We start from the raw sequence: 72089 nt of genomic DNA on the forward strand, positions 1-72089 counted from the left end.
AAGGCGGCATCCCCAGGAGATAATTGTCAGACTTCTCACACTGAATAGAGCCCTGTTAGAACACCCGCCAGAGACACACATTTGCATCCAGATTTACAAGTATGTGGGAAAACAATGGAATACTATTCAGCCATTAAAAGGAATGAAACTGGGTCATTTGTAGAGACATGTATGGACCTAGAATCTGTCATACAGAGTACAGTAAGTCAGAAAGAGAAAAGCGAAATATTGTATATTAACACACATATGTAGAATCTAGAAAGATGGTACAGATGAATCTATTTTCAAGGCAGGAACAGAGACTCAGATGTAGGAAATGGACTTGCGGACACGGGAGTGGGGAGAAAGGGGACATGTAATATAAATGTTGGCAATATACTCAAAAAAATTTAAATACCAGTTGTCCAAACACACACACACACACACACACCTCTGGTCTGGATTGTCCTGCAAGCTGCTTACTTACCTACCACCTGTTATGTAGGAAAAAGCATGAGCTTTAGCATCATACTGATTGGGTTCAACCCTTGGCTCTGCCTACAGGATCACAGACAAAGTTATTTCAAGTAACTTAAGTTTCATCTTTTCCATCTATAAAATTGAGACAGTCCTTCCAGGATTGATATGAAGAGTAAATGAAACCAGGAGGTTGGTACCCAATACGAATTTACCCTCTTTCTCCATCTCTGCCCTTTCCCCTCTTTCTCGATGCACAATAAATAGGAAGGAATAGCTCCTTCACATTTTTATTTGAAGCAAGTTAAGCATCATTTTTCATCATTCATCATATGTTTTTCTAGGAAAATGGACATGCGGAGCCTAAGTGCCCAATCCTAGTGGTTCAGCAGACCTCGTGGGCATCTGTGAAGAGAAGCAAACCTCAAGAGGAGCTTCTAATCTGCTGTTGTTCCTGAATCTTGCTTTATTATGCCAGTGTTTCATTGTTTAAAGGGTAAAAGAACAGAAGATGTATTAAAGAAACATTCTTCCAGCAATTTAAATGTCCATAGACAGAGGAATGGACAAAGGAGATGTGGATAATATATATACATATAAGATGGACTATTACTCAATCATAAAAAAGAACAAAGTAATGCTATTTGCAGCAACATGGATGAAGCTAGAGGTTTTCATCATAAGTGAAGTAAGTCAGTTGATATCATATGATGTCATTTACTTACTTGAATATTATATGAAGTAAGTCAATATCATATGATATCACTTATATGTGGAATCTAAAATAATGATACAAATGATCTTGTAAAAAAATGATACAAGTGTTTCTGTTATTTACAAAACAGAAACAGACTTACAGACATAAAAAACAAATTTACGGTTACCAAAGGGGAAAGGGGATGGGGAGGGAGGGGGAGGGATGAATTAGGGAGTTAGGGACTAGCAGATATACACCATATAAAATAGATACCCAACAAGGTCCTACTGTATCCTATAGGAAACTACATTTAAGATCTTATAATAAACTATAATGAAAAAGAATCTGAAAAGACTATATACATATACATATATATTACAACTGAATTACTCTGCTGTACACCTGAACCTAACACAGCATTGTGAATCTACTATCAGTTCAGTTCAGTCGCTCAGTCGTGTCCGACTCTTTGTGACCCCATGGACTACAGCACACCAGGCTTCCCTGCTCACCAGCACCTGGAGCTTGCTCAAACTCTCGCCCATCGAGTCAGTGATGCCATCCAACCATCTCATCCTCTGTCATCCCCTTCTCCTCCTGCCCTCAGTCTTTCCCAGCTTCAGGGTCTTTCCCAATAAGTCAGTTCTTTGAATCAGGTAGCCAAAGTATTGGAGCTTTACCTTCAGCATCAGTTCTTCCAATGACTATTTAGGACTTATTTCTTTTAGGACTATCTGGTTTGATCTCCTTGCTGTCCAAATACTTCGACTTAAAAAAACAATTATTCCCAGAATTAAATTCTGACAGTACAACCGCCTGTGATCTCGATGATAAAGCAGAGGGAAAACCCAGAGTTAGCAAAGGAAGCCCTTCAGAAGCATCAGGTTCTGAAAGAAACTTCTCAAAAGTGCAAGGGAGAAACACAGAGCCAGAGAAGAACAGCAAAAACTATCATGGGCGTCCAGCCATGGTGTTAGCAAGGCTGGGACTCAGAATCTAGCTGGGACTTGCAAAAAGTGCTCTGAAATAGTGAGAAGAGCTTTGTGTGAATCTACTTTGAACTGGGAGAACAAGGAAGGGCCAAGTCCCATGCTTGGGGCAGGTGGGGTAATGCTAGCAGATGACAGATAAAAGCAGAGCTGTTCCCCTCCTACCCAGCTGCCATCTCCTCTGTCTCCAAGAAGATCTTCAACCTGGTTAAGAGGAAACTGCAGCCCTAGGCTTGAAGCCCTGTGGACAATAAATACCCAGTCTCTTTAAATGAGCTCGGATCTCTAGGCCCTGACACATTTCATCCCCAAGGAAGAAAGAACCTGAAGATTTCGTCACAGAATCGTTGTCAGTAATCTCTCAGGAATCTCAGGAGTGGTGCAAAGGGATTTGCGATGAGGGGCAGTCCGAGTTGTCAACAGGGGGAACATGTAGGTTCTGGGAAGTCTTCACTGTTGAGTTTAACTTTGAGCCCCAGCAAACCTTAACCTGGGTTTTCAAGAGTTAGCTTGTAATCGCTTCAAAAATGTTAGTCGCTCAGTCGTGCCCAACTCTTTGCCACTCCAAGGATTACAGCACGTCAGGCTTCCCTGTCCTTCACTATCTTCTAGAGTTTGCTCAGACTCATGTCCATTGAGTCAGTGATGCCATCCAACCAGCTCATCCTCTCTTGTCCCCTTCTCTTCTTGCCTTCAATCTTTCCCAGCATCAAAGTCTTTCCCAATGAGTCAACTCTTCGCATCAGATGACCAAAGTATCGGATCTTCAGTTTCACCACCAATCTTTCCAATGAATATTCAGGGTTGATTTCCTTTAGGATTGACTGGTTGGATCTCCTTGCTATTCAAGGGACTTTCAAGCACCACAGTTCAAAAGCATCATTTCTTCGGTGCTCAGCCTTCTTTATGGTCCAATGACAACTTGAACATCATTTCACAGTTTTTCTTTTTTGAAAGCTTACCAAAACCCACCAGGTTTTCCCAGAGGTATACTGAGTCTTTCAGCATGGGTTTGGGCAAAGTTTCTTATGGTAAGATGAATAGGTAAGGATTAGAGATGATCTCCAGTTGGGGAAAGGCACAGCTAGGCAAACCAGTGCATAGAGAAAGCACTGAAGGATTGAGCTGAGTCATCCAAAGAAAGCGGGCGCAGGGCCAGAAGCCTCCAATCCTTGTGTGGGGACTGGTTCTGTTAAATACCTTTCAGTGACGTGTCAGATACGCCAACAGATAAATGAGAGTTGATATAAGATGGAGACACACAAGTTAATACTCAGCAGGATACAGTTTGCTGAGCAAGGAGCCAAAACAAATATGTGGAATTTAATGAGGGAAAGATTTTCATTTTGATTTTCAAAAAACAATGTCTCAGTTACTCAAACTATTGACAAAGAGTCCATGTGAAAAAAAAATTTTTTTTACGATTTTAGTTAACAAAAAACTCAGTGTGAGCCCAAAATTCTGATGTGGCTGCAAAAATACCGATATTTGTCATGGCCACACCAAGATGGTGAGTGTGCCACGGGCCACCTGCATCAGAGCACCCGGGTTTGTTCCAAGCGCCGTGTTTCTCCTCCACATTCAGCTTTGTGGGCCTCTGGAATTTTTTTAAATTGCGAAAGAAAAGTACAGTTGTGGTAGAAAACCTAGAAATGTAGGAAGTTGAAAAGGAGAAAACAAAAATGATCTAATTGTCACCATTTCAGGATAATTACTAGTTTTCGTGTGTCCTTCAAGTCTTTTTTTGTGTGAGATGGAGGCATATGGAAGGAAGAATTTACAATGTAGCTTAGGTAGAGTTTATATTCTCTTTTTTTTAAATTAACATCATATCCTAAATCCCTCCCCCCAACTCATTATATATTCTTTAAAAACACAGTTTTCATAGGTAATCCATTGTTTCAGGACTATGCCTTAATTTGTTTAAATTGATTCATTCCTGTTTCCATTCGGAGGTGGGGGCAGAGAGGTGACACAAGATTTGAGAAGAATATTGACAAAGGAGTAGGCACCCCAAGAAGGTCAGCCTGTTTAGGGAAGGGTCTTAGAGGGACAGTTAAAAAGCTGAGAATGTTTATGCCAGGGAAAGGCCCTGGTGACCAAAGGACTGAATTTGTTTTGTGTTGTTCTTGAAGGTTGAACTAAGGCAAGTGGGTAAGGCTGGAGTGAGTCTGCTTCCAGCTTCATCTGTAACGATTCCTGCTGCCTGCCCGTGGACCAACAGGGTTTGAGAGAAAGCAACCCTTCCATCACGGAAAGTGTCCAAGCCGAGACAGGATGGCCACCTGGGGCTGGAATTTGTAGGTAGGACTCCTCCTCAGAGTGGGAGACTGGAATAATAACCTCTGGGACTCCTTCCAAGTGGAAGATTTTCATGCTTCTTTCCTGCCCTCCCTTGACCCTGCTCACGGGAAGATTTATAGCAGGTATGGAGCAAAGAAGTCGATGTCATTAATTTCACTGCTGGAGGAAGTTCTGTAGCTCAGAGATGCAATGTACATCTTTGTCCTCTGTACTGACTTGCATTTTTACAGTCAACAACGCATTTTTCATGTAGACCTTATAATGTGATTCTTGTAACAGCTTTGTGAAGTGGGTGTTGACATAAGTGTTCTCACCTTTAGTTATTATGGCTTTACAAGGTGTTTTGATTTACAAGGTGGTAGGACAAGTGCCCTAGTTTTTTTTTTTTTTTCCCTTCCAAAATTGTCTGAGCTATTCTTGGCCCTTTTTTTCCCCCTTCCCGTATTAATTTTTGTATGACCTTTTCAACTGCCTCAGAAAAAACTCATTTCCCTTTTGATTGCAGTTGCCCTGAATTCATAGATTTAGATTTGGGGAGCTTTAATGCTATTGGGTCTCCCCATCCATTTATTTGGGGGCATAGATGGCCTTTTCATTAGTAACCTACCCCACTGCACCCCCTTTCTTTTTCAAAGATTTTTTTTAATGTGGACCATTTTTAAAAGTCTTTAATGAATTTGTTACAATGTTATTTCTGTTTTATGCTTTGGTTTTTTGGCCATGAGGCATGTGGGATCTTGGCTCCCTGACCAGGGGTCAAACCCACAGTCCCCATGCTGGAAGGTGAAGTCTTAACCACTGAACAACCAGGAAAGTCCACCTACTCCCTTTCTTATTGGTTGAGCACACTTCCCACGATAGAGACTGAAAATATGAGATGCCTTCCCAGCATCCCTTGCTGGTAGCATGACCTCACAACTTACTCTTGGGGGTGTGACATTCTTCGAGAACAGTTTGATAAACATGGGTGTGTGAAGAGATGCTTCCTTTACTTCCTTCAGAATGAGGCTGTATGAAGGAGACTTTACAGGTAGCTTGTGGGTAATACAACCAACCTACAGCCACAGGAGGACCAATCTGAAGGCAGAAGCTGTTGCAGCAGAAAGATGGAAAGACACTGAGCGTCTGACGACAGGTTTGTGTTGTACTGGCCGATATTGGACTTCTTGTTACAAAGACTAACAAACGTTAATAGAGTTAAGATATTTCTTGTTGCCATGTGTTACTTGCATGTGAAAGAATCCTAATTAATACACCATGTGCTTTTTTCCATCTCTTTAGATAACAGCCCATCATCTTCTCCACAAGCATCTTCTTCATTTTTGTGAATAAGACATTTTTTTTTTAATTACATTCTTAATTGTTTAATTTTGGTGATTAGGTAGGCTACCAATGTGTTGATCTTATATCCAGCTTAGTGACCACTCATTTATTATAAAATTTGTAAGATATCTTATGGACTATCAGGCTGTGCTGTGTTAAGTTGCGTCCAACTCTTTGTGACCCCATGAACTGTAGCCCTCCAGGCTCCTCTGTCCATGGGATTCTCCAAGCAAGCATACTGGAGTGGGTTGCCATTTCCTTCTCCAGGGGATCTTCCCAACCCAGGAATTGAACCAGGGTCTCCCACATTGCAGGCGGATTCTTTACCAGCTGAGTTACCAGAGAAGCCCCATGGACTATCATATTATCTGCTAATAAAAACCATTTTCCTTTGGTTTTTAAGTTCTTTATCTGATTATATTAGCTAAGACTTTGGGTACAGGATGGAAGAGGAGCTGTTAGAGGGTGCAGTCCTGTTTCCTCCTGACTTAACTGTTTCACCTCTCAAGGCTCCCCAGGGCACAGCTCCAGGGGGGTCTCACTCAGATTATTATGTGTCATTTTGTAACATATTTTAATAAATAATCTTTACTAAGTTAATGTGTTCCCTTTTTGTATCAGTTAGGATTAGGCTTAGCTGAGATGAATCCCAAAAGACTAAATGGCAGAGCATTAAATAAGGAAGAAATTTATTTTTCATGCTCAAGAAATCCAGTCCATTTGTGACATCTCAAAGACTCAGGTTCTTATTGTCATGTTGCACCACTGTCAGAATGCAAAGGGGGGTGGAAATGTATGCTTTTCACGAGAGGTAAAGAAAAAGCATTCAATAACATTTATCATTGACTTGTGATCTTTTAAAAGAAAAAAAAAACTTAATAAACTAGGCTGAGAAAGTATGGCTGAGATTGCTAATTTCATCCCAGTATTTATTCTCCCTTTATTACATTATAAAAAGAAACTTAATCCTTTCTTCTAACTTTTCAAACTTATTTGCATAGATGTATCATTTTCTCTTATGATCTGTTTAATCTCCATTCTGAGACAAAGTGGTTCTGTTCCCCTTTTGGTTCTCTATATTATTGTTTGGTGCCTTTTCTTTACTATCCGAATGAAACATTTTTCTTTTATTCAAAAAATCAAATTTTAATTTTATTGACCTTTTGTATTGTTAGTTTTCTCATTCACCCTTATTTTTTCCTTCCTTTCCTTTTTAGGCTCTTTCTGGTTTTTACCCTACCTCTTGCTCTTGAATTGACTGTAAACTCATTTACTTTTTACTTTTCTTTCTTTTTATAAATGTAGGCCTTAATGAACCTTACAAGTCTAATGGCATCATATGTATTTACGTTTAATTTTTATTTAAACGATTTTGGACTTTTCAGTATGATTTCTTCTGAACCCAAAAGTTATTTAGGAGAGCATTTTTAAGGTAACAAATGTATTTTTCCTCCACTTACTAAAAAAAAATAAGTAAATACACAAACAATAAAACCACCTCTTTGAAAACTGTTAAAATCTTCTTTGTGACATCCTTGGAGAAGGGAATGGCAACCCGCTCCAGTATTCTTGCCTGGAAAGTCCTATGGACAGACGAACTTGGTGGGCTACAGGCCAGGGGGTCGCAAAGAGTCAGACATGACGGAGTGACTAATACTTACTTTATACAGGAGGCTTTCTGTTTTGTTTGTTTGCTCTCTCTTGCACCCGACTGAAAAGCTTTGTGGATGCTTCCCCCACCCCTCCCTGCAGCCTCCGTCCATAGCCAGGTTTATAACAGTTTTCTGGGGTCTCCTGTCCCATGGTGATGAATATTGCAGAGTCACACAAGAAAGCTAGGTCAGTTCCCTTTTGGGAGGCTGGGTCTCAGCTCCCTCATCCCACAGCTTCTGGGAGAGTCAGACCCTGTCTTTGGACAGTGAGCCAGTTTCCACCAACCTTTTCATAGACACTTAGCCTCTGCCACCCCAGAGGAGCCAGGCTCCTTTCTGCTGTTGCCTGCCAGTCTCATGACTTCATCTCTCCTCACTGGTGGGATTGATCCACAGAGACATTTTTTTTTTAATTCGGCTTATTAGGTTTTTTTTTTCTTTTTATACTTTTTTCATCATTTCATCATTCCACAGGGAATATAGAGAAATAGGAAATGAAGGGGCATCAACTTGACTGGGAGTCTGTTTCGCATCATCTTTTTCCTAAAAATTAAAATAATACTGAGTAGTCACAGCACATGTGGTTTACTGCCATAGTGTTATCTCCGGGGTTCACTGTTTATCTAAGGACCTGCTCCGAGCAACTGTAAAGTGTTATACTGATCCAGTGCATTTAGAAATAAAGGGAAAACAATGGAGACAGTTTTTCCCCGAAGATTGTCTTACATCATGGCCATCACACTAACTCTGCATGAAGCTAGTTAAGACAGCCCATCTTCCTTTTGTAAAAGTCTGGCTTTTACAACTTTTAAGGCAAAATGACTAGCAACCAGGACTTCCCTGGAGATCCAGTGGTTAACACCTGAGCTTCCACTGCAGTGGGGGGCACAGATTCAATCCCTGGTTGGGAAACCCTCATGCCTTGAGGCCAAAAAAGAAAATGATTAGGGACCAACTGTCTCACTTCCTTCCGCAATATCAGGGTATTCTCTTAAAGAAGTCAGTTAGCCTGAGCTCTATTTTTTTTTTATTTTTAGAAAAGTTAAAAATATGATGGAAAAAGCTTAGTGACTTCAAGTTCCAGTGTGCTTAAATGTTGGATCAATAACGCGGTACAAACCCAGTTGTATCTTTCTATTCACTATGAATCCATCTCAGGATAAAGGTTACCTTTTTTTTTTTTTTAACTCCCTTTTTGACAGGGGAAAGATAATTTGTCAGGGAAAGTAGTACCAAATGGCATGTTTATTGAGCAAAAATATTTACCTAATTGTCTAGCTTTTCGGGAATCCTTGAGGATATGGTTTCTTCCTTGGGAACAGAATGGAGACTCTGTAATACAGAAGAAGCAAAAAAGGCTTCAGTCTGGCGAGAGTTGCTTATGCTGTCTTTTCCTCCAGCTCAGTTGCACAGCTCCGGCAAAAACAGCAAATTCAACTGAGTAGCATTTTTGTTTTAAAAACATCTCAAATCCATCTCAAATCTGTATCTCTACTAGGGAGAGAAATGCAATCCATTCTAACAAGTAATTAAACAAACAAATGCCTAAAACCACAGTCTCCTCTGGTGCCTGTCTACACCTCCTTCCAGCAGGGACCCCCTCTCCCAAAGCCCAGCCCATGGGATCTCCTCTTTCCCACAGGCCCACCCCACATCCCCGGTCCAGCGTCCTCACGGCAGGGCTCTTGTGTCTGACACAGGGCACATGCTGGGTATAAACTACATATGGAAAACCTGAGGGAGAGAATTCAGAAGCAAAGGAGTTATCATCCCATTTACTTCCTAGAAATTTGCCCCCTGGTGCCAGAAGTCATCACAGATTTCTGAAAACCTGAAATTTAATTTATGTGAGATTTCTTCTTCTTAGTGATTCAGGAAAAAAAAAAAAAAACCACTAAAACTTTCTCCAGATTGCTATTTCCTCCACATTCCTAATCTGAACTCAAAGCTTTATTCATTTAACTTCATTTAACAGAAGATCATGAAATACTTACTCTGCTCTCTGCTCTGTTTTCTCATAGACAGACTTTGAAGCAGGTAAGGGCTTTGAAGGGAAGGGTTTGGAGGATTTGAAAATATTTTTTTTTATTTATCTGGCAGCTCCAGGTTTTAATTGCAACATGAGGGATCTAGTTCCTTGAACAGAGATCAAACTGGGGAGTCCTGCCTTGGAGCGCAGAGTCTTAGCCACTGGACCACCAGAGATTTGGAGTTTTGACAACTGAAAGTTCTAAATCAATTTCAGTGTCTATAGAAAGGGTCCAAAGTTGGCAAATTTTCTTTTCTCCTCATGATATCAGCCATCTCACTGAACCTGAGCGATTGCGGTAGCTCCTAGAGAAGGGAATGAGGGAGGGGAGCAAAGGGGATTTTTTTATTTAAAGAAAAAATACCTGGAACTATCTTTTGGCTCATTGGCTTAGTCTTTTGTGCTAAGCAACTATGAACTTTTGAAGAGAAGAACAAAATTCACAATATGTGTACATCAAACCATTATGTTGTACACCTTCAACTGACATACAGTGATATATGTCAACTGAATCTCAATAAAGCTTTGGGGAAAAAAAGAGGACAGCAAACAGTAGCCATGAAGATGTAGCGGTACTGTCTAAAGAGAGTGATCAGTCAACTCCGAGACATGTAGTTGTGGTATATTCTGTTTCATTTCAAATCACATTTACAAGCACCTTTAGTTAAGTGCCAGGCACTGAGTTCCAGACCAGTGTCATCCAATAGAAATATGATGCAAATCATGAATGCAACTTGAAAGTTTCTAGTAGCCACATGAAAATGATGAAAAGGAAATCAGTTTTGCAAATTTTCAAATATTAGAAAAATATAAAAATAACATTTCGAACTTTGGAAAACAATTCTTTTAAAAAAGAAACAGATGACTGTGGTCTGGTCCAGCTGACCTTCCTTTCCACCCCACTGCTCCCACCCTCTTCCCTGAACTTCAGGTCCCCGGTGGCTTCCAGGTCCTCCCACAACCAGTCTTTTCCCCAGGGGCCTCCCACAGCTCAGGTCTCTGGCTGGTGTCCCCTTCCTGTCCCTGGTACTACCTGTCATTTGGGAAAGAGAATGCAGCAGTTGATGGCTGACAGGTGCTGGACAGGTGCTCAGTATCTGGACATGCTAGTACTTGATTAACTGGAGGATGATGTTCTCATCTGAGCACATAAGTTGGATCCCAAAGGTGGAGTTTTGGGCTCCATAGTGGCATCTACGACTGTGTAGCTTGTTTTTGACGTAGAACTTGAACCTGAGGGGATGAGAGAGATCATAAACCCATCTGCTCTCTGTTCACCAAGCCACCCCACCCGGCACAGAGGGGTGTCCCCCTGAGGAAGGAGACTTTCCTCATTTTCACAAAGCCACTGAACTGGAACTAGCCAGCAGCAGCTTTGAGTCAAAAGTGGGGCTTTAGGGTTTGGGAAGAGGCTTTGCCAGCCCCTCTTAAGATGCATCTTGCAAATGTCCCCCAACATCATCATTGTATGAGTTCTGTAGAGTTGAGAATATACGTATTTGGGTATTTGTGATCATTCTTAGGTCTTGATCTTGAGATTCCCACAGGGAGAGACCGAAAAAGAACAGAAATATCAATCATTTCAATAAATCTTATTTTGGGCTCAACATGAATCATCTCTCCTCAAAACTCTCCTGGAATTCGAATGAGGTTCCCATGACAATAGGAAGCATGGGCTTCTGTCTCAGACTCTCTCAGAAGGGAGTCTTACTAAGAATTAGGGGAGGACAAAGTCCCATCCAGATGAAGGCGGCCTTCTGAACAAAGGTCCGATGGACATAGCCATTGGACCTCACTGTTCTGGTGGCATAAAACCTCTCCTACAATATCGCACCCACTCTGTAAACTCACATGTGTGAGTGCTCAGTCGGTTAGTCATGTCTGACTCTTTGGGACCCCATGAACTGCAGACTTCCAGACTTCTCTGTCCATGGGATTTCCCACTTTCTTCTCCAGGGGATCTTTGCAACCTAGGGATCAAACTTGCACCTCGGGTCTCCTGCGTTGGCAGGAGGATTCTTTACCACTGGGCCACCTGGGAAGCTCCCTATAAACTCACACTATTCATTAAAAAAAATCCTACCCATTTAAGCAACATTAGACAATTTCTCAGTGTGTCCACCCTCTCTGATGCCCTCTCGCAACACCTACCATCTTACTTGGGTTTCTCTTACCTTGGACGTGGGGTGTCTCTTCACAGCTGCTCCAGCAAAGCACAGCCACTGCTCCTTACCTTGGGTGAGGTCCCCTTCCTAACCTTGAACGTGGAGTAGCTGTAGAAAATTCTGAAAGAGATGGGAATACCAGACCACCTCACCTGCCTCTTGAGAAACCTATATGCAGGTCAGGAAGCAACAGTTAGAACTCGACATGGAACAACAGACTGGTTTCAAATAGGAAATGAGTACGTCAAGGCTGTATATTGTCATCCTGCTTATTTAACTTATATGCAGAGTACATCATGAGAAACGCTGGGTTGGAAGAAGCACAAGCTGGAATCAAGATTTCCGGGAGAAATATCAAGAACCTCAGATATGCAGATGACACCACCCTTATGGCAGAAAGTGAAGAGGAGCTAAAAAGCCTCTTGATCAAAGTGAAAGAGGAGAGTGAAAAAGTTGGCTCAACATTCAGAAAACAAAGATCATGGCATCTGGTCCCATCACTTCATGGGAAATAGATGGGGAAACAGTAGAAACAGTGTCAGACTTTATTTTGGGGGGCTCCAAAATCACTGCAGATGGTGATTGCAGCCATGAAATTAAAAGATACTTACTCCTTGGAAGGAAAGTTATGACCAACCTAGACAGCATATTCAAAAGCAGAGACATTACTTTGCCAACAAAGGTCCATCTAGTCAAGGCTATGGTTTTTCCAATAGTCATGTATGGATGTGAGAGTTAGACTGTGAAGAAGGCTGAGTGCCGAAGAATTGATGCTTTTGAACTGTGGTGTTGGAGAAGACTCTTGAGAGTCCCTTGGACTGCAAGGAGATCCAACCAGTCCATCCTAAAGGAGATTAGTCCTGGGTGTTCATTGGAAGGACTAATGCTGAGGCTGAAACTCCAATACTTTGGGGCCACCTCATGCAAAGAGTTGACTCATTGGAAAAGACTGTGATGCTGGGAGGGATTGGGGGCAGGAGGAGAAGGGGACGACCGAGGATGAGATGGCTGGATGACTCGATACACATGAGTTTGGGTGAACTCCGGGAGTTGGTGATGGACAGGGAGGCCTGGTGTGCTGCGATTCATGGGGTGGCAAAGAGTCGGACACGACTGAGCGACTGAACTGAACTGAGACAATTTCTAAAACATCCTCTTCCCTTCTTCTTTCCCATAGGCCAATAGTCAACCATTTAGAAAAATTAATGGATGATATGTACCAGCAGCAACAAAGAATGACCATCACTCTCTGGTCTTACAGATTTTAATGTAGGTTTCCAAGCTGGTTTCTCCTAACAGAAGATTTTAAGCCTGCGATAGTCTCTGGGAATTTGGTGCTCAGATTTCCAGACTCCTCGGGTGTCCCTTAATGTTCTATAATGTGTTGCCAAATGCTGACCAAACTTAGTTGCAAGTCACGAATTCCATCTCGAAGAGAACAAGGTGCCCAGGCCTTCCCCTCAAAGATGAAGCTACTCCTTCACTGTGCTTATTCACCACTAGGGAAGTGTATTCAGATTTCCCAAACTCCAAGTCAGTGACACTGACCTCCAGGACAGGACTTTATCAAACTTCCTGTCTATGTCTTGATAGGTAAGCACACCATTTAGGCTTTCTCCACTCATTCTCCTTCATCAAAACTTTTATACCATCTGTAGCCTCACACTTATTGGTTTACCATCAGATATTGGTCAAGCATCTGTATTAATTTTGCATTAATTTTGGATAAACAAAAAAAAAGGTAAAACATTATCCCTAACACTTTTGAACTCATGGGCCAGGTGGGGAGGAAGAAAGTCTGTAAGGCATTTTTGTTCAGGGTCGTAAGAGCCACAGCAAATCCTACAGAAAGATAGAAAATACAGCTATTAACTTTAGCTGAGAAACTGGGGAGGCTTCATGGAAGAGTCATTTTTTGAGCCGAAACTTTTTTCTTCAATATATTCTCTGTTTCTTCCAGTCCAAGCTAGTGGTGTTTCTGCTTGTACAATTTTCTTAAACCTTTGGAAACTTCCTATGAATCTTATTGTGGTTTGTGACATTAAAAAAATAAAAAGTCACATCCACAAATTTCCTTGAGAACAAATCTTTCTCTACTTTGGGCTTCTGCCAAAGCTACCAAGGATTCTTGAAAGTCCTGGATTTTGTTTGCTTGTTTTCACTTTTATTTTCAAATGCGTAGTTCTCTAAAGGGTTCCTTTAAATCTTTCCAAGGTCTTAACGAGGACTTTACAAGTGTACGCTCGCTTTTATCTTTACACCGTGCTTTTCTGAATTTTACTTTTGTCCAGAAGCCATTCTTGATTTAACATTGCTTTCCATCTGGAGACGCAGGAGACTTTCCAAACTCTGCAGATTCTGCCACCCTTACACTTACTTAACTTTTGTGTTTTCTTGATCTTATCTCTCTCCCTTCAAATTTTAACATAAGCAGCAAGAAGAAGTCAGGATGGGGGACTTCCCTGGCAGTCCAGTGGCTAAGACTTCACCTTCCAATTGCAGGGGCTGCAGGTTCAACCCCTGGTTGGGAAGCTAAGATCCAAAATGTCTCATGGCCAAAACCCAAAATATAACAACAACAACAAAAAACCAGTGGCAATATTGTAACAAATTCAATTAAGACTTTTAAAATGGTCCGCATCAAAGATCTTTATAAAAGAGAAGTCAGGGTGACCTTTAACCCTGCCTGGAAATCACGGCTAGACCACCCAACTTTTGAAGCACACTTTCTGTTTTCCCCATTACTGCAGGAGAGAGTGTTGCTAAACGTTCTGCCTCTGCATAATGGATCCTCTTCTCTCTAGTTGCTGATAACATTTCCCGAATTTTTCTTTAATCCTTGATAAATAGCTTTCTCGAGGGGCACCAGGTTTCTGCTCACAGCCTCCTTGAGACCCCTTGAACTTTTTACTAACTTTCCCCACCTCAAGGTCCTTCCAGCCTCTGTCCTTCACTGACCCATAGCCTCTCTCATATTCTTAGTTGCTTTGTGACAGCAGCCATCCTACTTGTCTCTCATCTTCTGCACCCTGAATTCGGACTCCCTTGTCTATTTCCATCTCCAGCTACCTCCCATCAAGCCTGCTTCTGGTCCCCTTCCATGCACTGGGTAGACAGTTTTCTTCTACTCCTTCTGAAAGTCTGGGAAATCACTCCAACATACTCCTCCAAAGATCAGCTCCCCAGAGTAGCTGTCTTGGGAAAGAGCTGAAAGGTAGAGTTAGTCAAAGTTTTTAGTCAATGCTGTCTTTGAAAACAAATGAACAAATACCTTTTCAGGGTATCACATATTTCTTCTGGAGACAAGCATCAAAATTCTGTGGGAAATGTTTTTAATTCTCTGTTTGAAAATGAAATTCAGACAGTAAGATCCAATTCTAACATTTTAGGAGAAAGAAAAAAATGTGGACTTAAGTTTATATTAGACTAATATGGGTTATTTAGTTGCTCAATTGTGTCCAACTCTTTTCAACCACATGGACTATAGCCCACCAGGCTCCTCTGTCTGTGGGATTTCCCAGGCAAGAATACTGGAGTGGGTTGCCACTTCCTTCTCCAGGGGATCTTCTGTGAATATTCATTGGAAGAACTGTTGTGAAGCTGAAGCTCTAATACTTTGGCCACGTGATGTGAAGAGGTGACTCGGAAAAGACTTTGATGCTGGGAAAGACTGAAGGCAGGAGAAGAAGGGAGAGGCAAAGGACGATGTGGTTAGATAGCATCATTGATTCAACGGACATGAATTTGAGCGAACTCTGGGAGATGGCGGAGGACAGAGGAGCCTGGAGGGGTACAGTCCACGGGGTCAAAAAGAGTTGGACGCGACTTAGCAACTGAACAACAGCAACAACAATGTGGGTTATTATTCTTTTACTTTTGTTTCTAAACATTAGCTTGATAGTGGAAGGAGTGTGTGACCAAGTGGAGAAGGTTGAGGACTCATGCAGAACTGGGCAAAGTTTCCTAATCCCGCAAACCTCAGTTACTCTGCCTCTAAAGTGGAGTTATGACTGCACTTACCTTCTAAGATTGATGCTGAAATTAGAGGAGATACAGAGGATGCACACTAACCTCCTCTGGACTCATTAATACTTAAACCATAGAAATGACTCCTTATGGTTCCTCTGAAGCCTCCACTGGTCGTTCATGAAGCTTCTGGAATCAGAAGTCTGTGCCCCCACTCCCTGGGGAGTACGCAGTGCTGGGGAGGAAGTGGGGGAAAGGCCGATTCTCTCTTGCCCTCTAAGGAATTACAATCTCTGCCATACTTAAAAAGATCCCAAATTTAGGATATGGAATGTGGACATCTCCAGGGATCACACTGAATCTGTTCCCGGAGGACTATTTCAGGGAAGAAAGACCCATTTAATTGTATGACTGCCTTAAATCCACCCTTGATGTCATCCTTCTGGGCTTCTCTCCTCCCCAGCCCAAATCTTCCCCATCCTGTTTCCCAGGAGAAGACTTCACTCCCATCTCCGAGGCAAGTGGCTGGAAGCCAGTCCATCCTCTACAAACAGGAGCACGTCCCGGCTGCCACCGTGGCATCAAGCTGGGAAAAGCATGGGCTCAGGAAAAGGAGAGAAAGATGAAAGGGGAAAATGAGATTCGGAGAAGGAATTCTGGGAGAGTAGGCAGGGAACATGGTTAGGAAACACGAGGTGACAGGAAAGTCTTAACCCAGGTGAGAGGGTGGTCTTGGAGAAGACATGAATGAAAGCAGAGAATGAAGAGGAGGAATTTGAAATATACTAGAGAGAAAAGCTCTGGAAGAAGGGAGTCGGAGGAGGAGTTGATTAGACTTGTTGGAATTCCAGGAAATTCCTCTCCCTGCTTTTTCCATACCTTCCTCCAGACAAGTCCACCTTTTTAGATGTTTTGTCTTCTTTGCCCCTTTCTGGGTTAGCTCAATCCCGGTTGTCTCACCCTAGAAGTCAGGCAGCCTCTTAGCCAGTGGAAACCTAGCCCAGGTCCCACACCTCTACATCTCACAACCCCAGTGACCTCTTTTTAGTTGGATCTTGTCCCCACTCCTACCCCCACTCCAAGCCTCATAGTGGGTCCACCTCCTCCAGGATCAGAAGTGGATCCCCATCCTGAGGATCAGCTCTGAACCCCTCATCTAGTGCATCAGGCCTTTTTGTGATCCAGGCCTTGCGAGCTCACAGCCTCCTTGCTCTCTACCCTCTGCTCCATCCTCGCTGGGGAACTCATCAACCAGAGCCTGCCTGGCCCCCTCCCCGTCCTGCCTTGACCCTGCCTCTGGCTCTGTTCTTTCTGTCAGGACAACCTTCACATCTTTGAGCATGCGCGGTGTTTCCTCTTCATGTCAGATGCTTTCCCCCCTGCTTCCCCAGAGAACTCTTGGTTTTCACGTTTCAGCTCGGAAACCCTCCTCTCCTTGACCCTTGCCTGCTGTTACCACCTCCCACCCCTCCAGGCTGACCCAGGCACAGCCACTTGCTTCCGTTTTCCTGCTTACTGGGCACCAGTTTGTCTCTAATGCTTCAGGACAGAGATGCTGCCTCGTTCGCATTTAGAGTGGCTTTTGGAAGGAGTTCCACATTGACAGAGTGAGTGAATGGACGGATGCCTGACGTTCGTCTGGTGGCATAGAAGAAGTGGGTGGGGGAGCCAGTGAAGGAAGGGGGTTTGGCAAGGAGGAAAGAATGAGAAAATACAGAGAAGAAAGCGAAGTGTTTTGGGTAAAAGAAACACACATATTTTGGCAGGGGATATTAGACACCGGTTCGATTCCTGAGTCAGGAAGATCCGTTGGAGAAGGGCTAGGCTACCCACTTCAGTATTCTTGGGCTTCCCTTGTGACTCAGCTGGTAAAGAATCAGCCCGAAATGCAGGAGATCTGCGTTCGATCCCTGGGTTGGGAAGATTCCCTGGAGAAGGGAAAGGCTACCCACTCCAGTATTCTGGCCTGGAGAAGTCCATGGGGTTACAAAGAATCAGACGCGAGTGAGCGACTTTCACTTTCACTTCATTAAATTCCATTTTAGGAGAGAAAAGTCCTACACCCAAGCAGCACCTCAGCTCTTTCTTCTGCATCTGAATGAAGAATGAGGGTAAGAGGGGGCTCCAGACCCTAGAACCAGTATCACTCAGGAATCGCCCTCCTCCCCACCCCTCCCATCTCGGGGTTCACTTCCTGGGGCTCAGATGCCTGACTACTTCCTCCCCTGATACTAACTCTGTCCCTGCCCCTCTCCACCACACTCCCAACCATCACCCCCTACCGGAGACAAGTCCTTCCAAGCTTCTCTCTTGCTCAGGGTCCCCACCTTCCTCCTCGACTTCCTCCTGCCCTCTCCACCCTATCTTCCTCAGTTCATCATTTTCCCATCTCCTAGGAGCTCCCCAGATGGTGCTGGTGGTAAAGAACCCACCTGCCAAAGCAGGAGACATAAGAGATGCAGGTTCAATCCCCGGGTGGGGAAGATTCCCCTAGAGGAGGGCATGGCAACCCACTCCAATATTCTTGCCTGGAGAATCCCATGGACAGAGGAACCTGGGGTGATACAGTTCATGGGATGGCAAAGAGTCGGAAACGACTGAAGCAGCTCACATCATCCATCCTTTGGTCCAAATTCCTCACCAAAGGTGGGGTGCCTCCACTTGTCAGCTTCCTAAAGGCCCCGCCAGTCCTGATAAGACAATCAGAACAAAAGACTTCCTTCGTGGTCCAGAGGTTAAGACTTTGTTTTCCAATGCAGAGGGTGCAGGTTCGATCCCGAGTCAGGGAGGTAACATCCCACACTCCTCATGACCAAAAAACCAAAACATAAAATAGAAACAATATTGTAACAGACTCAGTAAAGACCTTAAAACCGGCCCATATTTTTTTTTTAATCTTTAAAAAAAAAAGACAATCAGAACATTTATGAACAACCTTTAAACAACAACAACAAAAAACCTCCAAGGCATTCAGTTACCTCTGCTCAAGATTCCACTTTATGCCCCTAACACTGCAAGGCCTGGCCTCGAGCTGAAGATTAATGTCTCTGTGGGTCTCGGGTCAATGACTCATGGGGTTTTATCAGTGGAGGCAGAGTGGGAAAGGTAATGGAGAGTCAGTTCAAGGGACACCACCCCCTCCCTCCCCAGCTGCCTCCATCCGATCCTCTCTCTTTTGGTGTAAAGGAGCCCCGTGCACCATGGTTTATTTTTAATCTGTTGATTTTGCAATTAACAGAGAGAAGGCGCCTCTTTTGGATGGGCTGGTTCAGGGGTTCAAAGCGGCCAGCTCCCTTGACCCCTTTACCAGCCTCTGACGTCGCGGTGCGGCTGCCCAACTGGGAGAGATTTATACTTATTTTTCTATAATGGAAAACTCATTGCTGGACATCGAGTTACTCACTTAGATTTGTTTTCTTTGGAAGAAGCTGCCGGCGGGCGGGCTGGCGGGCGGGCGGCAGCGCCCCAAGCTGGGTCATTAACATGGCAGCAACAGCAACACAGACCTTTACAGCCGCTGCCTGTAAACCGTGGATAAAGTTCAAGCGTTTATTCTGTCTGAGGCCTCCCAGTGTCTATAAAAGCCCAGCACGATTATATGATCAGTGTCAAGACCCACTTTCCCTCTTTGTGCTCCCGGGCGCTTTCGTTGCCCTGCCCCTCCGTGTTGCCACCGCAGCTGCTCTGGCGCTAATAGCAACCCAAGGCACAGACGATTGGAGTGATCCTTGGGCTTTGTTTTAAACATGGTTTTTGCTTGTGTTAACTACCGCCTGGCTCTCTGACACCCGTGAATGAGGCTATGCGGGGCTGTCAATCAACAGCAATAATAATGCCATCTGGGTTTGAATAATACTAATGAGAAGAAGAAGAAGAGGGATGCTGTGTATTAACATAGCACCTTTGTCCCAGAAGCTCAGAGGGCGTTTGGGAGAATAATTCATTCATGCTCGGAGCACTGCTTGGCAGTAGATATTATGATCCCACCACGGGGGACTGAGACACAGAGAGGGCAAGTGGCTGGCTCTGAGGTCACACAGTAAGTCAGGGGTGGCACAGATCACAGTCGCTGCGAGTCCCCCAAAACCTTGGCTCTGCAGGATCACATAGGTCTGTGCCTCTGTGCCTCTGGTTTGTCACTCGAGTTATAACAGTTGTAAAACTCAGTTTCTCCATACTCATGGGGGGAGGAAGGAAAGGAAGAAATGAAAAGAATATTCTAGGGTGGAGGAGACCACAAAGACTGTCAGCATTATGGGAGAGCCCATCCGAGTCGGGGACAAGGCAGGGAGGGTGAGTGGATGCAGGGGTACCAGGCCGAGAGCCAGCTGGGATTTCCAAAGGTGCTGAGGGATGGCAGAAGGATGTTAAAGTGAGATGGATTTAAAAAAGAGAAAGAGAGATCCTCCAAGTGGGTAAAAAAGTGAACTTATCACTGAGCCCCTAAGCTCTCAGAAGGCCAAACATGGGGCAGCAACCAGCCAGAAGAAAAGATAAAGCTGGAGCGCTGGAGAATTTCCCAGTTCAGTCTAAAGTCCCATTCTGCACTTTGCAGGTTCCACCAGGGTGCTGGGACCCTAATCCTCCCTTCCCAACCCCTTAGTACCCTAGGGGTTTCAAACTTTATTATCACATCAAGTCAGTAGAATCTTTGTTAACTTCTCTGTGCCTCAGTTTCCACCTCTGTGAGTGAGTGATAATCGTTCAGTCATACCTGACTCTTTGCAACACCTTGGACTGTAGCCTGCCAAGCTCCTCTGTCTGTAGGATTCTCCAGTCACAAATACTGCAGTGGGTTGCCATTTTCTCCTCCAGGGTATCTTCCCCACCCAGGGATCAAACCCATGTCTCCTGTGTCTCTTGCATTGGCAGGCGGACTCTTTACCACGGAGCCACCAGGGAGGGGAGGGCTTGTTAGAGTCTAAAATGACTTTGAATGTCCATCAAAGTTTTACTTTGATTCTTTTCCAGAGGAACTATTGAGAATATGTTAGAGAAATAATGACGTGATCAAAGAGATATCCCAGAAAATCAACCTTGCAAAGCTGTGGAGCATGGATGAGACCAGAGAGAGACTGAAGTTGGGAGAATCAGTTTGGGAGTAGCTGTCATATTCCAGGGAGGCGTGGAAAGTGCTGAACAAAATGATAAGTGATGGACCAGTTTTGAAGTCTTCCCAAACCTCTCATCGAATCCTTCCTCTCCAGCTCCCTCTCCGTTGCAGAGCTGGGGCTGACACCTTCTGCCCTAGAAGTGTGTTATTTATGGTCTCATCTATCCTTAGCTTTTGTCCCTGACCCAATTTAGAGATGCTTTATCACCAGGACTGCCTCTGCGGCTCTCAAGCTTCCAAGGCAAGCACTCCCGGCAAGAAACAGATTTAAAATCCCTCCCCAGACCATCCAGGCAGAAAGTCCCTGTTTCACGTCTCTCCAGGCAAGAAAGAATTCTCCCTCTTCTCCATCCCTCGCCCCAAGTGAAGATTTGACCTTTCGAGAACTTGGGCTCCCGTCTTCTTTCCCTCCAGGCTCTGAGGTCCTCAAAGACAAAGCCCAACCTCTGTCCTGCGTTTGAATCCCTTTTCAGTCTAGTGGCTGCCACCCTGTCAGTGCTGGAGAAATCGGACTTGAAAGTAATTCAGGACACATTTTATTATAGGGATCTAAAATTCTTCTTGTATTCAAGTATGGAATGCCCATCCTAGGTTGATATCTTTGTGAAAGCAGCTGGTTCATGAGATTTCTCCTATAGACAGAATTTGTTAGATCCTCCCAAGGAGGCAGTGTTTGTAAGGTAGGCCTTCAGGAATAAGAAATCACCTGGATGATGGAATAGCCTTCACAAAAATATATGACTTCTGGGCTTCCCTTGTGGCTTGGTGATAAAGAATCTGCCTGCCGATGCAGGAAACAAGAGTTCGATCCCTGATCTGTGAAGACCCCACAGGCCTCGGAGCAACTAAGTCCTTGCCCCGCAACTACTGATCCTGTGCTCTAGAGCACGTGCTCTGCAGCAAGAGAAGCCACTGCAATGAGAAGTCCGAGCACCCCAACTGGAGAGTAGCGCCTGCTCACTGAACCTAGAGAAAAGCTCATGCAGCAGTGAAGACCCGGCACAGCCAAAAGTAAATAAAATTATTTAAAACTATGGCTTCTCTGTTCTCTCCTACTTTCCCCCTCCTCCCTCCGCCCTTCCTTGCTTCATCCCTTCCAGCATCACATGATGACCAAGTGTGAGATTCTTGCACAAGGCTTTCTGGACATTGGTTCCTGCCCTTAAGAAGTTTGAAATCCAACAAAAGATGCACAACCACTCCTCCTTCTACTGTATAAGCCGAATTTTACTGCAGGTTAAACTAGGGTACAAACCACACAGTGCGGTCTGTGGAGGAAGGAGAAACAGGATTGTGGTACTGGAGCGAGAAGGGACCACCGGGGAGTCAGCCTGGCTGAAGGACTGGGTGCACACAGAAGAGCTAGAGGGGCAGCCCGTGGGGGTGGGGCTCAAGAAGCCAGACCCTCAGAGAGAACGTAGCAGAATAGCTGCAGGGAGAGGCAGAAAGACAGCCACAGACCTGAATGAGTCCGCTGGCTCAGATGGAAAAGAATCTGCCTCCAATGCAGAAGACCTGGGTTTGATCCTTGGGTCAGGAAAATCCCCTGGAGTAGGAAATGGCTACCCTCTCCAATATTCTTGCCTGGAGAATTCCACGAGCAGAGGAGCCTGGTGGGCTACAGTCCTTGGGGTCTTAAAGAGTTGGACACAACTAAGTGACTAATTCCCTACTGCATAAACTAAATGAGCCACAGCGAGGACTTCCGGTCCTACTCACAGGCAAGGAGAGTGAGTGAAGCTTAAGGAACAGTGACATGGACCCAGATCCGATGGTGGTGGCCCAGGCGGTCAGCGGTGGTCATTGGGCCAACAATGTCCTGAGGCTACTATGCTTTCTGCACTTTTCCCTGCAGTTGAAGGACACGCTGGGCACTTCTCTCGGAGGACAAGGCCTGGGGATTCATCTGGCCTGGGGCTGGATCTGTCTGTCCTTGGAGTGTTTTTCTAGAGAACCCTCCCTCCCTTCCCACTCCTTACCCAGGGGACGGTCTTGACCTTCAGCCGAGACGGAGCTCCAAGGTCTCTGAAGCTCTGTGGTCCCTCTAGCGGACGGCCCACCACGAGGGGCAGAGGGCCCCAGAGCGCCTGCCCCCTTCTCTGGCTGCCCAGTCCTCACCGCATCACGGATTTTCCTGGAGGGAAATGGAGGAGTCCACACGCTCTTGGCTTGAAGAGATTCCACGCTGTCTGCACAAACAGAGCCTGGAGCCTCCGGGAGCGCCTTGCTCTCACCTCACCCCCAGAAAGCCTCCCTTCCCGGCCCCTGCAGACAGGCCGTGAATTGTGACTCCGACCGCCACACACTAATGTACTGTGGGGCTGAGGCTTGGGGTTTCTGCCTTGAAAAAAATAAATCCCTGCGTCTCCTCTCTGCAGCGGTCATGTGTGTCTCTGAGGATCTCGGCTCCCCAGGCGGCCCTGAGTGGCACAGACCAGGAGGCTCTCAGGAGGAACCGGCCTCATCAGGCATCTGGTGTCACCGTGTGGTCTGCAGACAGGGCGAGCTGACTTCCAGCAGCTCGACACACAGGAGGAACCATCCACCACTCACGGACACCTTGCCACACTCTGGCCCCCCTGACCACAATGCCCCTTCTTTCCTGCTCTGCTTGGGGAGCTCCTGTTCATTGTTCAATGCTTAGCTCTAAGGGCACTTGTATTAGGAAGATGTCCTTGGCTCCCATTTAGAGACACTGGTTTATCCCTTCTCTGGGCTCTTTAGCGGTGCCTCACTGACAGTGCTGAGGGGGCAGATTTAGGGTTGCCTGTTTGGTTATCAAGGCTTCCCAGGTGGCGCAGTGGTAAAGAATCTGCTTGCCAAGGCCGGAGACCCAAGAGACTCGAGTTCCATCCCTGGATCAGGAAGATCCCCTGGAGTAGGAAATAGCAATCCACTCCAGGATTCTTGCCTGGAAAATTCCATGGACAGAAGAGCCCGTGGGGCTAGGGTCTCTGGGGTCGCAGAGTCAGACACGATTGAGTGGCTGAGCATATTTAGATATTCCTTTCCCATCTAGACTATGAGCTGTCGAGGACAGCCCTCAGGAGACAGTTGCACAGGCTGTGCACTGCTCAGCCCTCTGGGAGGCCATTCACGTTGTATTCTAAATATATCCTGCACAATTCTAAGCAGCAACTTTGGGGGTCATTGGATCTTATTGTTAATAGGGACTGGCACATAACCAAGTTTGTTTATTCAACCTCATATAGGGCCACTGCTCAGATTTTTACTCCTCCTGCCCTGGTCCCATAAAAGAGGGAAGAAACATGAGTTGGCCCAACTCCCTTGCAATGAGAAGTTGCCAGTTCCCCTTGGAGACAGTATATTAGTTATAGATCTAGAAAGAAACTCAAGGTCCCAATAAGCCCTCAGATAGCTGATGGCTGGCCCAAGGATGTCAAAGGGGTTTCAGCTCATGGACCAAATCAGATTCAGAGAGAGTGACTCCCAAAGGGTGAACCTGGGAAGTCCTCTGTGGCAGTGTCGGAAGTCAGTGGGAAAGAAGCCCCACTGGATTTGTGAAGTCTGGTCCTGGAGCGGGGCTGGGAAATGGAGGCTGGTGAGCCCTGTGACTGCCGCTCCTGCAGTCTGGTCCAGAAATAGCGGCAGGGAGCCGTCAGACTACATAATAAGTGTCCCTGGCCTGTCTTGCACCGATGTTCTCAGGGTCCTGTGACTGGTACATGAACTTTCGTCCTGGTGCCTCAGTTTCCCACCTATGGAATGAGATATCTTTCTCTCAGGGTTTTGGAAAGATGAAGTAGAGGGTCAAAGGGGGTCTTCTAATTTCCCCACGCCTCTCCAGGAAAAGAAATGGACTCTTTGGGAGATGGACAGACCCTGAACCCCTTTGAGCTCATCAAACAATATAGGATTCGGGCCCCAACTTCACACTGATGCCCACTGTTTTGTCTGCCACTCCGCCCACTCCTACATCCTGAGATTAGGAGAAAGTAAAGATGGGAGGAAAGGCAGTTACAATAATACCAACAATGCTTCTGACCACTTGACATGCCGTAGATGGGCATCGAGCGGTAGGGGTGCCAAGGGCCGTGGGGCCGTGATCAGGACCTCAGGCTCTGGGGCCCTCTCATCTGGGCTCAATTCTGGGTCCTGATACTCCTCAGCTGTGTGACACCAGGCAAACTACTTTACCTGACTCTCCAGTGTCCTTGTCTACAAAAGGGGCTGACAGAGTCGTGAGGATCAAGTGAGTTAACACAGACATAGTGAACGGACTCGTGGACACAGGAGGGGAAGGAGAGGGTGGGGCAAAGTGAAAGAGCAGCATTGACATATGGACACTGCTATGTGTAAAATAAATAGCTAGTGGGAAGCTGCTGCAGAGCGCAGGGCGCTCAGCTCAGTGCTCTGGGATGACCTAGAGGTGCAGGATGGGAGCAGCCAGGGGGTGGGTCCAAGAGGGCGGGGAGATATATATATAGTTGATTCACTTTGTTGTACAGCAGAAACCAACACAACATTATAAAGCAACAATACCCCAATTAAAAAAAATATATATATATATAAAAATGTGTGATACTTAAATCAGACCCTGAGTCAGGGAAAGTTTCCAGGGTTACTGTTGTTTGGCAGTTACTGTAGCCATATAACCTGCTTCCCTGGTGGCTCAGAGGTTAAAACCTCTGCCTGCAATGCGGGAGACCTGGGTTCAATTCCTGGGTCAGGAAGATCCCATAAGGACTTCCCTGGTGGCTCAGATGGTAAAGCGTCTGCCTACCATGCGGGAGACCCAGGTTCAATCCCTGGGTTGGGAAGACCCTCTGGAGAAGGAAATGGCCCCACTCCAGTACTCTTGCTTGGAAAATCCCACGGACAGAGGAGCGTGGTAGGCTACAGTCCATGGGGTCGCAGAGTCGGACACGACTGAGAGACTTCCATATAATGCTGCTTTCCCAGCCCAAGGAGGAAGGGGCCACAGAAGCGCTTGAGAATGGACCAGGGGGTCGCTCAGTAAACCAGCATGACCCCCTCCCCATCCTCCCTTTTTATCATTCTAATTTTCATGGCCTCAGCTCACACAGTCCTCACCTCCAACATTACCCCTTTTCTCAGGCGGTCTGCGCGTGAGTGAACGACCAAAGGCCCCCAGCCTGCTCAACTCTCTGCACGCACCCGTCAGGCTCAGGGAACCTCCACGCACCCGTCAGGCTCAGACACTCTGTCTTGGGTACCAACACTTAATAAAAGACCATGAAGGCACTGGTACCTGTGAGGTTTGCAAATCCCCTGGCCGATGCTATGAAGTGCTGGACTGCTTCTGTGCATGTTTGCTTATTTATTACTCTTTTATCAGATGCTAACTTGACTACGGCAGCAAGATCTCGGAGGAAACAAGAGGGAAGCTTGCTCAGCCCTGGTGCAACTCCTGTGGACCAGCGTCCAATGTGGAGCCCTGGGGATCCGCACGTAGAATGCCCCTCCCGCCCCTGTCTACCTGGCAATCCGTCCCCCTCCTTTCAAGCCCAGCACAACAATGACCTCTTTCGTGAAGCCTTCTTGATCATCCCCCAACCTCCCAGCAGTCTTGGGAACTTTCTTATGAATTCTTTTAGCCTTTAATTTATAAGAGACTTTCTAATGATATGCTTTAATTGCTAATTACATCCTGAGCATCCTGCAAGCATGAAAATCCTCATTTACTCTGATAGCCAGAGCCTGATGTGGGTCTGCCTCACAGGAGGAGTTGACCATGTCTGCAGTGACACCTCTCTCCCCACAGTACCTCTTTGGATTTTCTAAGCTGAAGAGTTGGTTTCAGGTATGAACCCCAGGCTGCCAGACAGATTCAAAGCAAATATGAGGGAAGATGTGTTGACAAGTATAGCCCTAGAACTTCAGAAAAACTTGCCAGAAATTTGGCCTCTACAAATGAGGGGGATGATTCGGTCATGATCACCTTTGGCAGTGGGGATGGACTGGCTGGTTCTCCACTGGCCTTCAGCTTCAGGAGTCTTTAAGCCGACTTCTGGGCTTACGTGGGTGCCTGTGGGCGCCCATGGGTGACAGATTCACCCACCTCTGCCTCTCAGTCGCCGTGGCACACTGTGTTGGGGGTCCAGACCTGCCTTTCTGCCCAACTTATAGCCTTCTTTGCAGCCAGGATCAGTACCCCCTTCCCTGCAAAGCTGCTTCTGACCCACCCTGTCCAAAGGGAACTCTTCTTTCTCTGGGCTCTGGACAGCGTGACATTGACCAGGCTTCTCATCGGTTCGGGAATGTCACAGGGGAAATTCCTTTGAGAGATAACGTTATTTCTCTTGGGGTCCTGGTTCGCTGCTCAGTGCTGAGCAGAGTTTGGGATCCTGGTGTGTGTGTGTACGTGTGTGTGTGCACGCGCACACGGGTGTATGTGTGGGTGTGGGTGTGCATGGGTGTGTGCGTGCATGGGTATGTGGGTGCATGGCTGTGTGTGTGTGTTGGCGTGGCAACATAATATGTATAATCCGATTCAGAGACCCTGGTGTTACATCTGGAATAAAACGAGCTCATTTCTGACATCTCGGAGCGCAAAAGCGCAAGGTCTCTGCCCCACTGAGGTCTCAAAGAAACAAAGCGGCCCCCCGAACAGGGTGGGGAGCCGACATTCCTTTCCTGCCTGCCGGCTCGCCCTCCCCTACCCACTGCCCCGCATACAGAATGGAAACTTTCAGGGGAAAAGAATTCTGCACAGCTGTGTGAGAGACCACACAGATTCCCTACATCTGCCAGCGGCAGGCCGGTGAGCTCATTTCCCCGGGGGGCTGCCGTCTGAGCCTGTGGGGTCCTCTCCAGTCCACCTCGGGAGGGGCTGCGGAGGAAAGAGGAAGTGGCCCCAGGTGGGGCGAGACCTTTCTCACGTCAGAACGCTCATGGGAGACGTGTGAGGGAGCCCACAGAGGGCTGCCGCAACCGAGAGGGCTGGCTCTCCAGAAGTCCCTTTGTCCATTCAGGTTGAAAGGAGGTATTATCAAACGTACAATGGATTTTAGAAAGATCTTCACTCCCACCAAGTCCTCCTGCTCTCTCCCCAAAGTCAAAGTCAAGAAGCGATGGCTGGTTAGAAAATTCCCCACAGAGGGATACGGTCCTGGGCCACGGAGGCTTTCCAGCACTAAAAGTAATGTTTTCATGTGTACGAGCCCTGTCGCCCATACGGAGACTTCACCCCTTCACTCGTGGTCCCTGATCCCGCAGTGGCTGTCTGGGAGAGGCAGGCAGGTAGAGCTGACATCCACCCTGGTACCCAAATAGGTACTGATGCAGACACTGACATGGGCAGAACATCCACCCTGACTTTCTCAAGTGGAAGGTGAGGCTTACGGAGGCTTCCTGGGATTGCCCAACTTCACACACCAGAACACTCTTGCATTTGGCTCATAAACCCGTGTGCTTTTCCTTTCACAAAACTGTGACATGGTATCTTACAAAATAGCAGCTTGTTTGTAAGCTGATTTTTTCTTCTCCTCCCACTTCTCGGGGCCCCTCGTTTCCCAAATCTGATGAAGCTCTGGGATTCTCGTGGGTAGGACACAATCTCTCCCCAAGTTGAGTTTGGGTCCACATCTTGGCAGAGTAGCAGAGGAGGGGGTTCAGACATACTCTCCAACTCCTTTGGAAAGTCATCCTCTGGCTATGTGGCTGTGGCCCCAGAGTGTAGAGGACCAGAATGTAGGAGATCATGGTATCCAGGCAGCCTGGCATCTCAGGTCAAGCTGTTGGGCATCACCTACCGAGGGCCTGGGTGTTTCCACCTGTAAAGTAAGGGGGCGGGGCCAGTGGTCTCCATGGACATGCCCAGCTCCCTGGCTTCCAGTGTTCCATGACTGGACAGGGGACTGGGGTGGAGAGAGTTTCCCTGAAGGGAGCCTGTGCCTCCAAGACCCTTCCCTCTGCTCTCGTTCTGCTGTCGGCCTGGAGCTGGCCTGGCCCTGCCTGGCTTGGGGACCCCTTTGTACAGCATCAGCTGAAGGCTGGGTGAGGGCGGGCTGGGGCCAGCAGGGGGGAGACCCACTGGGGTATTTTTTTTCAGATGCATATGTCCCCTCTCAGGCAGCCCTTTCAGCGCTCGGGACAATGTGCTCTTTTTGTCCCCAGCTCTTTCAGCCGCCTGCTCATTCTCTTTGCATCTGCTGCCACACAGGACATCCCGGCTGGCAGGCGACCATGGGACACATTGTGCTCCCTTAATGAAGCATGGGACTGGGGATATGGGGGTGGCTGGGGGCCTGAGGGGGCTAGGGGTGAGCTAGGGGCACCCCATCTTTCCACTCCAAGCTCCTGCCGAGGGGAGGGACCCTCGGCTGGCTCCTCTTTTATCTCTCACTGCCACATGGATGTGACTAACTCCATGTCAGAGGCTTTGGGGATGGAATGCCTGTGGCAGGAGTGAGCTGGAAGATGGAGGGGTTGGTTTTCCCCCGAGGAAACCGAGGCACAGCTGGGCAGGTGGGAGGGAGGTCCTGGGAGAAGGGCAGTCTGCCAGGAGCACTTGACCTTCATCCTCCTCACAGTGGGATTCCCTGCCCCATTCAACATGTGAGCGGGTAAGGCAAGAACCCAGGCTCCCCGCTTCTCATGCTTGAAAAATTTGCAGTACCCATCACCCACTTCAGTTTCTAAAGAGTAAGTTTTGGAGCCAGGAGGGTCATGGAGTGATCTGTTGGTCCCCTCAGGCCCCCATGTATTCCCGTTGGAGGTCTTCTCATCCAGGTGAAGAAAAAAAAAGAGGGATGGCTAGGGAATTTTCAGGAGGTGGCCAAGGGCAGTACAGTACACAGTACTAGTGGCCAGCTGGGTGAGATGGGAAGATTACTCATGGGTCTTTACCTCACCCCAAACGTTTCTTAAGCATGCCTTGTCACCATGCTACCCCAGCGTGGTCCAACAGCAAAGAAGGATGAAATGGGTGGAGTTCCGAGGAGGAGAGCTTTTTCCTCCCTGCATGGCTTGTAGCCACACATCTGTAATCTCTACGCCAGGAGGTGATGCTACCAAAGCCGAAGGCTGTCTGCACGGGAGGGCGTGGTCAGGCACCTCCTTGGCTCCCATCTGGTGCCAGCAGTGAAGGCAGCCCCATGTTTCCAGATAGGGCTGCCCTGGGACCCCTGTGGCTCTTGGGGCCCACAGGAGTCCTTCTCCCTCACTTCAGGCCCCTTTCCTACTTGCTAGAGTCACCTTGTGGATACCCGTCTTCACTACTACGTTCCGGCCCATGCAGACGGCTTCCGGACAGTTCCTGCAACTTCAGAATCAGTCTTTATGGTCTCCTTCCCCACCCCCCGACCCAGTCCACCCCTCACTCCTCCTGGCCTGCTTCCCTGCCCACCACCCCAAAGAAAAAAGCCTGGGCCTTGTCCAACAAGGCCCCCTGTCCCCTTTAACAAGCGGAGTGTGCTGGCATTGCGATTGGTGGTCTTCTCCCTGAAGGTGGTTAATTGGTACAGAATGTAGACTTCAGTTGTCTTGCCAGGCCCGATGAAAACGCAGCTGGCAGGTAGCCGAGACAGAGGAATTTGTCATAGGTTAGATCAGCCCCAGCTCTAAGAACCGAATGTACGGCTTATGCAAATAGTTTTGCTTAGCATGGATCCTGTGTTCCTCTCCCCCCTCAGTCCCCCCCACAACTATTTTTTCCCCTGAAGGGTGGAGAGGGAAGCAGGGGTGGGGGGCCGAGGGTGAGGGGGGTGCGGACAGAGGAAGGAGGCAGAGAGAGCACTTGCTTGCCAGATCTCATTCTCCATCAGAAAGGAGCAAATTGCTTTCCGTAAAAAAAAGAAAAGGGCAGGGGAAAAAGAAGACAAAACACCCATCCTTTGGGCTAATGTACCGAGCGTTTGAAAGCTGAATGGCTCAGTAAGAAAGGCCAGCCATGAGTGTATTTGGAGAGACCGTTATCCCCATCAAAACCCATTCGTACTCTCTGGGAGGCCTGTGGAGCACCTGGGTGGAGACTTGGAACACGGGCATCTCTTCTTCCCTTTGCCATGATGGTGTCACCTCCCCAACCCTGCCTCGGTGTCCAACCATGGCAGATGCTGACCCCAGCCTCTGGGTCACCCACAGGTCCCAGCAGAGAGACGGCTGCAGCAGCTACTATCAGCATGTGTATCCGGCAGACAAGCCGGTTCCAAGCTGTGTGATTCAGGATACATCGCTTAACCTCTCTGAGCGACGGTCGCCTCATCTGCAAAAACAGGGGTAGAATGGTTTCCTCAGATGGAAGAACTATCCCCGGCACATAGTAAGGGTGCAATGACTACCTAATGAGAATGAATAAAGCAAGATAACAAGAGAAGGTAATGAACATGCTTGCTGCCTGGTGAGTCATAAGTAGTCAAATGTTGGCTGAATCTGGCCTGCTCCTAAGGATGGTGAAAAGACCACAAACTAATCAAGAGAAAAGGTGAATTTCAAGGCGTCAAGTTGGTTCAATCCTGGTTGTACTGAAGATGGAGGGTGGGTGTGGGATTGGGAAAGAAAACCTTGAAGTCAATCGAGGACAGGGTTCCTCAACCTCAACTACTGACATTTGGGACTTGGTGATTCTCTGTTGGTGGGGGTGGGGGGCTGTCCTGCACCACCTGGGTTGGTTAGTGTCCTCTACCAACTAGATACCTATAGCAGCTTCCCCAGTTATGAAAGCCAAAAAGGTCTCCCCTCCAAGCCAACTCTCGGGCACTGTTGGTGGGGGCATAAAGTGGTGTAACTGCTATTAAAAATAGTATGGAGATTCCTCAAAAAATTAAAAATAGAACTAGCATACAATCCAGTGACCCCACTTCTGGATATGCAGCCAAAGGAATCGAAAGCAGAGTCTTGAAGAAGTATCTGCACTCTCGTGTCCACTGCGGCACTATTCAGAGCAAGAGGAAGAAACAGCTTCAGGATCCATCAACAGGCGGATAAACAAAGACAATGTGGTCTATACACACAATGTAATCGCCTCAGCAAAGACAGACTTCTGTCATATGCTACAACATGAATGAACATGACTGAGACATTCGTGCTCAGTAGCTCAGAGGTGACCAACTCTTTGTGACCCCATGGCCTGTAGCCCACCAGGCTCCTCTGTTCTTGGGGTTTTCCAGGGAAGAATACTGGAGTAGGTTGCCATTTCCTCCTCCAAGGGATCATCCCAACCCAGGGATCATACCCACACCTCCTGGATCTCCTGCCTTGGCAGGCAGATTCTCTATCCCTGGGCCACCTGGGAAGCCGATTGTTAACAAGGTGTGTGTGTGTGTGTGTGCATACTAAGTCGCTTCTTTGTGATTCTATGGACTATAACCCGCCAGACTCCTCTGTCCATGGGACTCTCCGGGGAAGAATACTGGAGTGGGTGGCCATGCCCTCCTCCAGAGGACCACAATACTGCTATCTAAACTTCAGACTTGACAGAGATTTCCCCAATTGCCCCAGTAATGTCCTTTATTGTGAAAGAAAACACAGAAAGAAAACACATTGCATTCCTTTATCACATCTCTAATTTAGTCTCCCTTAATCTGGACCAGTTCCTAAGTCTCTCTTTGTGTTTTCATGCTGTGGACAATTTTGAAGAGTAGAGCTCAATTTGTTTGTAGACTGTCCTTCAAGCTGGGTTTGTCTGGTGATTAGATTACACGTACTTGGCAGGAACTCCACAGAAGTGAAGTTGTGTTCTCTTAAATATATCATTTTAGAGGCATATAAAATCAAGTTGTTCCATTACTGCTGATGTTAATTTTGACCACTCTTTTAAGATCATGTCTTCCAGGCTTCTCCACTGCAAAATGACTATTTTGCTCCTTGTAATCGGTAAGAGTCTTATGGGTAGACATTGAGAGTATATAAAATTTGAATACTCCTCAAACCTTCCCCCGGAGAAGGCAATGGCATCCCACTCCAGTACTCTTGCCTGGAAACTCCCATGGACGGAGGAGCCTGGTAGGCTGCAGTCCATGGGGTCGCTGAGTCAGACACGACTGAGCGACTTCGCTTTCACTTTTCACTTTCATGCATTGGAGAAGGAAATGGCAACCCACTCCAGTGTTCTTGCCTGGAGAATCCCAGGGATGGCAGAGCCCGGTGGGCTGCCGTCTGTGGGGTCGCACAGAGTCGGACACAACTGAAGCGACTTAGCAGCAGCAGCAAACCTTCCCCCATTGGTTTAAGCATCCATTGATGTTTCTTGCCTAAATCAATTATTATGTTGGTGCCAAGTGGTGATTTTCTAATTTCATCATTTCTTCTACATTTATCAGTTGACTTTCCATGCTAAGGGCTTCCCTGGTAACTCAGCTGGTAAAGAATCTCTGTAATGCAGGAGACCCTGCTATGATTCCTGGGTTGGGAAGATCCCCTGGAGAAGGGGAAGGCTACCCACTACAGTATTCTGGCCTGGAGAATTCCATGAACTGTCTATGGGGTCGCAAAGAGTCGGACAGGACTGAGCGACTTTCACTTTCATTTTCCATGCTAAGGAAGAGCTTTTCTCTCTTTATTCCTCTCCTTCCTTCCTTTTTTCTTCCATTCCATAAGCATGGGTTCTTTGTTTACTTTTTTAAAATTAATTTTTGGGGGAGTACAGTTGTTTTCAATGCTGTGTTAGTTTCTGTTGTACAGCAAGATTCATGGGTTCTTCATTATATCTTTAGCAGTATTATTCATTTTGATGTTCAAGTTGTTCTAGATTCTGTAAGACCTTCTTTAATATTCTATGAGAAAAGAAGGCTGAATGTTACACACTTATGTGCATTCGGTTATTTTTAAGGGGGGATGTTTAAATTATAAATCAAATGTTGAACCATGGCCTAAAATTCACCAAGGAAAGAGATGTCATGGTTGAGTACCCAAGCCTTGAAAAAAAAAGGATTGAATGCTTTGAACCTAAGTGTTTGTGTGGGGCTGGGAAAGAACAGCTATGGGAAGGCAGCCCTTAAGGACCAATGAGTCCGTGAACTGTGGAAACCTCTCTGATATGACGGGAGGTTTGAGTTTCCTGTTTCACTCAGGTCATAGCTGAAGGTTATTTATTTAACCTTTTCCAGGAGCTGAGTCTGATCGCCCGTGCAACCCTTCCACTCTCGTGTTTATTCTGATTCATATCCAGTTGACTTCATTTCCCCCTGCTTCTTCCTCCACACCTGCCCCCAACCACCAGGAAACAGAGCCTCTGGCTATCACCGTGATGCTGAATGAATTATTTGGAAATAGTTTCTTCAAGCATGTAGAATGGCATTTGCAACTTCTGGAGTTGGTTCACGTGGAAAATACAAGTGAAAATTTACTGGGTAGGAGAGCCCGAAGGTAACCCACCAAACGGGTCCCCAACCTCTGGGATCTTAACGCCTGATGATCTGGGTGGAGCGGATATAATAATAATAGAAATAAAGTGCTCAGTAAATGTAATGTGCTTGAATCATCCCCAAACCATCTCCCCCTACCCTGTCTGTGGAAAAATTGCCTTCCACAAAACCAGTCCCTGTTGCCAAAAAGGTTGGGGACTGCTGCTCTATAGGGCTGCTAATGGTGTGCCCCTTGGCACTGGGCAGAACTTGAAAGGTTCATTCACTGTCCACCATCATCCCACCCAACCTTTAGGTAAATCTACACTATATTGGTGCAAGCTGGCAGGGAACTGTTTCCCATTTTAAACTGGGCTCCACTAGGGGAATAATGACATGCTTGAAAACCACTTGGAAAAAATGATTAAACCCAGGCATCTAAATTGGTTTAACCTCTTAGGGCCAGGGCAGAGGACAACCAGTCTTAGACACCTAGGTAACCTGCATTTTGTGGACTCTCCAGACAGAATGAAGAGGTGGGGCATGGGAGAAGGCAGCCTCATTCCCTCTTAGTCACCCCTGGAAACTGGGCTCCACGGCCAGGCAGCACAGGAATTTGCACACATGCTCTCAGGAGACCAAGGAGCCTGCACTTCAGTGGTGGCATTTAGATATTCCTCTGAAATGCTAATGAAGACTCGATCTCAGGATCAGTAACAAAGTGAGCCCCAAGGAACTGATGCCTTCCAATTGTGGTGCTAAAGAAGACTCTCGAGAGTCCCTTGGACAGCAAGATCAAATGTGTCAATCTTAAAGGAAATCAACCCTGTATACTCATTGGAAGGACTGGTGCTAAAGCTGAAGCTCCAATACTTTGGCCGCCTGATATAAAGAGCCGACTCATTGGAAAAGACTCTGATGCTAGGAAAGATTGAGGGCAAGAAGAGAAGGTGGCACCAGAGGATGAGCTGGTTGGATGGCATCACTGACTCAATGGGTATGAATCTGAGTAAACTCCAGGAGACAGTGACGGACAGGGAAGCCTGGTGTGCTCCAGGCTATGGAGTTGCAAGGAGTCAGATACGACTGAGGGACTGAACAACAGAGTTCTCAGACTTGTTAATGGATCACTCCCTTGGAAGACCAGGGACAGCAGCACCGAACAAATGGCTCGAAGCACCCAGAAAGGAGTTATTGCCTCAGTGGAAAGACTTCCAGGGAGAGACAGTTCTCGGTTCTCCTCCATGGCACGTTTTGCTCACACAGTTTTCTGGCCGCCAGTACATTGGCTCCATCAACCCTCCATCTCTCCAACTGATTTTAACCTAGTTTCCAGTTCATCACCCTTCTCAAAAGAAATATCCAAAGCCCCTCTCTCCTTTCATGTTATTCCCCTCTTCTTAGATGAAGGAGAAAAGGAAATTGGGGGTCCGAAGGGCGTGGAAACTGATAAACAGGCTGCCAGGTCCCCGAGTGGTTCTTGCATGTAATCCTCACAACAAACGGGTAAAGCTAAGGGAACTGAGAGTTGGAGAAAATGTGCGATTTGCCAGAGCTTTGAGAGCCAACCCTCCTCCCACTTGCTGAGCTATGTCGGATGAGTCAGAGGATGGGCTTATGGCCATAGCCTGGCTCCGGGCTTTCTATACAACTTTCAGTAAATCATAGAATTTCCCTGAATCTATTTTCTCAACAATACAGTAGAGACTTGTTTGTATGGATACAAATGTATATGTAGAAAGATAGATATGACTATACATATGGAAGGGCTTTCCAGGTGACCCTAGTGGAAAAGAGCCTGCCTGACAAAGCAGCTAGATGTAAGAGACGTGGGTTTGATCCCTGGGTCAGGAAGATCCCCTGGAGGAAGACATGGCAACCCACTCCAGTATTCTTGCCTGGAGAATCCCATGGACAGAGGAGCCTGGCAGGTTACAGTCCATGGGGTCACAAAGAGTCAGACACGACTGGAGTGACTTAGCATGCACACATACATCCATATGGATATCCAGATACATTTCATGTACGTTTGTGTGTATCCATTTCTATCTATCTTTTAATTTACCTACTTATCTAACATCTATTATATATCTGTCATCCATTATCTATCATCTATCTATTAAGTATCTATCATCTATCTATTATCTATCATCTATTATATATCTATCATCTATCTACCTGTCTATCTATTATTGATCTTCTATTTCGCTCCTAGAAAGGATTTGAAGAGCCTCCATCTCCTTATCTCCTGCTTCGTAGCCAGCTCACTTCAATTTGCCTTCTATCTCATCACTCCAGGAAACAGCTTTCTTTAAAGTCATCAGTGACTTTCATGTTGCCAGTTTCAGTGGATACTTAAGGAAGATCACCTGGAGAAGGAAAGAGCAGCCCACTCCAGTTTTCTTGCCTGGAAAATCCCACGGACAGAGGAGCCTGGTAGGCTACAGTCCATGGGTTTGCAAAGCATCAGCCCAACTGAGCAAACATGCATCATAGTTCTATTTCTACTTTTTTGAGGGCCCTCCACAGTATTAACCACAGTGGCTGCACCAGTTCACATTCCCACCAACAGTGCATAAAGGGTCCCTTTCCCTCCACATCTTTGCCAACACTTGTTATTTCTTTCTCTCTCTCTCTCTCTTTTTTTTTTTTTTTGATAATCGTCATTCCAGCAGGTGTGAGGTGATACCCCACTGCGGTTCTGGTTTGCATCTCCCTAAAGATGAGTAATGTGGAACACACTTTCCTGTACCTATTGGCATCTGTGCGTCTTCCTTTAGTATGGTGTAAGATAATGGTCCAGTTTGATTGTCTGGCATGTGTCTGTCCAGTTTTCCCCAACACCATTTGTTGAAGAGGCTCTTCTTTCCGCATTGTATATTCTTGGCTCATTGTCAAAAATAAATTAACTGTAAACACATAGATCTATTTCTGGGCTCTCTATTCTTTTCCATTGATTTATGTGTGTGTTTTTCTGCCAATACCATACTTTTTTGATTAGTATAGGCTTGTAATATAGTTTCAATGAACAATTCAATGAATAGAAACATCCATACCCCTAGTTTTATAAGTCAGAAGCTATGTCATTTTCGACCAATCCATCACCCTCCCTCCATATCTACTCTGTCGCCAAGTTCTAACTGTCCTCTTCATGTCCATCCTCACAGTCCCACTCGACTAACAACACCTCTTCCATGGACTATGCTGACCTTCCAAATCACTCTGGCTCCCCTCCACTGCAGCCAGAGTGATCTTTATGAATTTGAATCTGATAACATTGTTCTTCCAGCTTAAAATCTTTGGTAGCTTCCCTCACTCCCACTGAAAAACTTAAAATCCCTGAAGTGAAGTGAAGTGAAGTCACTCAGTTGTGTCTGACTCTTTGTGACCCCATGGACTGTAGCCTACCGGGCTTCTCCGTCCTTGGAATTTTCCAGGCAAGAATACTGGAGTGGGTTGTCATTGCCATCTCCAGAGGATCTTCCACACCCAGGGATCGAACCCGGGTCTCCCACAGGATAGGCAGACGCTTCACTGTCTGAGCCACAAGGGAAGCCCTGTTAAAATCCTTGACCTGACCCATAAAGCTTTCCAGGTCTTCTCCTCCTGACTTCTCCGTGCTTTGCAACCACAGTTCACGTTCTGTGGGCTCCAGCTACACTCCCCTTCTTTCAGGCCTCTGAATCTGCTGTAAACCTATCCTTCCACAGGGCCTTTGCATTTGCTCTTCCTACAAACCGAATTACCACTCTCTCTTCATCTAGGCAAACCCTACCTTTATTTTTATGTTTTTTTAAGAATTCATGTCAATCATAACTTCCTCAGGGAAGACTTCTGTGACCTCTGTGGCCCGGCTGAATCTCTCTGTTATGTATTCTCATAGCATTAATGACAGTAGAAATTCCTTTCACCAACCTCCCCTTAGCCGACTTCCAGATTTACCCACGCTTTCCATCTCTCTGTGATTCCTACCCACGGTACTCTGAATGCTGGAAGCAGGCAGGCCACTCTTTAACATGACTGAATATTTCTGTTTCTCTCTTGTTTAGTGTTTGCTTTTCAAGAGTTATTTTTGTGCTTATTCCTAAACTGATTCACGCTAGTTGTGTGTGTTATTGTAATTTACATAACTGAATTAAATATTATGCAAGCCAATGAAACATGAGTATAAAAAGTATGTGTCTGCACGAGAACCAAACTGAGTCATTTGGGAAGGCGTGACAAAGGTAAGGCCCCAATCTTGCTTAGGAGTGAGTGAGACAATCATCAGTGTTTGGAAAGGAGGTGATCAAACTGCAGAAGAGTTGTGCGGGTTTCTTTTCAAGTCTGTCTTTAACTTCATCCTCCCCTTTCAAGAAATGAGAACAGGAAATCACGGACGATGCATTAAGGGTGTGTTTTACACAAGAAAGATGGCAGAGAAAAGGCGTTGACTCTGCATCAAAAAGACGTGTGTGTGTGTGTGTGTGTGTGTGTGTGTGTGTGTGTACACACCCGTATACATTTCATGTTTAAACTCATATTCGTGGCTTGTTTCTTTTCTTATGATTCCTTCCTCCAGACCAAACCTTCCTGCAGGTAGAAACACAGAAACACCCTCATCAGGACTCATCACAGAGTTCGAGAAGCCCAGAGTAAACAGAAACGTGGGCTTTTTGTTCAAAGTGTATTAGGAATTTCAAGATGGTGACACCACAGCATTCAATCACGTGTGGGGCTCACCTCAGTGTGGGACCCTGTGACCTGCTCAGGTCACATCCCCATGGTACTGGCTCTGGTCCCCATCTCCTGGCACAGAATTTGGCTGGTGATAAATGATTCTTTCACTCAGTAGGTATTTATTGAGGGTCTTCCATGTGCCAAGCACTGCCCTAGACTCTGGAAATACAGTACAGAACAACAGAAAAAAATCCTTGCCCTCATGGAGCTTAATCTCTATTATACAGTGTTGGGGAGTCAGGGAAGATACATGATAAACAATAAATAAAACATATGGCATTTTAGGGGTTTCCCAGGTGGTGTTAGTGATTAAAAATGTACCTGCCAATGCAAGAGACGTAAGAGTACGATCCCTGGATCGGGAAGATCGCCTGGATGAGGACATGGCAACCCACTCCAGTATTCTTGCCTGGAGAATCTCATGGACAGAGGAGCCTGGCGGGCTACAACCCATAACGTTGCACAAAGTGGGACGTGACGAAAGTGACTCAGCACACACACGCACATGGCATGTTAGATGGTGTTAAATAAGCAGAAAAGAGGAGCAGGGAGTATGACAGATAATGAACATAAACGCAGTGAGCTTCTAGCCAAAACTCGAAGAAGAATAAATGGCAAAATAGCATCAAAATAAAAACCTGACCCAAGGAAAATAAGAATGTAAACAAAAATCAAAACCAGGAAAAGACTCAATCAATGAAGTCTGAGCTACACATTTGGCTCTGAGCTTCCTTGTCACCAAAGGAAAACATGCAAGATACCACCAGTCACGTCGTTCTCGCTTTTTCAAACATTCATTTATTTCTTTGACTGCTCTGGGTCTTAACTGCTGTGCGCAGCATCTTCAGTCTTCGCTCTGGGATGCAGGATGTTTAGTCGTGGCATGTGAACTCTTCGTTGCGGGATCTAGTTCCCTGAACCGGGCTCAAATCCCTCGCAGAGTGCAGAGTCTCAGCCACTGGACCACCAGGGAAGCCCACATCGTTCTTATCATCAGAAAGGCGGAAGCACACCAGTGTCCTGGGGTAAAGAGAGATAGCAGTCTTCGTCTTCCTCCCTGACAGAACCTAGTGAGATGGCAGCTGTGAAAATAACCTGAATAAACACAAAGTACTATGATACACAGAGAGGCATTAGCATTAGAATTCTTTCCCAAGATGAAAGAGAAAATTTTTCATTGTGACATCTTTGTTTTTCCTGAAAGGGTGCTCAGGAAATTCACCTTTGCCGGCAAAGTAACTTTCAAATCGGCTAAAGTTTAGATTTTGGAATCCAACCATCACTTCAGCCCTCAACGATGTCAACCAGTCCGTACAAGTTCCACCATCTCCTTTTCTGACCTTTACAAGAGGAAGGAGGCTGCCCAGCAGCAGTCGGGCAGACATTAAAGATGCCCTGGGTCTCGGGAGGATGGAGGCTGGAGATGCTGGAGCCTTTTCCGGCTGCTCTGCCGTCATAACCCTGAGGCCCCAGCGGGTCCATCCTCAGTGACACAGACAGGACTTGTGAACAGAGAGACCTGGAGCCAAGACAGTGCTGCTAAGGGCGGAGGAAAGGAGCCACACCGTCCTCACCTTCCTGATATTTTATTTCTGCCTTCCTCTTGTCCTGGTTTGCCACCATCTCTTGGTATTTCTGTGTTTCCTTCTCACCAGCGTCACCACCATCACAGACTTACAGGAAGTCTTACGTCCTCTACGTTTCACAGAGATAAGACAGTTCAGCAGGACAGACATAGACAGGCTTGTTTTGCCTTTCTTTGTGGCTGTTATCCTGTGTCTGTGTGTCGGTCTCCCACACACAGACACACCAAATACAGACCTGTGTATCCTTCAGAGACAGAGAAAGAGAGGGTTTGATGGGAAACCAATAAATAAAAATACCAGCTACCTTGACTAACAGACTGTCTTTCATCTAGATGGAAAAAAAATAAAACCATAAAACCTCATTAGATCAGAAGCACCTTAGAACTCTAAATGAGGCTCGAAGAAATTCATTTTGTGGCTATTTGAAACATTAAACAGTGAGCCACCTGTCTTAGACTCTTATATTGCAAACGTCAAGCTCTAGAGACAGCTACAGCCAGAGAGGGAAAGATCTGAGTGTTTCACCAAAGATGTTGCCAGACTGTGGATCTGCTGCCCTTTGAAGCTCCCCCCTAATATGTGAACGAGAGAGCATGCCCACCAGGGACTGGCGTCAACAACTGACACGGGCCCCTTCACAGGTACCCATTTTGGTATCAAAGAGATACCTTTAATGAAAGGAGAGCTTGCTGTGGGGCTTCTATTTTAGACTTCATACTAGTAAATATAACTCTGTAGACACGGTCCTGGGGCTGGGACCAGCTCGCGCTGCAGAGGTGCTGTTTGAAGTGCACCTTCAGCGTGGTCTTTGAAGCTCTGAGCTGCGGTACGTGTGGTCATGTCTCTTTCTTTCTCTCTGCCATGGCGGAGTTGTCAACTGCTCTTCAGTGGCTTATATAACACCCACCTGAACAGGGCGAGGACCTAGGGGTCCACTGTGCTGGAATCGTGGGTGGCCGTCCTTGGTACTGGAAGACAGCCTCATCCCTGGCCTCCAGCCACGAGATGCTTATAGGTCTGCCTGTGGCCGTGACAGACAAAGAAGTCCCCAGGCATCGCCAAACATTCCCCTGGGGAGTGAAACTGCCCCCCGCTGAGGACCTCTGCTGAGAGTGCTTCTGTCAACTTCCCTTATTACGTAGGATTGTAAATTTCATTCCAAGACTCACTGATCTCGAAATTAAACTTACAGTTTTCAAAGGGGAAACATGGGGGGAATTAATAAATTAAGAGACTGGAAGAAGACACACGCATTACTGTGTAAGAAATAGATAACTAGAGATCAAATCAGATGGCAGACTAGAAGGGTGTACGCTCGTCACTGCAAGAGCACAGAAGTAGCAACTAGCTATTGAACAACCATCGACAGAAGGACTCTGGAACCCACTGAAGAAAGATACCTCATGTCCAGAGACAAAGGAGAAGCTGCAATGAGACGATAGGAGGGGCATGGTCACAATAATATAGATAACTAACAAGGACCTACTGAATAGCACAGGGAGCTCTACTCAATATCCTGTAATTAGCTATATGGGAAAATAATCTGGAAAATAATGTATGTATATTATATATAAATATATATATAGACAGTAATTGCAGCCATGAAATTAAAAGACGCTTACTCCTTGGAAGGAAAGTTACGACCAACCTAGATAGCACATTGAAAAGCAGAGACATTACTTTGCCAACAAAGGTCTGCCTAGTCAAGGCTATAGTTTTTCCATTGGTCATGTATGGATGTCATAGAGTTGGACTATAAAGCAAGCTGAGCACCAAAGAACTGATGCTTTTGAACTGTGGTGTTGGAGAAGACTCCTGAGAGTTCCTTGGACTGCAAGGAGGTCCAACCAGTCCATCCTAAAGGAGATCAGTCCTGGGTGTTCATTGGAAGGACTGATGCTGAAGCTGAAACTCCAGTACTTTGGCCACCTCATGCGAAGAGTTGACTCACTGGAAAAGACCCTGATGCTGGGAGGGGTTGGGGGCAGGAGGAGAAGGGGATCACAGAGGATGAGATGGCATCACCAACTTGATGGACATGAGTTTGGGTGGACTCTGGGAGTTGGTGATGGACAGGGAGGCCTGGCGTGCTGTGATTCATGAGGTCACAAAGAGCCACTGGACAGGCAAAGAGGCAAAGGACATGACTGAGCCACTGAACTGAACTGAACTGATATATACGCATATATATATATATAGTTGTGTTAGTCACTTAGTCGTGTCTGACTGTAACCCCATGGACTGCAGCCCGCCAGGCTCCTCTGTCCATGGAATTCTCTTGGCAAGAATACTGGAGTAGTTTGCCATTTCCTTCTCCCATATATATATATAAACTTGAAGGACCTCCCATAAATACTTAAGTTCACCCACGTCCTTCTCAGATGTGGCACCTGAATGAGTGTTGCCAGAGACAACTTAGACAGAATGGTACTGGGGTAATCTCATATTTTCTACTACCTTTCTAATAGTAATAAGTATTCCAATAGTAATATGTAAATAGATGTGTGTGTGCACGCTCAGTCGCTCAGTCATGTCCAACTCTGCGACCCCCATGGACTGTAGGCCACTGGGCTCCTCTGTCCACGGGATTCTCCAGGCAAGGATAGTGCAGTGGATTGCCATTTCCTCCATATATAGATACATATATATATATATATATACATGAACTGATTCACTTTGCCCTACATTTGAAACTAACACAACATTGTAAGCAATTATACTCCAATAAAAATTAATATATATATAAATTTTAAAAATTAATTTTGTTTAGATATTTGTTGATTGATGTTATGATTTTTCTTTAACCTATGAATCAACTCAAAAGGTATTAAATTCTAAATGTCAGCTTCCTTTTCTTGTTGCTCAGCCTCTAAGCCGTGTCCAACTCTTCATGACCCCATGGACTGCAGGCCACCAGGCTCCTCTGTCCTGCACTGTCTCCTGGAGCTTGCTGAAAATCACGTCCGTGGAGCCAGTTACACTATCTAGCCACTGCATCTTCTGCTGCCCCTTTCCCCTTCTGCCTTCAGTCTTTCCCAGCATCAGTGTCTTTTCCAATGAGTCAGCTCTTCGCATCAGGTGGCCAAAGTATTGAAACCTTTTTTACTTGCCTTTTCATTGTTCATTTATAACTGGCAACCCACTCCAGTATTCTTGCCTGGAGAATCCCATGGATGGAGGAGTCTGGTGGGCTACAGTCCACGGGGTCGCAAAGAGTCGGACACAACTGAGCGACTTAACTAACTAACTAACTAACTAGACTGTGGTTGGGGGAGGTGGGCTCTATGATCCTTATTTTTTTGGCGTGTGTGGGGAATTGCTTTGTGGCTGAGTACCTTGTCAGTTCCTATAACAATTTCTTACATGTTTGAAAAATGTGTCTTTTACTGTTGGGTACAAGATTCTAAACTGGTCTGTTAGATCAATCTTGTTCATTGTGTCATTTGAATCTTAGACATTGTTGCCAATTTTTATGTCATCTGATCCATCACTCACCAGAAAGGTGTATTTTTAACTCTGTAACCATTTGTCAGTTCCTCCCTGAAATTCAGCCATTTTGCTTTTTTGCATTTTGACTGTCTAGAATAAATAAATGCAAATTTGGGTTGGTTATACCTTCCTGGAAAATTCTGTAAGAGATGGGAATACCAGACCACCTGACCTGCCTCTTGAGAAATCTGTATGCAGGTCAGGAAGCAACAGTTAGAACTGGACATGGAACAACAGACTGGTTTCAGATAGGAAAAGGAGTACTTCAAGGCTGTATATTGTCACCCTGCTTATTTAACTTACATGCAGAGCACATCAAGAGAAATGCTGGACTGGAAGAAACACAGGCTGGAATCAAGATTGCCGGGAGAAATATCAATAACCTCAGATATGCAGATGACACCACCCTTATGGCAGAAAGTGAAGAGGAGCTAAAAAGCCTCTTGATCAAAGTGAAAGAGGAGAGTGAAAAAGTTGGCTTAACGCTCAGCATTCAGAAAACGAAGATCATGGCATCTGGTCCCGTCACTTCATGGGAAATAGATGGGGAAACAGTAGAAACAGTGTCAGACTTTATTTTTGGGGGCTCCAAAATCACTGCAGATGGTGACTGCAGCCATGAAATTAAAAGACACTTACTCCTTGGAAGAAAAGTTATGACCAACCTAGATAGTATATTCAAAGGCAGAGACATTACTTTGCTGACTAAGGTCTGTCTAGTCAAGGCTATGGTTTTTCCTGTGGTCATGTATGGATGTGAGAGTTGGACTGTGAAGAAAGCTGAGCGCTGAAGAATTGTTGCTTTTGAACTGTGGTGTTGGAGAAGACTCTTGAGGGTCCCTTGGACTGCAAGGAGATCCAATCAGTCCATTCTGAAGGAGATCAACCCTGGGATTTCTTTGGAAGGAATGATGCTAAAGCTGAAGCTCCAGTACTTTGGTCACCTCATGCAAAGAGTTGACTCATTGGAAAAGACTCTGATGCTGGGAGGGATTGGGGGCAGGAGGAGAAGGGGACGACCCAGGATGAGATGGCTGGATGGCATCACAGACTCGATGGACGTGAGTCTGAGTGAACTCCAGGAGATGGTGATGGACAGGGAGGCCTGGCGTGCTGCGATTCATGGGGTCGCAAATAGTTGGACACGACTGAGTGACTGAACTGAACTGATACCTTCCTGATGAATTGTTCCTTTTATCATGATATGATAACTCTTTTTGCCTTAAAGACATTTACTCTGCTACAGCCTTGTAGCTAGTATTGTTTTGATTAGTATTTGCTTAGTATACATACATCTTTTTACCATTTACTTTCAATTTTTTGGAATCCTTCTGTTTTAGGTATATACTTTGAAGGCAGCATAAGTAAGTTTTCTTTCTATTGCTTTCACATTGAACCTGACAATTGTCTTTTAACTAGTGAGTGTAATCCACCTAAATTCATCGTGTTTCTTCAGACATGGAGAACAGAGTTGTAGTAGCCAAGGGGGAGGGGAATGATGGAAAGATGGACCGGGAGCTTGGGATTAGCCAATGCAAGCTATTATATTTAGGATGGATAAACAACAGGTCCCACTCTATAGCACAGGAAACTATATTCAATATTCAAAGAATACGAGAAAGAATGCATATATTTATATTTATGGATAACTGGTTCACTTTGCTGTATAGCAGAAATTAGCACAACATTGTAAATGAACTATACTTGAATAAAAGATATTTTTTTAAAGTTGCTGTGTTTCTTAATATGTTTATATTTATTTCCACCATTTCTTTCTGTATTTTCTGTTCACTCTTCTTTTTCATGCCTTTTCTTCCTCTTTTCCTGTCTCTTTTGGATTGTTCAAGACCTCCATATTTCTCTTTTTCCCTCAACTAATTTAGAAATTGCATGCTCTGTTTCTACTCTTTCAGAGGTTAGCCTGAAACTTTTGTCAAGCCAGATTCTAAAGTTAATATTAGTATCCTCTTCCTAAATAATACACTTGTGATGCTTTTGAACTGCGCTGTTGGAGAAGACTCTTGAGAGTCCCTTAGACTACAAGGAGATCAAACCAATCAATCCTCAAGGAAATCAGTCTTGAATATTCATTGGAAGGACTGATGCTGAAGCTGAAACTTCAATACTTTGGCTACCTGATGCGAAGAATTGACCCTAATTGGAAAAGACCCTGATATTAGGAAAGATTGAAGGCAGGAGGAGAAGGGGACAACAGAGGATGAGATTGTTGGATGGCATCACTGACTTGATAGACATGAGTTTGAGCAAGCTCCAGGAGTTGGTGAGGGACAGGGAAGCCTGGCGTGCTGCAGTCCATGGGGTTGCAAAGAGTTGGACACGACTGAGTGACTGAACTGAGCTGAACTGAGAACATTTTAACCTCTTACATATTATTGCTATCCAGCATTTCATATAGTTTCACTTTAGTTTTACACTCAAGTTTCATTACTTTCATCATTGTTGGTTTTGAACAATTAGTGCATTTTTTTTTTTGGCTTTGCCAGAATCCCAGGGACGGGGGAGCCTGGTGGGCTGCAGTCCATGGGGTCTCGAAGGGTCAGAGACGACTGAGCAACTTCACTTTCACTTTTCACTTTCATGCATTGGAGAAGGAAATGGCAACCCACTCCAGTGTTCTGGCCTGGAGAATCCCAGGGACGGGGGAGCCTTGGTGGGCTGCCGTCTATGGGGTCGCACAGAGTCGGTCATGACTGAAGCGACTTAGCAGCAGCAGCAGACGTTTATCAGCATTTTAAATTACCATCCCTTCTTGCCTTAACATCTTTCTCTCTGAGTTCAGTTTTTTCTTTCCTAAAATACTCTAGAAACCTTTTCCACAAGTGTCCTTGAACAATACATTCTTTGGATCATTGCTTAAAAATATCTTTATTTCTTCTCATTTTTAAGTGATAATTTAAGATGATAAAAATGAAGGCTGACAGGTTTTTTTTTTCTCTCGGCAACTTAAAAATATTATCTAAATATTATTTCCACTGTGGCTTTTGAGAAATTAGTTATAAGTCCAATTATGATTTCTTTATGAGCAATCTGTATTTCTGTCTCTCGTTTCTTTTAAGATCTTCTATGTCTTTTTGATTTTTAAGTTTTTCTATGATGTTATGGGTATAAGTTTCATCTGCTCTTTCTTAGGACTCATTTCCTGTCTCCAAAGATTTGTTTCTGTCACAGATTCTGGAACTTTCTTAGCCTTTTTCTCTTTGGTTGCTTTCTTCCCTCCTTCTCTTAATATTCTTCTCCTGAAATTGCAGTAGTCGTATGTTTCCCCGCTTTCTATTCTGCATGTCTGTTAATCTTATGTTCATGTTTTCGATTTATGTGTCTAGCTGGATTTGGGGCAGGTTTCTGAAATCTGCCAGATCCTAAACTCTCACTTCAGCTATGTGTTGTTATTGTTTAGTCGCTCAGTCGTGTCCAACTCTTCGTGACCCCATGGACTGTAGCTCACCAGGCTCCTCTGTCCATGGGATTCTCCAGGCAAGAATCCTGGAGTAGGTTGCTGTTTTCTCCCCCAGGGGATTTTCCCCACCCAGGAACTGAACTCACGTTCCCTACACCGGCAGGCTGATTCTTTACCACTGAGACACCAGGGAAGTCCTCAGCTATGTGTAACTCATGTCAATGTCTGTACTTTCTTGTTCTAGGTTCAATTTGTTTCTTCCAATCTGTCCAGGTTTTCTTGGTAGTGTCTTAAGATTTTTTTTCCCATTTTTTCCTTTACATATCTTTAACAATTTTAAAAAATCCCACTAATTTCTAGTTTTTCTCCAATAGCTCTGTTTTCTGAATGAAGGTTCTTGGTGGTCTACACCTATTATCTGTTGCATCTGCTGATGTTTGCCCACAGAGGGTTTTGAGATTATCACTTCAGAGTTGTGATATTGTGACATTGGGCATGAGAATTCTGAAGGGCTGCACTAAAGTGTATGCCCTGCAAGGGTCATTTGTATACAGTTCTCCATGGGGTCCCAGCAGCATCATCCACCAAAGATGCTTTCTCATTATTTTGCTAAGTCGAGGGTTCCTGGACCACTCAAGTAATGTCAATGCAAACCTCTGCTCTCCTGCAGTAGAAACGTGGCGTTGTAACTGCCATGGATGTCCCTTGCTATTTCTCAAAACTTTCATTCATTCCGCCTTCATCCTTTCATCCAGCAAAAACCTTTAAGCACATCCTCTCTGCTAGACACTGTGATAGACTGGAGTCTCAGTGATTATTTTGTGAATTTATGGACTCAATCAACAACGTCTAAGCACCTAATAAGTACCAGGCATAGATGAGTGTTAGTGCCTCAGTCGTGTCCTACTCTTTGCAGGACCTGCCAGGCTCCTCCGTCCATGGGATTCTCCAGGCAAGAGTACTGGAGTGGGTTGCCATGCCCTTCTCCAGGGGATCTTCCCAACCCAGGGATCGAACCCGGGTCTCCTGTATTACAAGCAGATTCTTTACCGTCTGAGGCACAAGGGAAGCCCTTAGGCCTAGATAGGGTCTCTGTTTTCAAAGAGCTTAATATTAATAATATTAAGATTCAGGCAAGAGACAAGTTAACAAATAAAAACTAGTTGAGTTGATGTTTCACAAAAAACAACAAAATCCTATAACATAATTATCCTTCAGTTAAAAAATAAACTATTTTTGAGATCTGAAGCAAATATAAAATAAAGAAACTAGTTGAGATAGTGATGATAAGGCAAAATAATAGTGAAATCAGAGCCTGCTAGAGAGTGATTATCTCGTCTACATATGACGTGTAACCATGCAGTCTCTGCCCTCAGAGCAGGTTTCCAGGGAAGCCCAGTGCCCCCCCGATGCTCTGGGTGCTGTCCACCTTTATTCTCTGGCCAGGCGAGCCCGACATGAGCCCACAGGGTGGGTGTGATCTGGCCTGGGGGCAGAGAAGCGGGTGTGCGGAGAGAATGGAGCCAGAAGGGCCACCGCCCCCGCGGAGGTCTCTCTGCCGCCCCACGTGTCACCAGGGACCACTCACTCGCCCCGTGGCCCTGGCTGACCGGCCGGCACTGACTTCTGAGAAAACTAATATCTTGCCTTCCAGCCATTCAGACAAATCTCCGTGGCCACCTTGGTCAGGAACTTTGACTCCCTGCTGACCTGATTTTGAACTAGTGACCTGGAGGTGAGCGACTTTGTATCTCATTACTAATTCCTTACAGCCACAGCTTCTTCCTACTGGCCACGAGCCGGAGGCCTGGATGAGGATGGGGGCAGAGGGCCAGCCAGGGGCCCCGGACCCATCCGTCCACCCAGCTCTGGCCCCTGCCATCTGGCCTCCTGCCTCCCCCAGGCCCCCACCGGCGCTCCAGCCGGGCCTGACCCAACAGGCTTTAGAAGAGGCCAAGGTCACCGTGGGCCGACCTCCACAGATGGATGCCGCCTGACACCGCAGCTGTGGTCCAGCCTGACCAGGGATGTTCGGGGGCACTTAGGCCAGATGAGGGCTGGGCCTCCACCAGGGAGGCCCTGACTATAGACCCAGAGACCACGGCTTGACTCCCCCTGCCACCCAGCTCCTTCTGGACCGTAGTTTCCTCACTTTCCAGCCCTGCTCCTTCCCTGTCCCTCAAGACACCGTCAGCCCTTCTGAGTTAGGTGGTGGGGTTACATGAGTATGTGGAGCTCTCAGAAGCGGCCGGCACGCTCAGCACTGGCTGTCGCGGCCACTCTTTCGCCTGCCCACCTTCCTCAGGGGTCTGCTGTCCCCTGACGGGGTCGAGGGCCCTGTGTGCTGCCCGTCTGGCACAAAAGTAGCTCAAGATGTCTGGGGGCTGCAGGAATGTCTACTGACTGGACTCCAGATCACTCTCCACTGACCGGAACTTTGGGGCATCGGAAGGTGGGGGTGAGGGGTGGGGGGCATCAAACCAAATCTGGTGTCAGCCTGCTAACGAATAACTTCCTCCAAAACCCTAGCAGGCCAAGTAAAGTGGGTGCGACCCTCCTCGTCTGGGTCCAGCTACACTGTGGTCGATGGTGTGTCCCAACAGCAACCACATCCTGTGACACTACCACTCCCCTGCTGGGAGATGGGGTCTTCCTCCCTCACCTGGCATTGGGGTGCACTGGGGTGACCATTGAGGAGATGAAGTGTTGGGACATCTGAGGCTGGGGTTAGAAAAGAAAGGGGCTGGCGTTTAAGGGATGGGCCGTCCACCCAGGAGCTCGGGCAAACAGCGGTGAGAACCATCACTGGGTGACTTTCCAGGGGATCAGCAAGGGCTGGTCCCCTCATTTCTCAGGGCCACAGAGGAGTCTGACCCTCCTGGACTGCAGTGTCCTTCAAGGGGCCAGGCTGGAGCTGTGGAGACTGAGGGGGCAGCGGTCGGAGCCCTAGAAGCATCAGTCCCGCTCTAATGGACGCCTGTGCCCTGGGCTTTGACTGAGATCGTTCAGCTAGGCCTAAAATGCATTCTTCTCTGTAGGGGACTTGTGGTCCAGGGAAGCGGAAGTGCTTCGCCTCTTCTGAGAATTACAGCCTTAACCATCGCAAGTCGCGTGTGCTTCTCTAAGTGCAGGTGTCACATTGCACTGGGATGTTCCACCTGCCCATCTATTTCCTCCACCAGACTGTGGGCTCCTCCGAGACAGTGTCCTTCCTCATTCATCCTGGGCCTGTCTTCGGTGACTGAGGAAGGAAGTGATGAGGATGACCACGATGTAGCCAGACCAGGGTGGCTGGTCCAACTTTCATTCCAGGTCTCTTTGGATTTATCTCAACTGCGGTGAGTTAATTTCAACAGTGGTCATATCCAGTGGTTTAGCCACTAAAGATAATCTGGTGTGAAATGATTACAGTCAACATTTGCTAGAAACATAGATTAGGACGTGGTGTTTTAGTTTACAATAGATTAATGAAGCGGTGAGACAAATACTGGATGATATCGCTTACTGTGGCATCAAAAACAACAATAAACTAGTGACTGTGAAAAAAAAGAAGCAGACTCACAGATACAGAGGACGAGCTAGTGGTTACCAGGAGGGAGAGGGGAGGGTGGAGGGGCAGCAGAGGGGAGGAGAATTAAGAGATTCAAACTATCAAGTATAAAATATTCTATAAGAATACAGTGTACCACACAGGTAATAGAGCCAATATTTTATAATAACTATAAATGGAGCATAACCTTTAAAAATCGAGCCATTATATTGTATACCTGTAACATATAAAATTGTATAACAACTATATTAAATTAGGGGCTCCCAGATGGCTCAGTGGGTAAAGAATTCGCCTGTCAGTGCAGGAGACACAGAAGACACGAGTTCGATCCCTGGGTCGGGAAGATCCCTTGGAACAGGAAATGACAACCCACTCCAGGATTCTTGCCTGGAAAATTCCATGGACAGAGGAGCCTGGTGGGCTATAGTCCAGGAGGTTACAAAGAGTTGGTTACAACTGAGCACACACAGAAAATATGGCACATACTTAAATTAAGAAATAAAACAGAGTGGGATGAATTGGGAGATTGGGATTGATACATATACACTGTTGATACTGTGTAAAAAATAAAGAACTAATGAGAACCTACTGTGTAGCTCAGGGAACTCTATTCAGTGCCCTGTGGTGACCTAAATGGGAAGGAAATCCAAAAAAGAGGGGATATGTGTATCTGTATGGCTGATTCACTTTGCTGCACTGCAGAAACCAAAACAACATTGTAAAGCAACTATACCCCAATAAAAAATTACCTAAAAAATTTAAAAATAGCAATTAATAGAAAGGCAATTGATTTTTGTATATACATCTTGTAGCCTGGCTAAATACTGTTTTAAAAGCTCTTAAAAAAAAAAACTTTTCCAGCTACACAATAATTTTGTTTGTGAATAAAGGCAATTTAAATCCTTTTTTTTTCAAAAAATAAAAGAATAAAAATAAATTGCAGAGTGAAATAATACAATAATAAAATGGTCAGCTTCAAAACTGCCTATGATTCTGTTCAGATAAAGTTAACTATGAGTAGGATTCTCTCCAAAGAGGCTGCTAAGATATGTTGTTTCTGGTACTCTCCTACAAAGAGTTCTCTGAGAAACCAGGTCTCTTCTAAACTGCGAGGGGGCATCAAGGACCCATGGGGATCACTTTTCTATCTGGTCCCTGGATGTAGAGTGAGAACCACAAGCTTGAGAAACAACACATGACTTCAAAAGAGGGGCCTCCTGGGGGCCTCTAACCAACCACCTGTCATGCAGAGATAACCCACCACTGGGTGAGCTGGTCCCACAGCCCTGCTGAGCCGGGGCAAGCTGCTTCCCCTAAGAGGCTCTTGGTATCTAGGCTGGTGGCAGAGCTGTCTGCTTCTCCACCCTCCTAGCATGGGAGCCGGAATCTAGAAAGAGACCCTGACAGAGCAAGCTTGAGTCAGAACAGCTTCTTTGGAACCTTCTGTAAGGGCCAAGATTACCTCCCTGTTGACGGGCTGTGGAGCCGGCGGCTGGCCGGCTGCTGAGCGAGAAAGGAGGCGCTCTTCCCGTGAGCTCCCTCCAGCTGCTGCCTCCCCCTTGGCCCTGAGAAGGGATCACTGTCCCCTTCCCTCACCTGCACCATGACTCAGACCCCAGGACACATTCTTACTGCCGAGGGATCTCGGACTTTGCTGTGAAGGGCCCTGGCATTGGTGTCAGGCAGACCTAGATTTGCATCCCAGTTTGGCCAGTGACTGGCTGTGTGACTTGGGGCGAGCTATTTGATTCTCTCTGTGGTTTGGTTTACTCATCAGCAAAATGGGAATAATAATAATAATGTGAGGAATGACAAGTACGATACTTCTAAAACATGTAATAGGAGGCCAGAAACACAGTAAGTGATAAATAAATGCTTGCTAAGTAATTCTGTAGTGCCATCCAGTTCCCTGGAGTGCTGAGATCTTTCCCAGGAGTCTGAGAGCCCCTTGGATGGGAAAGAGTACGGGGAGGGGAGGAAAAGTGAGCTGGATTATCAGCCTCCCGTTAGCTAAAGCAAATGCTCTGCAGTCTGTTGTTTGTTGCACATCTGAGTCTGAAGCACGTGTTCTTATCCCCTCATGTGGTAGATGAAGAAGCAGAGGCCCAGGGACTCTAGGGATGTCACTCGCTGGTCCAAGATGAAGCTGGAGGCAACATCCTCTTGGTGTTGTAAGATCACAGGTTCTGCAATGATGCTGCCTGAGTCAGGTGTCTGTTCCATCACTGCCTACTTTGTAATCTCAAGCTTATTTCTTGTCTCCTTGTGCCTCAATTCCCTCATCTTTAAAATGTCTCCTTCTATGTGGTCCAAACGTACAATGGAATACTACTCAGCCATAAAAAAGAGTGAAATGCTTGGACTTCCCCGGTGGCACGGTGGAATCACCTTCTAATATAGAGGATGTGGGTTCGATCCCTGGTCAGGGAAGATCCCACATGCTGTGGAGCAACTGAGCCCACGTGCTGCTAGTACTGAAGCCCGCACACCTAGCGTCTTGCTCCACAAAAGAGAAGCTACCACGATGAGAAGCCTGGGCACTGCATAGAAGAGCAGCTCCTGCTCGCCACGACTAGCGAAAGCCCACACCACAAAAAAGACCCAGGGCAGTCAAAAAGAGTGAAATAATGCCATTTAGGGCAACATGGATGGACCTGGAGATGATCATGTCAGGTGAAGTAGGTCAGACAGAGAAAGACAAGCATCACATAACATCACTCACATGTGGAATCTAAACTATGACAGAAACGTCCTTGTCCATGAAACACACTCACAGACATGGAGAGCAGGTCTGTGGTTGCCAAGAGGGAGGTGGGAGTGAGGGAGAGATGGACGTATTGGACAGGAGACGCAACCTCGCGTATATACAGAACGGATGAACAGCAACGTTCTACTGCATAGCTACCTACCTTATCTATATTACAGAATACCTATATTATAGGATATTGAATAAAGCTGTAACTATATTCAATAACCTGTAATAAACCATAATGGAAAAGAAAAAAACAATCTGTGTAAAATGCCCGCTTCTGAGGGTTTTTATGAAGATTAACTGAAATGTTGTGTATACAATGCTCAGAACGGCATCTGACGTAATGTTAAGCCTTAGTGATTATTTCTGAAACACTGGACTCCACTTCACAGTTTAGTAAAATGTAACTCTGAGTACGATAATGTTAATGTGTGCTCATCCTTCAGGGCAACCAGGATGCTTCACGAAGTGAAAAGAGCTTTGGTGGGCTTCGGCCAACACAGAAAGGTGTGGCGTCTCCTGCAGCCCTGAAGGTCCCTGCCATGGGTCAGACACTTGCTTAGAGAGCGAGTGGACAGATTTAGTTCAATGAAGGAAAGTCCTTGGCAGCCAAAAAATAGAAGCGGCTGGAAGAAGAGAGACTATTCTAGGCAATTTTTTCCTCCACTGTTATCCCTGGAGATAGGTTTGTGGAGCAGTGGTGTGAGAGGAGGTATGGTGAATGAGGCTTCCCAAGTGGCACTACCGGTAAAGAATCCACCTTCTAATGCAGGAGGTATAAGAGACTCAGGTTCAACATCAGGATCGGGAAGATCCCCTGGAGGAGGAAATGGCAACCCACTCCAGTATTCTTGCCTGGAGAATCCCATGGACAGAGGAGCCTGGCGGGCTATGGCCCGTGGGGTCACAAAGAGTCAGACGCGGCTGACTGCACACACATATGTGGGATGCTTTGGGTACCATTTTGACCACTAGAGGTCAGTGGACTGTTTGCTGTCCTTAGAGGTTGGGTTCCCAGGGAGAGGCAATGTCCATAGCAAGGCTACCCATGGTACCACCACTCTGTCCTCCTGTTGGACCTGGGTTTGGTCTGTTTGCCAGGAGTCCAGGTCAACCACTTTTGTTCCCTGGTCTGGTCTGTGACCAGGTAGCACTGACAAGGCATGGCTCTGGGCCAAGGATGGAGAGATCCTTTTCTCCTCTAAAGCAGGCTGGTCCCAAAATTCAAGACCCTCAGAGCCCCCATTTTCTAACGAGTACAGTCCAAACTCTTTAATGGGCTCCCAAGGCTGCCTTCTCTGAATTTTGTTCTTCCATCCCCAACAGCACTTGGTTCTCTAAGCCCACCTCCACTCATTGTCTGCTCTCTCCTTCCCCATCTCTCCAAACCATCTACAAGATTCTTACTTTTTCACCAACGCCTGCATCAAACCCCATAATTGGATGAATTTCCTCCATACCAGAGTACTCTATCGGGCTTCCCTAGTGGCTCAGATGGTAAAGAACATGCCTGCAATGCTGGACTCTTGGCTTTGATCCCTGGGTTGAGCAGATTCCACTGGAGAAGGAAATGGCAACCCACTCCAGTATTCTTGCCTGGAGAATCCCACGAACAGAGGAGCCTGGTGGGTTACAGTCCATGGGGTCACAAAGAGTTGGACATGACTGGACAATTAACACACAGAACAGTGAACTTCCAGAGGTTCAAGCTGGTCTTAGAAAAGGCAGAGGAACCAGAGATCAAACTGCCAACATCCGCTGGATCATCAAAAAAGCAAGAGAGTTCCAGAAAAACATCTATTTCTGCTTTATTGACTATGCCAAAGCCTTTGACTGTGTGGATCACAATAAATTGTGGAAAATTCTGAAAGAGATGGGAATACCAGACCACCTCACCTGCCTCTTGAGAAACCTGTATTCAGGTTGGGAAGCAACAGTTAGAACTGGACATGGAACAACAGACTGGTTTCAAATAGGAAAAGGAGTACGTCAAGGCTGTATATTGTCACCCTGCTTATTTAACTTATATGCAGAGTACATCATGAGAACCACTGGGCTGGAGGAAGCATAAGCTGGAATCAAGATTGCCGGGAGAAATATCAATAACCTCAGATATGCAGATGACACCATCCTTATGGCAGAAAGTGAAGAAGAACTAAAGAGCCTCTTGATGAAAGTGAAAGAGGAGAGTGAAAAAGTTGGCTTAAAGCTCAACATTCAGAAAACTAAGATCATGGCATCCGGTCCCATCACTTCATGGCAAATAGATTGGGAAACAATGGAAATAGAGAGAGACTATTTTGGGGGGGCTCCAAAATCACTGCAAATGGTGACTGCAGCCATGAAATTAAAAGACCCTTGCTCCTTGGAAGAAAGCTATGACCAACCGAGCTGGCATATTTAAAAGCAGAGACATTACTTTGCCTACAAAGGTTGGTCTAGTCAAAGCTATGTTTTTTCCAGTAGTCATGTATGGATGTGAGAGTTGGACTATAAAGAGAGCTCAGCACTGAAGAATTGATGCTTTTGAACTGTGGTGTTGGAGAAGACTCTTGAGAGTCCCTTGGACTGCAAGGAGATCCAACCAGTCCATCCTAAAGGAGATCAGTCCTGGGTGTTCATTGATAGGACTCATACTGAAGCTCCAATACTTTGGCCACCTCATGCAAAGAGCTGACTCATTTGAAAAGACTCTGATGCTGGGAAAGATTGAGGGCAGGAGGAGAAGGGAACAACAGAGGATGAGATGGTTGGATGGCATCACCGACTCAATGGAAATGGATTTGGGTAAACTCCAGGAGCTGGTGATGGACAGGGAAGGCCTGGTGTGCTGCGGTTCATGGGGTCTCAAAGATTCGGACAAGACTGAGCGACTGAACTGAACACATACCCAGAGTGCTCTATAACACAAGGTCCCTCTCTAACACCATTTACCACGTACTGCAAGCAATGAAGCCAGATATTTAGCTGAGGAGATATTTAAGCCAAATGTAGAAGGAGCGGTTTCATTCCTCCTGACTCCCTACAGGAAAGAAAAAGGAGAGAGGTAACACGAAGATGGGATTGTAAGCCTAAAAATCCAAAAAACAAAGAAACAAAAAAAGAACTTGGAAAACTCCCAGTCTGTCCATATTGTAAAACATAGAGTTTGTCCTGAAGAGAACACTAAGGGTGTGACAAGGAGATGGTGGGTATGACTCGTGATTTCACCCAGCCCGCCTGGGAGAGGCAGGAGCGGAGACGGGATCATGCCAGCAGACACTCCCGGCTGACCCAGAGGGGACCAAGGAAGAGGGACGGAGTGAATGAAGGCCACGAGACTTCCTGGATGCTACAGATTAGGATCGGAGAGGTCTTTGTCTATGGATGTGTGCTGTCTTTCCAGAAAGGGGAGGAAGGACCCCAAAAGCAATTCAGAGATGACCCCAGGGAGCACAGGGCAGGGGTGGGAGGGGAAAGTGAGGGCCAGGCTGTCTCTGCCTCTGGATCAGAGGACAGGACCGCTGCACCCCTCAGAGAGTCAGCTTGAGCTGATCCCCCAGGGAGTCACCTTAGGGATGGGGCCCCACCTGGGGCCCCATCTGGAGCCCCTGCACAGCCATGCGGGTGATGTTGCCACCCTGGTAGATCTGGATGGCAGAGCACTGAACCAAAGAGGATTATTCTTGTGCCCTAGGATCCCACGGGATTTGCCCTGTTAGCTTTGAGACTTGCTTGGGACCTGTCATCTCTTCCATCTTTCCTGTTTTGCTCTTTTGGGGTGAGCATGTGTGTGTGCTTTGCTTTTTAATTTTTTTGTTTATTTATGGCCATGCCGGCACCTGTGGGATCTTAGTTCCCAACCAGGAATTGAACCCGCACCCCCTCCTTTTGAAGCCCAGAGTCTTAACTACCGGACCACCTGTGAAGTCCCATGTTTTGCTCTTTTGGAGGGAGGGTGTCTGTCCAATCCTTGTCCCATCACTGTGTTTTGAAAGCACATATGTTGTGTGGTTTGAAAGGTTCATGACTAGAGAAAATTTTTGCCTTAGGATAAATAAGCCTTCAAATCTTGTTCATATCTTATTTAGAAGATATTTAGATGATACTGTCCCCACTCCCAATTCATATGGTGAAATCCTAATCTCCAATATGATAGCATTTAGAGATGGGGCCTCTGGAAGGTAATTAGGTCTTCCTTGGTGGCTCAGATAGTGAAGAATCTGCCTGCAATGCGGGAGACCGGGTTTCTGTCTCTGGGTCGGGAAGATCCCCTGGAGAAGGAAACGGTAATCCACTCCAGTATTCTTGCCTGGAGAATCCCATGGACAGAGGAGCCTGGTGGGCTACAGTCCATGGGGTCGCAGAGTTGGATACAACCGAGCAACCAACATATATATATATATACACACACACACATAGATGATACTGAACTTTATATGTAAGACCTGACGCTGGAATCAGCTAAGAATTCAAGGGCTGTTGGAGTGGAATATCTGTATCTTACCTGCAAGAAGGACATGACCTGGGGAGGCAGGGACGGAAATCTGCGGACTGAATTGTGTCCCCACTCCCAGTTTGTATGGTGAAGTCCTAACCCTCAACATGATAGTGTTTGGAGATGGGGCCTTTGGAAGGTAATTAGGTTGAGATAAGGTCATGAGAGTGGAGCCCCTCATGATAGAATTAATGTCCTTATACAAGGAAGAGGAGACCAGGGCTCACTGGCTTGCTCTCTCTCTCTCTCTCTCTTTCTCTCTCTCTCCCACCTTCATGTGTAGACCTGGGAAGACTCTACAACTGTGAGAAGTAAATGTCTTGTTTTGGACACACCACTGATGGCCTTTGGTTAGAGCCGCGCAAACACACAAATACGACAACCAGAATGTTTTTCTGGGAGGAACCCCCACAAACAGAACTACTGGCTATACAACCCACAGTTGAGAAATCAACAAAGGACCTGCATGAGCAGAAATTCAAGAAAACACATGGATCTTGGGAGAGAAATCAGAAACACAAGTCACGATCCTTAGAGGGGTCAGAGATAATGTGGGTGTTCGGGCTTTTTCAAAGTGCCAAGCGATCGGGCATCTCAGATGTTTTTCAAAATCATTTCCTTTGGGAAGTCTTCCCAGCCTCCCACTGGTTTCTCCCTGAAAGTTTAGCAACTTAGTCCGCATTGTCTGCCCAGCCCTGTCTACGCAGAGTGGGGATGGGTGCATGTTCTTGTATGTCCCCACTGACAGCCAGGGAGAGCAAAAGCAAGAAACTCCTGTTCACTCTTCCCACAGAGGCAGCAATAAACCTTTGCAGTGTTTACGGCACTTTTTATTATCTTTGTTGATCCTCATATCAAACCCTGGGAAGTGGTTGGCATTGTCATCCCATCTTACAGATAAGAAAACTGAGGCTCAGAAAGGCTAAGTAACTTGCCGGAGGTCATTTCATTCATAAATGAAAGAACTGGGTCCCCAGCCCAAAGCATCTGACTCTAGAGATCTACAGTCATCACTACACAGCACAGTCTCTCAGGTGTGTGTGCGCGTGCACGTGTGTGTGCGTGTGCATGTGTACACAAGCATGTACATGAGAGAAAGGCATGTGGTAGAAAGACAGGGGAGTCATTGATTTCTTTCCTTTCAGACGCTGTGAGTACAAGCTCGACACTTAGAGGGTGGGTCACAATTCTTCCCCCCCCCCCAATTCTTATTAACACATTTTATTTAAGACTTTCTGGTGGCTCAGACTGTAAATAACCCACCTGCCAATACAACAGATGCGGGTCTGTCCCTGAGTCGGGAAGATCCCCTGGAGAAAGAAATGGCTACCCACTCCAGAGTATTCTTGCCTGGAGAATTCCATGGACAGAGGAGCCTGGCAGGCTACAGTCCATAGGATGGCAAAGAGTCAGACACAACTGAACAACTAAGTTTTATTAATATGTGTTAATAAAATACCTAACATTTTGAAAATCATGGATCACAACTTTGTTATGGCAAAGATGCTTGCATAACTCAACGAAGTGATAAGCCAAGTCTTGCAGGGCCACTCAAGACGGACGGGTCATAGTGAAGAGTTCTGACAAGACGTGATCCACTGGAGGAGGGAATGGCAAACCATTCAAGGGGTTTTTATAGCGTTCTTGCTGCAAGAACCCTATGAACAGTATAAAAAGGTAAAAAGATACAACACTGGAAGATGAGCCATTTTTTGCAGAAATGAGGACTGGGAAAGGGGTATGACACGGAGGCCTGGGGGTGATCATCGCCATTCATTCATTCATTTCGTTGATGCTCATTCAGAAAATGTTCATGGAGTCCCTGCCCGGTGCTAAGCACAGCGAGGCCTCTCTGGACACCAGGCTCTGTCTCTCCTCTTGCCCGCTGTGCTCCGGCCCCTGCCCAGTCCCATGATGCTGGTCTTCAGGCAGACTCAGTGGGGACTCTGGTACCTGTGCAGACAGTCATGGTGGATGGAGGTTTTGCCCCGCATTCCGCGGCAAAGAGGAAGGAATGTGCCTTCATTCTTCCCAGGCTCTACCTGGGTGTGGTGGGCGCTGCTGTCACCAGGAGGCTCCTGTGAATAAAGCCTGCTTAATCTCCTTAGCTGGACGGTGGTGTCAGCCGGCTGGCAGCCGGCAGGAAAGCAACAGTCATGCCTCAGATTCTCCAAATTGTTGGGAGCGGTGAGTGATCCCACAATCCGAGGGGCCCGCACTGGCTTGCCCAAGGGAAGGGAGCGGGGCTCAGGGTTTCCTCTCGGTCTGCTGCTCCGGGCGTGCTCTCTGAGGCCCTTTGACCACCTCAGAAGGGCTGAGCAAATTCCCAGGATGCCAAGGAGTTGGACAGTTTCCAGGAGTGCCAACGCTGCCTCACTCCCACTGGAGAGTACCCCGGGGGCTTACATGAGACATCCACCAGCTCTCCAGCTCGGCCCTTGAGGCTCACCATGAAACGTATCCAGAGCTCTGCCTCTGTGGGTCCCTCGGGCTTAAGCAATTTGTGAGGCCCTCTTTAAGGAGAAGGACACCAGCCAAAGAGCCGGCGCCTCCCTGGGTGTTGGGAAGGGAAGGGTGCAGGCAGTGAGGAGCCCTGCAGATCAGCTTCATTCGCGCCGTGAAAAGACCCCCACTGCCCACGCTTCCCTTTTCAGTTTCTCTTGACTCCTCCATGGATGCGTCCGACCCAGGCATCATCCCTGCTCGGGGGGCATCTGCCAGACCCTGCCTGGCTTCCTCACTCGTGCCTCTGAGAGCTAAGTCGACATGGAAACAAGCTTTCATTTCTTGAGACACTAGACTAGCAACAATGACTACTAGAGTCATTAGACGACAACTCTTCCTGGGTGCCTCCTATCTCTTGGCTTCTTGCTAGGCACTGACCTCCCGCAAGGCAGGGAAATACATCAGAGACTGTGCTGTTCACAGTAGGCACTGAATCTCAGATGCATCCACCTCGCTGCTGGCCAGGATGCAGGGTAGGTCTGTGTTGCCCTCTCCCGGGTTTCATGGGTCCCCTCCATCCCATCTCCCGTCGTCTCCATCCTCACACCCTGTCCTCTGCCCTCCCAAAGCCTCAGCATCAGAACCAAAATGGTAGAGTGGACGCATGAGAACCCTGAGATGCTGCTGTCCGGCTCTCTGATAGCCACCTGGGCTGTCCTGTGCTTAATCACTCATCCGTTCAATCCATTACTCATTGGAAAACCCAGGCTTCATATGAGGGAGATGCTGCCCCAGGCACTTAGGGACACCGTGGTGAGAAAAACAAACACCCTCTCTGCCTTCCTGGAGCTGAAATTATACTCAAGAGGATTAATAGACAATTAGCTCAGCTGGTAAAGAATCCACCTGCAGCGCAGAAGACCCCTGGTTTGATCCCTGGTTCAGGAAGATCCCTTGGAGAAGGAAATGGCAACCCACTCCAGCATTTTTGCCTGGAGAATCCCCATGGACAGAGGAGCCTGGTGGGCTATAGTCCATGGGGTCACAAAGTCAGACACGACTGAGTGACTAAGCACAAAGAATCAGTCAAGGCTTCCCTCATGGTTCAGATGGTAAAGAACCCACCTCAGTGCAGTAGCCCTGGGTTTGATCCCTGGGTTGGGCAGATCCCCTGGAGAAGGGAATGGATACCCACTCCAGTATTCTTGCCTGGGAAATCCCATGGACAGAGGAGTCTGGCGGGCTACAGTCCATGGGGTAGCAGAGAGTCAGACAAAACTGAGTTACTAACATACATTCACACACATACACAAGCACACACAGAGAATCTGTCAGGTTGGTCCTAACCGTTGGGCTTCTGTTTGTTTTGATTTTTAAGGGTTACAGTAAAGGGTCGATGCTTTACCCAAATAAGTGAGTCACTAACAGCAGAATTTCAGGCAGTTCTAGGGGAAAACCTTGGAGATTCCTTCAAGTTTCCAGACTAAGGTCACAGACAGGGACGAGCTTAGAAATGAAAAACATGCAGTTAGGAGTGGGAGGGTAAAGCAAAAAGAGTGCTGATTATTTCAGTAAAAAAGCAAAGATACTGGCAGTGCCCTCCCCAAAGAGAAGCATCTGGTGACATCTCCGGGGACGTCCTCTCTGTCACCAGCTGAGCACCTGGAGAGGCAGACCTGAAGGGCAGAGGGGGAGGCCACCAATGTAAGGTGACTTTAGGGTCCATTGTTCAGAGCAGGCGCTGTTAGGGAAGATGCATGTGGGGAAGATTCTCACAGCCAGGCTGGAAAACATCCCACTTGAACTCGAAACGCCATTCTTCTCACTGTGCCCTGCCAGGAACAAACTGCGGGCCCAGCAGACATACAGGAGAGGGGTGCCCACTGAGAAGTACCGGTCCCCCCTTCCTCCGAGCAGCCAGAGAGTATCTTTGCATCCTGCTAACCGGATTGGCCACGAAGCCTTCAGACTCTTCCGTCACTTCCTGTAGATGAGGGTGAGGTTTTGTTTCTAGTAACCGAGTCTCCCCAGAGAGAGACGGCATCAGAGGTCCCAGTCTGTCTCTATCACGGGACAGTGGGGAGTTCCTCCGATCTTAAACAAACAAACAAACACAGCATCACAGGGGGTCTCTTGTTCCTACATCCTCAGAGACCTCCAGTGGGGTGCCATGTATGCTTCCCTGAGCCGCATGCCTTCTAGGTTTCCACTCTTTCCAAATAGTTCCTGTGCCATTGGAGGCAGAGGTTTCCAGTGGGAGTTGGAGCCCTCCGCCTTTAATCTGGGTGCCATGCTCTCAGGAGCAGAAATCAGAAAGAAGCCTTTGACTTTGCTGTGCAGCCAAGGGAAGAAGCAATGACTCCCCTGAATGGTCCCCTTGGCTGGCAATGCCAGGAGTGCCGCCTAGCAGGGAGCCCAGTGAAGGAGCCCCATCTTCTTCCCTTCTTGATCTCTATCTACAGATTGCAGCCTGAAACCTCCCCTGCAGAGAGTGAGACAGAGAGCTTCAGGGAAGACAGACCTGGATAAGCCAGGAACCAGAGCAATCGAAGGGCTTCCCTAGGGGCTCAGAGAGTAAAGAGTCTGCCTGCAATGTAGGAGACCCAGGTTCAATCCCCGGATTGGGAAGATCCCCTGGAGGAGGAAATGGCAACCCACTCCGGTATTCTTGCCTGGAGAATCCCATGGACAGAGGAGCCTGGCGGGCTACAGTCCATGGGGTCGCACAGAGTCAGACACAGCTGAAGTGACTTAGCACAGCACAGAGCAATCAATAATGAACAAAACGTCGGAGAAGCAAGGGCTGACCCCACTGTTGAGCTCTGTCTGAGCTCGAAGCTGGACAAACTTTTGAAAAACGCCCCCTTTTTCCTTCCCAAGTTCAATTCATTTCCATCTAGTAAACTTCCACTTTTTTTTCCCACATTTATTCTAGTAAGCATAATGTCTGTTATGTTCCAAACTGACTCTGATACACTCTCTGCCCTCAGGGAACTCCCAGAGAGGGTGGAAGGGACAGCTCAAGTGAGGTTGGCAAACTGGGATCCCCTCCCCCAGGCTAACATAGCCCATGGCTTGGTTTTATAGGACCCATCAGCTTTTTACCTGGTTTTTGTAAAATTCAAAATAGGAGTTGTACGTTGTTCCATGTGGAAAGGGAAAGTGAAAGCTGCTCCATGTCTGACTATTTGCAATCCCATGGACTATACAGTCATGGAATTCTCCAGGCCAGAATACTGGAGTGGGTAGCCTCTCCGTTCTCCAGGGTGCTCTGTGTGGAAATTAAACGAGATTCAGATCTCAGTGTCCACACATAAAGTTCTGCTTGAACTCGGTACTGCGCTTGGTGTCTGTGCTCCATGGTTGCTTTCGCCCTTATGGTGGCTACAGTGAGTGGCGGCAACAAAGGCCATGTGGCCCACAGAGCCCAGATGGTTTGCTCTCTGACCCTTCACTGAATAAGTTTGCTGACTCTTGGGCTAGAGTTCTGTCTGCAGCAGAAATAATACAAGATCAGTTCCAAAGGTAAGAAAACTCTCACGCTGTCAAAGCATTCTTGGGTAACGTGTTATTTATAACCAATGCCTTGATGACTTGGTGAATTGCAGCTCTGCTGTGGTGTGGGGTTTTTAATAGTCTGGGGGAAAAGACTCAGCCTCCCCCAAAGAAGTTTCTGCAGTGAGATCAGAATGAGTCCCAGAGAGAGAAGAGCATGCTGGTGACGCACAGAGCCAGACCTCCCGGGCTCAAGTCAGAGCCCCAGCACGGATGGAGTGACCTTGGACAAGATGCTCAGCTTGACTGTTTCAGTTTCATGACCTATAAACTGAGCGTAAGAAAAATATTTACCTACCACGGATTTTCCTAAAGATTAGTTAATTAAAAGATATAAAACATTTTAAAGATTGCCCGTGATTATTAATGTGAAATGTCACAACTCTTGCCTTTCTTTGAAGCTCATGTGCTTGTACACTGTATTTGGTGATGAGTGATACTGCTTAATGTTGACTATGTCTTCTAAGGAAGCTAGTTTGCTTGTCTGTTTAGAAAAAAATCTTTGGCTGGAAAAAAAAAGGAATCCTTACGTATGGATGGTAGGATTGTAAACTGGTACTGCTGCTGTGGGCTTCCCTGGTGGCTCAGATGGTAAAGAGTCTGCCTGCAATGCAGGAGACCTGGGTGTGATTTCTGGGTGGGGAAAATCCTCTGGAGAAGGGAATGGCGACTCACTCCAGTATTCGTGCCTGGAGAATTCCATGGACAGAGGAGTGTGGCGGGCTACAGTCCATGGGGTCACAAAGAGCTGGACACAACTGAGCAACTAACACACAACACTGCTGTGGGAAACAGTGTGGAAATTTCTCCAGAAATTAAAAATAAAACTGCCATATGATCCAGCAATTTCATTTCTGGGTACTTATCCAAAGAAAATGAAAACACGAATTTGAAAGGATAGATACACACAAATGTTCACTGAAGCATTATTTATGATAGCCAAGATGTGAAAGCAAATTGTCTGTTGACAGATAAATGCATAAGAAGATGTGAAGATGTATATATATACACACACACACACACACAAATAGTATTTCATTATATATACATGTATATAATAAAATACTACTTAGTCATCAAAAACGAACTCTGACCATTTGTGACAACGAGGATGGATCTAGAGGGTATTATGCAAGGTAAATTGAGAAAGACAAATCCTTTATGACCTCACTTACATGTGAAATCTGAAAAGAAGAACAAACAAAAACAGCAAAATGAAAATAGATGCCTAGATACAGAGAATCATCAGGTGGTTGCCAGAGGGAAGGGAGGGGGTGGGGAGGCCAAGAAGATGAAGAGGATTAAGACACACAGACCTCTAGACAGAAAATACATGAACCCCAGGGATGTGATACACCAAGAAAAGATTACAGTCAATAATATCGTAATACTTTGTATGGGGACAGATGGTTACTAGACTTATCAGGCTGATCATTTCACAGTGCGAGCAAACGGCCAATCACCATAGCACAGCTGAAACTAGCATCGTGTGGTCGACTATATTTCAATTTAAGAAAAGAACATGGGTACACTGTGATTACACTTATATAAATAAAACAATCTTCCTCAATAAATCAAGGGAAATTAACTGGTGTACAGTGAAGCTGAAATCCCTCCAGAGGAAAACCAGCACAAAGACATGACATAATCTCATTCTCTGCAGTGTAGACACGGATCGGGGTCAGCCGAGCTCTCACCCCAGTGAGATAAGCAGGATTTGCTTTCCTGTTGAACATTAAAGAGAAGATTCTGGTGGCAGCAAACTGCAGAGCAGAGGGTTAAAAGAGGTAAAGACTCATTCACCCTCATAACCAACCACAGCGGAATAGAAAAACTAGTTCGTGGCTGTTAAAAATAAATCTGATCACAGAAGTCAGTGAAAACTGTATTCAGAACTATTTGATATCTGTGAACTGTATTCAGAACTGTTTGATATATGTGAAGTTAGACATATACACACTACTGCATATAAACAGGTAACTGCTGAGGACCTACTGTGTAGCAGAGTGGACTCTACTCAACTCTCTGGAATGATCTATATGGGAAAAGAATCTAAAAAAGAGTAGATGTACATATAACTGATTCACTTTGCTGTACACCTGAAATTAACACAACACTGTAAATCAACTAGACTCCAATAAAAATTTTTTAAATGTGGTTAGATGCGAAGATACTGTTTTCCTGTGTGTTATATCATTTTTTAACTTTGATCTAATTGGCACAAGTAGATATTAGGGGGGAGTTCCCTGGTAGTTCAGCTGGTAAAGAATCTGCCTGCAATGCAGGAGACCCTGGTTCAATTCCTGGGTTGGGAAAATCCCCTGGAGAAGGGATAAGGTACCCATTCCAGTATTTTGGGGCTTCCCTTGTGGCTCAGATAGGGAAGAATCCGCCTGCAATGCAGGAGACCTAGATTCAATCCCTGGGTTGGGAAGATCCACTGGAGGAGGGCATGGCAACCCACTCCAGTATTCTTGCCTGGAGAATCCCCATGGACAGAGGAGCCTGGTGGGCTACAGCCCATGGGGTCACAAAGAGTCGGACATGACTGAGTGAGTAAACACAGATATTAGGCATGACTCCAACCGGTGGTAAGACTTTTATAAAGAATGACATTTTTGTAGAAAATGCACAAAGGAATTGATCCCACTTTTTAAAGTTATCTTCACCTATAGGGAAAACATGAGGCCTCTAGCCACCTCACAGGTACCATAGTCCATTGGGATCGTCCCCAAGTGACAGAGGCTGCTAGGAAGAACTCTCCAGCTTCTCCCAGCCTTGCTTTGTGACCTCCAACCTTTTCAATGTCTGTCAACATTCCAGCATTGACAACAAGGGTGGTGTGTTCAGATGATGGCATAACGAACATCAGCTCCGTGACCTTCAACAACCCAGTTACCTCCTTGACCTCAGTTTTCTCATTTGACAAAAGAGGGGAGCCGATGGCTTGACCTTTAGGCTTTCTCTGAATTTTTAGAGACCATGACCTTTCAGTTGCAAACCGGCAGCATGACTTTAGTCATCTCTGCTACTGTATTTGTTCAACACTTCAGAGTCTAGAGCGGAGACAGGTAAGGGGGAGGGAGCAGGTAAAATGATGATTGATAGATATTCTAACACTTGTTCTCTCTTTCTGTGAAAGAGACTCGAAAGAAAGCAAGAGGGTTGGTTTCACTTTGAACTTTCTACCTTCTCTTAAATGTCTGATATGGGCTGATGTGAACACTATGAGGTCCCTGCAGGAAGAATTGCTCATCACTGTGTCTAGGCAGTTTTCTGTATGAGTTCATTCTGTGGTGACTGGGAATAACCTGGGTAATCCATCAATGCATCCCCTTAGCTACATGTGTGTGTGTGTGTGTGTGTGTGTGCTCAGTAGCTTCAATCGTGTCCGACTCTTTGCCATCCCCTGGACTGTAAGCCATCAGGCCCCTCTGTCCATGGGATTCTCCAGACAAGAATACTGGAGTCGGTAGCCATACCCTTCTCCAGGGGATCCTCCCAACTCAGGGATTGAACCCATGTCTCCTGCATTGCAGGCAGACTCGTCACTGTCTGAGGCACCAGGGAAGTCCCCCTTCATCTACTGATGGGGTCAAATGGACAGGCAGCCACAGACCTAGGTGTGGACGCAGAGAAGGAGCTAGCACTGGCATCATCACAGCTCTGGAGCCCTCGTCTGGCTCCTGGCCTGGGAATGAACAGTCTTTGTGGCCATGGTGGTGGTTCATCCTTGGTTCAAGATGTCGGGAATCGGGAAAGAGAATCTGACGGGCTTAGTTTAGTTCACACACCGCCACTTAGTTAGGGGTGGACAAGGGATGGTCCTGCCATATTACACACAATGGTGGTGGGGTGCTATGAGAAAGAGATATATATGCTGAGATACACACATGTTCACACATGTACACACAAGCCCATAAACGCCCCCAAAGAGTGGCCAATAATTAGCCAGGAAGATGCGTTCCTTTTCCATCTATGCCTGGAAAGGTACGTACAATGGACTCAGACATCACTCTCGCACAAAGAGGCTGCAGGATACCTTGGCAAGAATCACATCACACCTCCAGGTCCCCAAAGGAAACAGTACTTCAAAAAGAGAAAGACGAAGCTCTAATCCTCAAAACAGGTTTCTTTCTTAAAGAGGAAAGATAGAGACCATGTCTTCTCACTGGGAAGCTTCCCATCAGAGTTTTCTAGAGACCAAAACAGAGAAGCACGTTTTTCAAGAGAGTCAGCCAACTAAAATCGGACTTTCCCTGAAGTTTTTTGTTTGTTTATTTTGTTTGTTTTTTTTTGCTGCCTCTTTCCCCTTTATCATGTGGAGATTGAGACTAATGCAGGCCAAAACCCAGGAGATGGGGTTTCTGCACACTGCTCGTGGTGTCAGGTGAGTCAAGGTTCACAAAGAGTCGCTTCAGGTCAGTTCTTGGGTGTTTGTAAGTTATATTTCAGGCACTTGTTTCCCCAGAAAGAAGGGAGACTTTCTCACTAAGTGTTGCACAGGGTAGGCTCGCAATGTGTAGGAAGAAAGGAAGGGAGGAAGGAAGTAAAGAAAGGAGGAAGGGAGGGAGGGAAGGAGGGAAGCAGGAAGGGGCGAGGAAACCCAGCCTTGACTCATCGGCATCATGAGAGGATACCACACCCTACTCAAGCTTGACCTTTCTGGCCAGCACCCATGTGCAGAGATCTAGAAACAGACTCAGGGAAAGGGAGGCAGGATTGTTGAGGACTCCTCCCCTTCATTGGGGCTTCCCTGGTAGCTCAGAGGGTAAAGTGTCTGCCTGCAAAGCGGGAGACCTGGGTTCGATCCCTGGGCCAGGAAGATCCCCTGGAGAAGGAAATGGCAACCCACTCCAGTATTCTTGCCTGGAGAATCCCATGGACAGAGGAGCCTGGTAGGCTACAGTCCCCGGGGTTGCAAAGAGTTGGACACGACTGAGCGACTTTACTTTTCTTTCTTTCCTCCCCCTCATTAGCAAAAGTGTATGGGTCTTCATCAGGGATACAAACAAGCATGTCTTGAGAGTTCTACTGATTCGTGATCTATTCTGAGAACTAATGATTGCCAGGCTAATGGTTTTATAGTAGAAATGCACAGGCCCCTTCTAATCCAACAATCTTATTTTACAAATGAAGACACTAAGGGCTAGAAACATCGTACGAGACCTCCACTTTTGGCCAAAATAGAGCAGAAGGGACCATATTTACCATCTGTTCTAAAACAGATGGAAAAAAAAAAAAATCCCTCTCATCAACATGTGTCTCTCTCTCTCCTCTTTGAAAACCAGCTCAGGACTGGAGCGCAGGGCCGGGACTAGGGTGAGGGCAACTGAGGCACTCTGACCAGCACCCAAGGCGAGGTTGCCTCAGTCTCACAGGCGTGGCACTTTGCCTGCTTCCAGGGGACAGTGGTGTGGGACTGAGGTGAAGATCCAAGTAAAGATCTCAGCTGAGAGCTTGGAGCTCCACTCAGCAGCTTCCTCTCATGTGATTTTGGTCTGGACTCTTGTGCAGTCGCTAAGTTGTGTCCAACTCTCTGTAACCCTATGGACTGCAGCATGCCAGGCTTCCTTGTCTTTCCCTGTCTCCTGGAGCTTGCTCAAACTCATGTCCATTGAATCGGTGATGCCATCCGACCGTCTCATCCTCTGTCACACCCTTCTCCTCCTGCCCTCAATCTTTCCCAGCATCAGGGTCTTTTTCAATGAGTCAGCTTTTGTATCAGGTGGCCAAAGTACTGGATCTTTAGTTTCAGCGTCAGTCCTTCCAATAAACATGCAGGGTTGATTTCCTTTAGGATTAATTGGTCTACCTTTGATGAAAATATACATTCATATCAGCCTCCCTGCCTCCTCCACCAAAGCCTCCCCCATCTCCCCCGCCTCCACTTGCTGCCCCCCTGCTCTGCAGGCACCCCAGGGTGGCCATTGCCCCGAGCCCCGTCCACCGTGGCTGGGGTGGCCTCCCCCAACATGCTGATCAGAGCTGCTCCTGGAGGACTCGAGCACGAGCCGCCTGGTGCTTCCTCGGGTATGTCTGCTCTTTTCCCCCAGCTTCACATGCTATGCTCGGGTCACCTGTCAGGCCCAGGCAGCATGGACTCCAAGTAGAAAAGGACCCTGAGCAGATTGGACTGGACTGGCCTTGTCCCTGGAGATGTGGATGTGGGGTGACAGGTGGAGTTAGTCCCTCTGCATCCAGCTAAAGTTTTCTGTCCTCCTCTGCAGATAGACTGGTTGCTGGCCACCCCTTTCAGGTGGGCAGTCGGGGAGAATGCTGAGGCCAGCCGGGTGCCCCCCCTCCACCCTGCTGGAAGGCTCTGTTTCCAGCAGTGGTGGGAGAGCAGGCCTGTGCCTCTCTCTAGCAGTCAAAACAGAGCTTGCAAAACCGAGAACAGACAGCCTTCCTGCGTGTCCCAAGGCCCCTGGCTGCTCTACAGGGCATACAAGTCTCCCCAGATATCAGTGTGCAGTCAGCACCCTGGGTCATTCCCTGCGTGATGGAAGGAGGGCGGGTGCCTTTCTCTTATCAAAGCCAAGGGCGGGAGTGATGATAAAGGCATCTTGGGCTGGGAAGGCCCCCCTCCAAGGGTCATCTCTGGCATCTTCCCTACGTCCAGCTAAGGTTTTCTGTCCTCCTCTGCAGATAGACCCTGGTTGCTGGTTGCCCCTTACAGCAGCCCCTGCTCACTAACAGTCCAGCCATGGCCAGCTCCCTTTGTGCGGGATGGTCAGGGAACAATGCCTTTCTGAGATCTGAGTTAGACGTCACCTGCTCTCACACGAGACCCATCTCTCTTGTCTTATCTGTTGCAGAGACGGGAACAGAGAGTCATGGGCTGGAGGGGGACCAGGGGGAGGGATTGAAGTCAAAACCAAGGCAGTCCAGTCCAAGGCTGAGGATGCTTGGCTCCGTCTAAATGCTGGCTCCTCAAAGTATGGTCCACAGACAGGAAGCGTCTGCCTCCCCTGGGAGCCAAGGAAAAATATGGAATCCTGGGTCCCACCTCAGACCTGCTGATTCCACTTCAGCATTTTTATCAAGGTCTCCCAGGGACTCATCTGCTCATTTAAGTCTGAGAAGCGCTGGACTAGGGCTTCGTGTACTTGTTCACTGTGAGCTTCGGGGCAGGAGTCTCAACCCAGAGCGAGACAGTGTCCGCCCCTCATCACACCCTTCCCCGAGCCCCCCAGCAAGCTGGGCTCCACTCCAAAACCATTCCAGCCGTCCACCGCTAGCCTCGGACCCTGCAGGCGGGTGGGAGTGGTCCCCGGGCAGTGGGTCCCTCCATCTCTGTTCCTAATGGAGAAGGCTGCCCACCCCCACATCACCCAGCTTTGGGACTATTTCTGCACACAGCACAGGGCACTTGGTTCTGTGGGGTGGCAAGGGTTTTTTTTTCTCTCTCTCTATGTGTGTGTGATTCATTTGGCTTGCTTCTTTTTGTTTTGAACAAGGGCTGGGTTTTGTGTCTCTGAACAACACCCTTGTGGCCCGTGTCCCCCTCCCCAGCAACCCCTTGGAGGAGAGGTTTGTTTTTGAAGCATCAGGGTTCTGTCACCCGGACCTGGGGAGGCACATTTAAAGCTGTTTAAACTGACAGACCAGGCAAACAGGATTAACTCTGCAGCCCAGAAGGGGAGGTGTGGGTCAGAGGGGGCCGCCGAACGGTTTACATGGGTGAGCAGGAGGAGGACGGCCGGGCTGGGAAGGGGCCGACCGCTCGAGGCAGCCAAGAAGTCTCTATCTGGGAGGTAGGCAGAGAGCTTGCAATCTGCCGGGTGATTGGATTAGACATGGTGTGAAATTCGGAGCAGGGCTGCACGGCTGGGGCTGGGGCCCGGGGCTGCTGCGGGGCCCCAGACAGCGCGGGGGCTCCTGTCCTGCCCCAGCGGGCCTTGGAGACAAACCAGACAGCACAGCATCATGCGCTCCCCTACCCGTCCCCGCGTCTCCCCGCCCCACTGAGCCTCCCCTGCCTTCTCAGGGAACTCGGGGCCTAGGGACCCCTATTCACAGCCACCTGGCTCAGCCATGCTCTCAGCAGTGGAGGGAGAGGCCCCACTCTCTTCCTTCACCTTCTCCCTTGTCTCTTCCGTCTTCCTCGGGTTCCGTTTCTCTCCTGCACAGTCC

The 72089-nt window shown here is 46.9% G+C and overlaps 1 non-coding gene across 1 annotated transcript; it reads left to right on the top strand.

Moving 5' to 3' along the window:
• The first annotated feature begins 25403 nt into the window (after window positions 1-25403).
• Window positions 25404-25475, top strand: TRNAG-ACC. The gene has a single exon. It is a non-coding gene; the product is annotated as a tRNA-Gly (tRNA).
• Window positions 25476-72089: the final 46614 nt, after the last annotated feature.

Source organism: Oryx dammah, unplaced genomic scaffold (assembly GCF_014754425.2).
Source record: "Oryx dammah isolate SB20612 unplaced genomic scaffold, SCBI_Odam_1.1 HiC_scaffold_29, whole genome shotgun sequence".
Lineage (NCBI taxonomy): Eukaryota > Metazoa > Chordata > Mammalia > Artiodactyla > Bovidae > Oryx > Oryx dammah.